Source organism: Hylobates moloch, unplaced genomic scaffold, assembly GCF_009828535.3.
Source record: "Hylobates moloch isolate HMO894 unplaced genomic scaffold, HMol_V3 SCAFFOLD_11, whole genome shotgun sequence".
In the NCBI taxonomy this organism is placed as follows: Eukaryota; Metazoa; Chordata; class Mammalia; order Primates; family Hylobatidae; genus Hylobates; species Hylobates moloch.
The window spans coordinates 41,460,154-41,531,456 of NW_026652286.1; the positions used below are offsets into that span (position 1 = coordinate 41,460,154).

Here is a 71,303-nt window from a genome sequence, read left to right on the forward strand (position 1 = left end):
GCCTGGCTAATTTTTTGTAGTTTTAGTACAGACGGGGTTTCACCATCTTGGTCAGGCTGGTTTTGAACTCCTGGCCCCGTGAGCTACCCACCTTGGCCTCCCAAAGTGATGAATTCTATTTTATACACTGTTGTTTCCCCAATACCTTGCACAAGGCTCAATACACAGCGGAGCTCAATAAGGATGTGTGGTAAGAATGAATGAATGAATGAATGAACGATGAATGCATTGACTGAATGGCTGACTTGTTATGCTTTTGATAAATGGGATTTTTTTTTTTTTTTTCTGAAAAAAGGCCTTAACGCTGAAGGTTCCATTTGTAGAGGGAAAAACAGGCCTTAGGGGCAGCTGGCAAACAAGAACAGTGGTTAGTGTTTAAAGGAACTTCATGGGCAGCTCAGTCAAGTGCAGGGAATCCAGCATGAGTTAAAACAGAGGAAAAAATGGCTCTGGGAAGGGGGGGAACAGGAATAGGGATGGTGAATCACAATTTCCTATATCTGGCCACCAAGTTTTCTGTAATTTGTATTTACTTTAGACCCTGTACTAAGTTCCCAGAGGATTTGAGGTAAAAGTGGAAGCTGGTTTGTTTATGTTACACTGTTCATGTGGATTAGTGTGTGGCAGAAACATTTTGGAGGGTTATTGCTAATCACCCCGATGTATGTGGGCTGGGGCTGGGGTGGCCAAAGCCGGCCTTTTGGGGGACAAGCCTGGGATTGCACCAATTAGCCCAGCAGGGCCCACGCCTCCTGATGAGACCTGGGCGCAGCTGTGGCCTCTCTGGACAAAGGGCACAGGGATGGAGCAGAAGGCAGAGCCCTGGAGATAAGAGGCTTCTCAGGGGAGCAGAGGGAAGTGGAAGACAGTTGGGTGGCCTGAGGGGACCTGCCCAGTTCTTGTTATGCTCACCCGGCCTTAATTAAAGACCTTTGGTCATGCAGCTCTTAGTGATGGTCAGGGTCCCTGAGGAATGGGGCTGATCAAGACTGTTAAAGGTCTAAACACATTAAAGATTATGGTTGGTTTCTACATGTTATTCAAAATAAAATGGTATAAGCCATAAAATAAATACAAAGAAAGTTAATAAAATGTATCCCACGATGGTCACATTGATGGCCTTTTGCAAATATTGAATTCTTAAAAAATTTGTTTTCCCGTTTTGGGGTTTCTGCTTTCATAATGCCATAGCTCTTTCTTATCAGCTTATTGAAGAATCCATCCCTGATGAAGAAGGGGTCTGAGGGAGGGTTCCTGTCAATGAAACTTGAATGAAAACTAGAGAAATCTGAGTCCTCTAGTTTTCTAGGAGAAGCAGAGTGAGGACCTCAATCATTGATGGGCTCAGTGAGGACCCTGGTTACTGAGGGGCCTGAGCGAGGGTCCCTGGGAGGCCTGTGAAGGAGACCCTGGTCACTGAGGGGGCTGAGCTGGGGCACTGTTGTTGAGGTGTCTCAGAGAAGGTCCCTAGTTACTGAAAACCGGGGTGAGGGTGGGCTGTGGTCCACGAGGAGCCTAAACATGATGCTCTGGTCACTGGGGACCTGTGGAAAAGTCCCTGATCACTGAGGGGTCTGAGTCAAGGGCCCTACTTACTAAGGGCCTGGGTGGAGGCATCTGGTCACCAAAGCCTGAAGGAGAGGGTCCTGTCACAAATTCTTACAGGTGATCAGTGGTTCCTGAGTGAGAGGCTCTATTACTGAGAGGGCCAAGGAGGATGCTTGTGTCACTGAGTTAGGGTGACCAGCTCCTGATGAAACTGAGGGTGGGGGCCCTGGCTCTCACAGGGTTGAAGAGAGGGCTGTGGACACTGAGACATGACTGAGGGTATTCAGTCAACGGGAAGTATAAATGAGGGGCTTTCCCCAGCAAGTATGGGCTCACATAGGTGGGACAAACTGCCCAATGTGGGATCTGGTAGCTGAGATTTCATGGCCGGGTTAAACCACAGTGGTCCTTAATTCCTCCCTCTTCCTCCTACGGCCTGACCTGCAGGTCTTCTAGATACCAGTAGATGGCACTGCAACCTCATATGTGGAGGGGGCAGCTGGCTTAGGTCCCAAGATGGGGCCCACCTGCAAGCAGGTGAGAAGAGAGAGAGGAAATTAGTTGCCCCTCTGACCAGATTTCCCTGGAGTCAGGGGAGAACCAGGCTTGATGGCTTAGATCCCCTAAGCACAGCCACCTGGAGGCCAAGTCCTGTTATCACAGACCAACTAGTTCCAAATGCACTGTGACTTTTTATGTTGGATTCATTCATACATTTTTTTTTCAGCAAGTGTACATCCAATATATGATAGAATTTGAGTTAGGTGCTGAGGATACAAGGGTGATTAAGCAAGGTCACTATTTTTAGAAGCTCATAGTGTCAGAGGTGAAAATTAATAAAAACAGAATAATTACAATAAATGTGAATAAGGACTGAAGAAGAAGGATATGCACAATGCTTTGGAGGCCCAGGGAAGGTCTGAATATACAGTTTGAGGAGGTTGTGAACATGTGAGGAGGAAGAGGTGACATTGAAACAGGGTCTCAAAGCATGAGCAGGGATTTTGTTTGTGAGGCACACATGAGGGAAGGTATCTGGGGCAGGAGCAAAGGTGTGAGTAAGGATATGGGGTGTGTGAGACAGCCTGGGGTGTCAAGGGATCTCCATGTGGTCCAAAACATCTAGGAAATAGGGAACACTATAGGGGTGGGCTGGGAGGATGGTGAGGAGGAGGAATGACATATAGATATGGGGGAAGATCATTAAGAATCTTATACCCATATTTAAGGCTTTGGTCATGGTCCTTAAACAGATGAAGAATCGGGAGAATTTTCTACAGGCAGATGAAATATTCTGGTTTCTGTTTAATTACTTTGGTAGCCAAGTTGTAATTAGAGGAGAGACAGACTGCAGGTAGAGACCCAACTAGTCAACCAAGTTAGAATTTATGAGAGTTAAATAAAGAAGGAAGTTACAGAAAAGAAAACAGATCTGAGGGGTGTTTAGGAGGGAGGATGAGCAGGATTTTGTGTCAAAGTAGATGTGAAAAGTAAGGGAGAACGAGGAATGTAGAAAAATAATAAATGTTAACATTTATTAAACATTTAACATCTGTAATACTTTATCTCAGTAATCATAACAGCACTCTCTAAGGTAGGAATTATTACCCCTATTTTCAGATGAGGCAGCTGGAGCTCAGAGAGGCTACATGATTTGTCTAAGGCCACACAGCTAGTTCTGTCCCCTGCCTGGTTTTCCTATGTTAAGCCTTTTCTCTCTCCAGATTTCCCTCCAGAGTGAGATTTAGGAAATCCTTCCTTAAAACCCCCCAGTGGCCCCCTATTGTGTACTTCACAGTTGCATCAACCTTTCTCCACCTCATTCTAAAGATCAGGCAGGTAGGACTTCTGGCAACTCCCCAAAGTGCTAACCTTTCTTGCCTGTGTGCACTTTTATATGTGGTACAATGCTGACAACTCCCCAAAATGCTAACCTTTCTCGTCTGTGTGCCCTCGTATATGTGCTGCAGCGCTGACAACTCCCCAAAGGGCTAATCTTTCTTGCCTTGTGCACTTGTGTGTGTGCTGCCGTGCTGATGCACATTCCAGCTGACACCTTCACACAAGCTGGCTCCTTCTGCCTCATCTGCACCTCCCTCCTACCTACTGACCTGATTAACTTATACTTGTCTTTTGAATCTTAATTGTCGTTTCCTCAGGGTAGTTTTTTATGACTCACCCTCAAGTCCATGAGGTTAGGTCTATGTATAATGTACTGTCACAGCATTTAGTACTTTTCTTTCATAACATAGATCACAATTATAATTAAGTCACTATTTTCATAATTACTAGCTTAACGTCAATTTCTTCCACTGGATTATGTTTGTTTTTTGAGGTGATGGAGGGGCTACTTGAGGGGTATTCATAGCAGCTTTGTTGTGGCAACAAAAATACCATGAATTGGCCGGGCGCGGTGGCTCATGCTTGTAATCCCAGCACTTTGGGAGGCCGAGGCGGGCGGATCACGAGGTCAGGAGATCGAGACCATGGTGAAACCCCGTCTCTACTAAAAATACAAAAAATTAGCCGGGCGTGGTGGCGGGCGCCTATAGTCCCAGCTACTCTGAGAGGCTGAGGCAGGAGAATGGCGTGAACCCGGGAGGCGGAGCTTGCAGTGAGCCGAGATCGCGCCACTGCACTCCAGCCTGGGTGACAGAGAGAGACTCCATCTCAAAAAAAAAAAAAAAATACCATGAATTAGTTACATAAAATGTGATTAAATATTCCTTATAATGGAATATTATGCAGCCATTAAAATGAATGAGAGCTCATGCCAGCCTCCCTCAATTTCCATCCAGGCCCTGTTGACAGAAGAGAAGACTCAAGCCTAATTTGCAGATAGCTCTGCATAGGACACACCCACCAGACAGAAATGGCTAGAGGGAAGGGAAGCCCAACTTTCATACTGCCTGGAATAACACATTTCCTGGGGACAGGTTTACACTGATTTCTGGGTGGTGTCTGGTGATTTTGTCAGACTGGGAAGAGCTAATGAAAGGCATATATTGGAGTTAATCACTTTTGTGAGCAACTGAGCTCTATCTGCTGGATCTTATGAGAATAAGTGTAAGATGTTCCATTTATTTATTTATTTATTTAGACAAGTTCCTCCTGCTCTGTCGCCTAGGCTGGAGTGCAGTGACCATAGCTCACTGTAATTTTGAATTACCAGGCTTCAGTGATCCTCCCACTTAAGCCTCCCAAAGTCCTAGGATTATAGGCACAGCCACCATGCCTGGCCTGCATTTGTGTATCTCCTGGCCTTACCCCTCCTTAGTCAAGGGTTGCCTCTGGGGTGTTAGCTGCCTCACATTTTGAGGTTGTGTATGCAGGAGTGTGCCCTAGGCAAAAAGTGAAGCTGAGTCAGACTGCTGACAGATTCCCTCTACAGGAGGCTGTTGCCATCCTGCTTCCTGATCAACTGGCTGGAGAAAAAGATAAGCCAAGAAGATGCGGGTTGGGACCAAAGGACGCATCTGATACATCAATCAAGTCTTTTTCCCTAAACTTCCCAGTTTTTGCCCAATGGCTTCATGAATAAATTGGCAATAAGATTCGGGATGTTAACTAGGTTTTGGCTCATAATAGAATTCCCTTGGCCGTGTCTTCTTTGGCTACTGCCACAGCCAAATATGCAAATTGCCAATTAACAGTGACAAACTCTTAATCCATATTATGAGACCATAATTTAATGGGATCAGCCAGCTAATGGTACCAGCTAGATTGTTTTTAGGCATGTTTCATTACATAGGTGACAGACATTTGTCCTCATTGGAATAGACACTTATTCTGAATTTGGGTGTTTCTTCTCCATTTGTCACACTCCTGCCAGCACTGACATCTGCGAACTTACTGAAAGTCTCATGTATTGTCATGGAATCATATATACTGTTATATCTTGTTATCAGTTATTTAATGCTGTATAACAAGCCATCCCAAAACATAGTGGCTTAAAACAGTAACCATATATTATTCCCCATGAATCTGTGGGTCACCATGTTGATCAGCTGCAGGTTGACTGGTCTAGGATGACCTCACTCACATGTCTAGTGGTTGGCTGGCTGATGGCTGGGTGACATGGGAGACTGGGACATGTGTCTCATCAAGTATCAAGTTACCCTGGCCTTATTTACATGGGAGGGTTAGGGTTCCAAAAGAGAGACTAGAAGTTTGAAGCTTACATTCAGAAATAGCATGATGACACTTCTGCTGCATTCTATTGGCCAAAGCAAACCATAAGGCCAGTCTAGATTCAGTGTATGAGGAAACAGACTTTCCTGATGGAAGGATTGAAAAGTCACATTTCAAAGAGTATGGATACAGGGAGGCAGGGAAGCATAGGGTCCTTTTTTTTTTTTTTTTTTTTTGAGACTGAGTCTTGCTCTGTCACCTAGGCTGGAGTGCAGTGGAGCGATATCCCCTCACTGCAAGCTCCACCTCCCAGGTTCACACCATTCTCCTGCCTCAGCCTCCAGAGTAGCTGGGACTTCAGGTGCCCGCCACCACACCTGGCTATTTTTTTTTTTTTTTTTTTGTATTTTTAGTAGAGATGGGGTTTCACTGTGTTAGCCAGGATGGTCTCGATCTCCTGACCTCGTGATCTGCCCACCTCAGCCTCCCAAAGTGCTGGGATTACAGGTGTGAGCCACCGCACCCAGCCAGGGTCCATTTTTATAATTAATGTATCACAGCTCTGTCAAGAAATTTTTCATAGAAAAAGAAGTAAGACAAAGAACCAATGTCCATGCCATTCATTGATTTCATTATGGGACCTACAGTGGGTTGAATTGTGTTCTTCGAAAAGATATGTTGAAGAGGTACCTTTGAAGAGGACTTTATTTAAAAATAGGGTCTTTGCAGGTGTAATCAAATTAAGATAAGGTCAGACTGGATTAGGGAGGACCCTAAACTCAATGATTGGTGTCTCTATAAGGAGAGAAAGATTTGAAAACTCTCAGATACAGAGGAAAGAAGGACCTGTGAAAATGAAGACAGAGATTGAAGTGGTGCAGTTACATGCCAAGGAATGACAAGGATTGCTGGGAGCTACCAGAGGCAAAGAATGATCCTCTCCAGAGCCTTCAGAGAGAGTGCCCTGCTGAGACCTTGGGCTTCTAGCTTCTAGAACCATAAGATAACAAATGAATATGTTTCTGTTGTTTAAAATCACTAATTTTGTGGCATTTTCTTATAGCAGCTCTAGGAAGCTAATATAGACCCTATCAGACAGAAGTTGCTGGCATTACAGAGAAATGAATGTTCAGCTTTGACCCTAGCTGGGGGACAATTGCTTGTGAGTTAGGCATCTTGTCTTGCTGTTGGTGATTTATGCTCTCTGCCAGATTCATATATTCATGTCTTCAAGTCAGAACACATAGGCCTAGGGATTAAGAGTTGGAGATGGGAGCATCAACACTCATAATTATACTTCAATAACCATTCTCAAAATGCTGTCTTTCTCTAACTAAGATTCTTTTACTGCCGAAGTATTTAGCGTCTTAGGGTTCAAAGTAAAACAAAAACAAAAACAAAACAAAACAACAAAACCAAAAACAAAGTGAGAGATATTTTCACTAGGCACCTGTAATAATGATCCCATTACATTGGAAATTGGAAACTGGTCATTTCACATTTCTCATGCCACGTGCAGAAATGGAAGAAAGATGTCCTGCTGTTATCTAGGATAATTAATCTTTTAAAAAAATTAATTTTTAAGTTGACTAATATAAATGGTATAGATTTTTTAGTGGAAAACATGTTTTGATATATGAATACACTGTAGAATGGTTAAATTGAGCTAATTAACATATCAATTACCTCAAATACTTACATTTTTTCTGTGGTGAGAAAGCATAATCTACTCTTTTAGCAATTTTCAAATGTATAATACATTGTTATTAACTATGGTCATCATATTGTACAATGAATCTTCTGAGCTGATTCTTCCTGTCTAACTGGAGTAAACTTTTGTGCCTTTTGATCGACGTCTCCCCAATCTCCCTACTCGCCCACCACCCCAACTCCCAGCCCCTGCTACTGGTAACTTCTTTTTTTTTTTTTTTGAGACGGAGTCTCGCTCTGTCCCCCAGGCTGGAGTGCAATGGCGCGATCTCGGCTCACTGCAAGCTCCGCCTACTGGGTTCACGCCATTCTCCTGCCTCAGCCTCCGGAGTAGCTGGGACTAGAGGCACCCGCCACCACGCCCGGCTAATTTTTTTGTATTTTTAGTAGAGACAGGGTTTCACTGTGTTAGCCAGGATGGTCTGGATCTCCTGACTTCGTGATCCGCCCGCCTCGGCCTCCCAAAGTGCTGGGATTACAGGCATGACTCACCATGCCTGGCCCCAGGTGGGACTTTCACCTTGGTGGGACCCCACAAGTCTCAGGACTTTATCCACAGGTAAGGATCTGTTTTTAATAGAGGCAGGGCTCTGGGCTGACCTTAGGGGAACAGTAGATGTGTCTTGCCTGCCTTCAGCCAAAATGTCTCTGTCAAGGTGCATGTGGGTGTCCTTAATATTCAAAAGGGTAGGCCTTAGCCAGATGCCACTGTGGGCGGGGTTTGGGGATGGCTCAGTAAAGGCACAACTATAGCCAAAGTGAGAGTCTTGGGTGTAATGTGCTGTAGATTATTCTTGAACTACACAGGTATTAGAGCAGGACAAGCCGCAGACAAAACCTCTCAGACACCGAGTTAAAGAAGGAAGGGCTTTATTTGGCTGGGAGCTTTGGCAAGACTCACGTCTGCAACAACCAAGCTCCCCGAGTGAGCAATTCCTGTCCTTTTTAAGGGCTCACAACTCCAAGGGGGTCCACGTGAGAGGGTCGTGATCTCGTGATCGATTGAGCAAGCAGGGGTACATGACTGGGGGCTCCATGCACCGGTAATTAGAACGGAACAGAACAGGACAGGGATCTTCACAGTGCTTTTCTTATGCAAATAACCGAGTAGGTCAGGGGTCGATCTTTAACTACCAGGCCCAGGGTGTGGCGCTGGGCTGTCTGCTTGTGGATTTCATTTCTGCCTTTTAGTTTTTACTTCTTCTTTCTTTGGAGGCAGAAATTGGGCATAAGACAATACCACTAAGGGTGGTCTCCTCCCTTAGTATCAGAGTTAGGATATGTGCATGAGCCATGTGAGGGCCAAGAAGATGCTGGTGATCTGCAGTGCCTTAGTGAGCAGGGACAGCTGAAGCAAAGCTTTAATCAAGGAGAAGAGAGAGAAGAGAAACAAAGAGAAAGGAGAGTCCTATATCTGTAAAGGACACCCCGAATCTTTTAGATGGGGGTGGGGTGCAGAACAATTATTTATTAGTTGTGGTATTCACCAGTGTGAGTAGGCTGCTCCAAATCTGATCCACTAAGATGTTTTGAAATGACTTTATCCAAGAAAGGGAACTATGGAGAGACTACCCTGGAATTCTTATGGCTTATCTCAGGCTCAAGTGCTACTCTCATTATATCTTGAGAAGACTAAGATACATGAATAAAAAAGGAAAAGGAGATGCAACTAGATGTAATTGCTCTTAGAGTATCAGAAAAATATGAGTTGATTGAGTTACTATTAGCTCAGAAACAGTCATTAGGTCCTAAATAAATCTAACAGATAAAAAAGCATAGATTTCAGTGCTAGCTGAAATTACTCCTTCAAAAGGGATCTAGGTATAGAAAACGATTAAGGTGCAGCATCTCAAAATCAGGGTGGAGAGAGAGAGAGAGACAGAGAGAGAGAAGGAGAGGGAGGGAGGGAGGGAGAGCATGAGGGAGATCATAGCATGCGCAAATAGGGATTTATTCCTTAAAGATGGGGACAGATACACCAGCTAGTTACAGAAAAACTTAACGAGGTTGAGAGGAAGACCAGAAAGATTATTGTAAAGTACTCAAAGCATCACTAGGAGTTTCCAGATAATAGCTTATTGTATGTCATATCTCTGCTATATGGAATTTTAAGTATTCCCTGTGTCCTGAGAAAATATGTCTGAAATATTTATAAATCCTAAGCATAGCAGAGATAGGATGTATTAATGTGGAACCAAGAAGAAAAATGATGCATTGGGTCTATTGGATGCTGGTCTATTGAGAGAACACCTTCTGTGTGGGATTATCCAACTCTGGATGGAAACTTTTGAAGAGTGAGTGCTTTGGCATAACCAGAACCCATGATTTTATGTCTTAATTATTAGCCACAAAATAAAATCTAGAGAAATAGGGTAGTAAAACAAGTGTCCAGTAGCAGAAAGAGCTGCTACTCAAGTCCTAGACTATTCAACAGTCAAGAAAAGACAGTATCTTAAGAAAGCCCATGGCTGAATTATTGACTGGTATTTATTAGGTCTGAGGCAGATGACCAACCATCATGGTTTCTCTGGTTTTAGCACTGAAAATCCTGTACTCAAGGTAAACCAGGATAGTTGGTCACCCTATTAATAGGGGCCCGAGTTTCCGAAGTGTCAACAGCATTTTCAGTTCAGGAATCTGGTGATGGTCATTCTCTAGCAGGAACAAACGCAGAGAGAGAGAAACTTCCCTAGGAAGCAGGTTTTTTGGGTTGAAGACATTATTTAACAGGATGCAGTGGTAGCAGCCATGTAGGTTACAGGACTGAAAAATGCCACTTGCTGTCATCCCAACGCATCAGAGCACTATAGTCTTGGAAGCTACAACACAACAGGCATGCACTTGGGGGTACACTGGGATGCCAGAGCTTGGGGCTCAATCAGTGTATTTTTGTTTTGTTTTGTTTTGTTTTGGAGATGGAGTCTCGCTCTGTCACCCAGGCTGGAGTGCAGTGGCTCGATCTCGGCTCACTGCAAGCTCCGCCTCCTGGGTTCTTGCCATTCTCCTGCCTCAGCCTCCAGAGTAGCTGGGACTACAGGTGCCCGCCACCACGCCCGGCTAATTTTTTGTATTTTTAGTAGAGACGGGGTTTCACTATGTTAGCCAGGATGTTCTCGATCTCCTGACCTCGTGATCCGCCCGTCTGGCCTCCCAAACTGCTGGGATTACAGGCGTGAGCCACCGCACCCAGCCTCAATCAGCGTATTGAACTGTATAGGAAAATTTGAGCAGGCTGGATGGGAATTAAAAAATCCCTTCAATAAGGCCTAATGACTGAGGTGGCATCATTGCAAATTTCTACACTTTGCAAAAAGAAAGGAATGTTTCTGATATCTCTCTCTCAGAGCGTTGGGGGAAGATATAACTACACGATTAGATTTACTCCAAAAAGTTATTAAGTGCAGAGTACTTAAATAGGAGAGATAATAGTATAAAGATTCACATACCCATTACCCACTTTAACAGTAATCAACTCATGGTCAGTATTGATTCCTCTATGTAAATCAAGGGGGAAGCTATAATTTTTGTATACCATCTGTAAGTGAGTGGGTTAGTCTCCCTAATTCTGGTGTTCAGAATCAAGGGACTCATTTGCTAAATGATATAGCCACATTCGTCAGTGTGAATTTTATCAGTAATATTGTGGTTTTGATCTCTTATTACCCTTATTCTTTTTTGGGGGGGGCAGTCTTGCTCTGTTGCCCAGGCTGGAGTACAGTGGCATGATCTCAGCTCACTGCAACCTCCACCTCCTGGGTTCAAGCGATTCTCCTCCCTCAGTCTCCCAAATAGCTGGGATCACAGGTGCCTGCCACCACGCCTGGCTAATTTTTGTATTTTTAGTAAAGATGGGGTTTCGCTATGTTGGCCAGGCTGGTCTTGAACTCCTGACCTCAGGCGATCCGCCTGCCTCAGCCTCCCAAAGTGCTGGGATTACAGGTGTGAGTCACCGTGCCCATCCTTTTATTACCTTACTCTTTTACTTTATTTCCCAGTTGGTTGAGAACTAGAACAAGAAATTGGGGTATTATTTATCAGTGCCCTGAAATCCTCCAACAACCACTGAGAATAAATAGGCTAGCTACTTTGATTAGACAAACTTCTGCACCTACCTGGACCACAGATCCTGTGAGAGTGGGCCATAACCTACCACTTTCATCTCATTTCCTTACCCCTGGGCAACAGCTGATTAGATCTGACTTAAGGCTACCAGTTAGATGCTCCCTCTCTTTATTGCTCAAGAATTAAACTGTGAGGCCAGGCATGGTGGCTCACACCTGTAATCCCAGTACTTTGGTAGGCTGAGGTAGGAGGATCACCTGAGGTCAGGAGTTCGAGTCCAGCCTGGCCAACATGGTGAAACCCCGTCTCTACTAAAAATTCAAAAATTAGCTGGGCGTGGTGGCGGGTGCCTGTAATCCCGGCTACTCGGGAGGCTCAGGCAGGAGAATTGCTTGAACACAGGAGGTGGAGGTTGCAGTCAGCCGAGATCGCACCATTGCACTCCAGCCTGGGTGACAAGAGTGAAACTCCATCTCCCAAAAAAAAAAAAAAAAGAAGTTAAACTACAACACAGACTGCAATCATTTGATGGTAGGCACATGAGCTGAATTGGGATGGCTGTTATCACAACATGTATAAGTAGCCTCAGAAAGTTCAGCTTCAAGGGAAGCAGAATGGAGCAGGCACATAAAGAGAAGGGGGCTGGAGGGATCAGGAGGCTTGAAAATTGGAGGGAGAAGTCTGGCTCTCTAACCTTGATCTAGTTTCCCAGGCTTTTCTTGTCCTGGGATTTTGTGAGATGGTCATTTGACCCTAAGTTTATGAGATGGAGGAAATTATACTCACCAGATTTGTTCAAGAGAACACTGCAGATTTTTGGAAGAACTTTGAGGACAAGCTCACTTGGGGGAGAAGCTAAGAAGTCAAGGGGACTGAGTATGGGCAAAACATTAGCAGGAGAAAGGAAAGGCATTTGCTGATTACTCTGGAAAGGGAGGGAAGAAAGAGTAAGAGTGTGGTGTGTAGAGTCTGTGACATTTGTATGGACAGAAAATTGGTAATCACTTTACATCATGAGGGTCACAGCCAACATTCCTGTAACAAAAGACAGGTTAACAATTGAACAGCATAACATATTTATTTAATCATACTTTTACATGACATGGGGGACTTCAGAATGCAGACCCAAAGATACAGGGAAAACTATATTTATTTGTTTATTTATTTATTTTGGAAACAGGGTCTCACTCTGTTGCCCAGACTACAGTGTAGAGGCACAATCGTAGCTCACTATAGCCTCAAACTCCTGGTCTCAAGTGATCTTCTTGTGTCAGCTCCTGAGTAGCTGGGACTACTGGTGTATACCACCATGCCCGACTAATAAAGCTATCCATTTTTTGTGCTTGGGTTCAATAAAGAATAGACAGCTGTGTGGAAATGTGATTGAATAAAAAAGGGTATGACCTAATAGGTACAGACTGCAACTGTTTAGATGATTCTTGGCCTCTTTGTACAACATTCCTTCCTCTCAGGTATGGGGCAGGATCCTTTCTGGAATGGGGGTCTTACAAACTCCTATTAAACAAGATAGATCAGAAAATTTCTTTCTTTTTAAAAATAATTCCCTTTTTTCTCACTTTATTTCTTCTTTTGTCTTTAGAGACAGGATCTCACTCTGTCACGTAGGCTGGAGTGTAGTGGCATGATCATGCCTCACTGCAGCCTCGACCTCCCAGTCTCAGGTCATCCTCCCTGCCTCAGTCTCCCAAGTAGCTGGAACTACAGGTTCATGCCAGTACACCCAACTAATTTTTTACATTTTTTGTAGAGATGAGGTCTGGCTATGTTGCCTAGGCTTGTCTTGAACTCCTGGGCTCAAGTGATCCTCCTGCCTTGGCCTCCCAAAGTATTGGGATTACAGGCGTGAGCTACCATGCCCAGCCAGGGATTTCTTTATGTGCAGCTCTTACACAGCAAGGCAGGGGAAGGTTAGAATAATACTTTTAGGTTTTATGGCTGGCTTTGCGGGGAGAGAGGTTCTGGTTTCTATAACCCACCTTGGAGAAGAAGGATTATAGGTTTTTTTTTTTTTTTTTTTGAGGTGGAGTCTTGCTCTGTCTCCCAGGCTGGAGTGCAGTGGCACAATCTCAGCTCACTACAACCTCCAACTCCTGGGTTCAAGGGATTCTCCTGCCTCAGCCTCCCGAGTAGCTGGGATTACAGATGCCTGCCACACCCGGCTGAATTTTGTATTTTTAGTAGAGACAGGGTTTTAGCATGTTGGTCAGGCTTGTCTCGAACTCCTGACCTCAGGTGCCCCACCTACCTTGGCCTCCCAAAGTGCTGGGATTATAAGTGTGAGCCACCGCGCCTGGCTAGTTTTTTTTGTTTTGTTTTTTGTTTTTTGTTTTTTTTTGAGACAGAGTCTTACTCTGTCGCCCAGGCTGGAGTGCAATGGCACGATCTCGGCTCACTGCAACCTCTGCCTCCTGGGTTCAAGTGATTCTCCTGCCTCAGCTGCCCGAGTAGCTGGGATTACAGGCATGCGCCACCACACCTGGCTAATTTTTGTATTTTTAGTAGAAATGAGGTTTCAACATTTTGGCCAGGATGGTCTTGAACTCCTGACCTCAGGTGATCTGCCCACCTCAGCCTCCCAAAGTGCTGGGATCACAGGTGTGAGCCACTGCGCTGGGCTGAGATTATAGTTTTTATGGCTTTCCTTGGGGGAAAATGAGGGGCGAGAGATGGGGGCAGGAGAAGGCCAGAGAGAAACTTTGCTTCTGAGGCCTTCACTTGGGGTATCAATTTCTGAGCCCCAACGCATTCATATTACATATCCCATGATCAACCCTCAAAACCTTCAGAGTACATTTCTTTACGAAAATTGATAAAGGAGCTGTGCTTGACACCAGATTCATGAAGAACTGAGGCAGCAAGAAAGGATGTGGAAATGCTGAGAAGGTGTGTGGTGTGAGTATAGCAGAGTGTGTGGAACTTTGGACTTGAAGCACAGTGGCTCATGCCTGCAATCCCAGCACTTTGGGAGGCTGAGGCAGGAGGATGGCTTGAGCCCAGGAGTTTGAGACCAGCCTGGGCAACATAGCGAGAGCCTGTCTCTATATAAATATATATACATATGTATTTATAGACATATAAATTATATATATTTGTACATATATGTGGGTTAGAACTAATTTTAACCAAATGATAAATGATCACTTTGAATGTCCAGCCTCCCCCAATTCCTTTTTTGGAGGGCAGCATGTTCTAATTTATAGGGAGATGCAAGAGCATCTTATTGCCCCTTGAGAATTTGTCATCTCTGCATGTTCTCACCATGGATGTTTTCTCCCTGCTCTCAGTGTGGCCTGTCACCATCGGGAGCTCCATGTTATTAAAACTGCCTTTGCAAAAATCATAACTTAGGAAATTAGGTCAGTGAAAGAGATCAGACCTAAGTGACCCCATCTTTCTTTTAACCCGTAAACTGTCTTTGTTCATTCCTGGGTGTAGGCTGAACTAGCCTTGGGAAGGAATTTAGTGTATAGTTTAAACGCTGAAACAAAATGGATAATAGTCCTTCCCAAAACACCCCTTCATGCCAGGGGGCCAGTCTGCCTTTGTAGGACTAACAAATTAGCTAACCTAAGATCAGTGCTTGAGACGGTTTGTAGACCCTGCATGCCGATGCAGCAGATGACACCACCCAGACTGATAATTTGGCTCAGCTAGTTCTGTGATCCCACTCAGAAGTCAGCAAGAAGAACTCATTTTGACCCCCTGTGATTTTATCTTCAACCTGATCAATCAATCAGCACTCCCCACTTTTGGAGCCCATACCTGCCAAATTGTCCTTAAAAACTGATGCCCTAATGCCTGGGGAGACTGATATGAATAATAATAAAACTCTGGTCTCCCGCACAGCTGGCTCTGCGTGAATTACTCTTTCGCCATTGCAATTTCCCTGTCTTGATAAATCAGCTGTGTCTAGGCAGCCGGCACAGTGTGAACACATTGGGTGGTTACATTATCACCCGCTTGATGTCTCTATCCAGTAAATCAGAGGTGATGGTTGGGGCAAGTCTTTCTCTTTTCCTCTATAGTTCTCTCTTTCCAGTCTTTTCAAAATTACCAACAGCCTAAGTGGTTCTATGTGGGTTTCTTCACTAAAGAGGCAATTTCTGAAGAGTGATTGTACGTCAAAGAGGAAAGAATAAAACACTCCTTAGACTTTCTCTTTACTTCTCAAAGAGATGTTACCTGCAGGTCCAGATCCTTCACAAGCTCTCTGGCCTTTAGATGCACAACTTTTCCTTCTCCATGGGCCTCCTTTAAAAAATGTATTTATTAGAAACTCCATCAATTTCCTTGAGAAAACCCCACACCTATCCACAAGGAGGGATCTCACTTCTTGGCTCTTTCTCTCTCTCCAGATTTACCGTTCTTACCTTACCAAAGTGTCTCGGTCTGAGTGTGCCAATTAGAGGTAGGGTCCCCAGGACTTTAACCAGATAAAAATGATGCCTATTTTTATCCAAGTCTTGCAAAATTGTGTGTATAGAAGTGGGTTGGGGGTGGAGAAGGAAGAAGAGACTCCAAGATTGCAGTTTGTTGTGGATTTAGATCTTCCTGGCTGAATTTCCTTTTCAATATTTCTACATGTGTTAGGAGGAATTATGTCAGTTCATTTGATTAATAGAATTGTTATATTAGCTCATGCACTGCTCCCAGGAACAAACATTAATTTTTAAAGAGTACAATCTAGACTCATATTGAAAAAGGATATATTTCCTCAATTAGAAGGTATCTTACTTTTTCCCCAGAGTTAGTGGGCCCCATTATTGTGCAGAAAAGAGGTCTGGTTTCTTTCCTGCTTTGCCTGGGAAGCTATTGAAATAATAAATAAGCTGTATTATCCTTTAATGGATCCTCCCTTTTGTTAATTCAGGAAGGGCTCCAGACTCAATAAATTGTTTCGACAGTCTACTTTAGGGGCTGGGGTGGCTGCCAATTCTCTTACAATAAACCCTCCTTCACTTAAGTTACCTGAGATAATTTCTGTTCTTTGCAACCAACTGATCTATATCTAGAAGAGAAATGGATTCTGGGAAGTAGGTTTGCAAGCAATAGAGCCTCAAAAGAATGTGGCTACTGTCCTCAGTGTTTTGGCATGGTCCAGAGTGGTGAAGATTCTCTCATCCCAGGAAGGCCTAGCTAGCTTGAGTAGACTTCTTCTCATTGCAAAAAAGTGGCACCTGACCAAAGTCCATTATGATAGGGGCCTGGAGGAATATAATTAGAAAGTGAGAGAGCTGGTGGCATGACTTCTTATACCGCCATGCCTGGTGGCAAAGGCTAATTAAAACATTGACATCATTCTAGGCTAATTCATGAAGGGGTCAGACTCTTTGGGTGTGAATGAAGGTTTGAGTCAGTTCACTTGGTAAAGAAACTGTAACCAGTGTAGGTACTGGTTAAAATCATAAACAGGCTGGGCGCGGTGGTTCATGCCTATAATCCCAGCACTTTGGGAGGCCAAGAAGGGCGGATCACCTGAAGTCAGGAGTTCGAGACCAGCCTGGCCAACATGGTGAAACCCTGTCTCTACTAAAAATACAAAAATTACCCGGGCATGGTGGCATGCGCCTGTAATCCCAGTTACTTGGGAGGCTGAGGTAGGAGAATCACTTGAGCCTGGGAGGCGGAGGTTGCAGTGAGCCCAGACTGTGCCACTGCACTCCAGCCTGGGAGACAGACCGAGACTCCATCTCAGGAAAAAAAAAAAAAAAAAGCATAAACAACATGAAATGGATTAAAGAGAAAGACAGACAAGGTGAGGTGGCTCACACCTGTAGTCCCAGAACTTTGGGAGGCAGAAGCAGGAAGGTCACTTGAGCCCAGGGCAACATGGAGAGGCCCCATCTCTACAAAAAAAAAATTAAAAATTAGTTAGGCATAGTGGCACGTGCCTGTGGTTCTAGTTACTTGGGAGGTTGAGGCAGGAGGATCACTTGAACCCAGGTGGTTGAGGCTGCAGTGAGGCATGGTGGCACCACCGCACTCCTGTCTGGACTATAGAGCAAGCAAGACCCTATCACAAATAAAATAAAATAAAATATGGACAAAATAAAGACCAGCTTTACTTTTTAGACTCAAACATCAATTTCTTATCCAATTGACAGTGGATTTTTACTTGACTTTAAATTTAGCTTATTTTTTTCTATGTATCTATCTATCTATCTATCTATCTATCTATCTATCTATCTATCTATCATCTATCTATCTATCTATCTATCTATCTATCTATCTATCTATCATCTATTTCTATCTATCTCATTGCAAGTATGATTCATTTCTTATTGGTGCTTTATCTTTCTTAGGAAAACAAACATGATTTTTTCTTAAATCAGTAAATTTGTATTGGGCCCTTTTATGTTCTAGGCTTTTCTGTGCTGGACACTTGTTATTAAAACTGAGAACTAAAATATCTGTGGGAACCAGTTGTAGTTAGGCACAACGTTACATTTACTTTTCATGCAAATTTGCATGCTCCATACTGAACATACTCATCTTTCTCATTATCCTCACATCCCTTTTCCAGGGTGAGGCAGGCTGCAGTGAACATCCTGAGCATTTTCACTATGTAGACAGAAAGGAATCTTATTACTTTGTTAGACACAGTTTTCATTACACTTTTTCAAAAACGATAAAATCTGTAACAACATTGTTCCCATAATCAAGGTCATCTACATTAAAAGGTATATACACCACGGAATACTATGCAGCCATAAAAAAGAATAAGATGATGTCCTTTGCAGGGACGTGGATGGAGCTGGAGGCCATTATCCTTTCATATCCTAAGGATACAAAAACCAAATACTACATGTTCTAACTTATAAGTGGGAGCTAAATGATAAGAACATATGAACACATAGAGGGGAACAGCAGACATTGGGGCCTTTCAGAGAGTGGAAGGTGGAAGGAGGGAGAAGATCAGGAAAAATAACTAATGGGTACTAGGCTTAATACCTGGGAAATGAAATAATCTGTACAACAAACCCCCCAGACACAAATTTACCTTTGTAACAAACCTGCACTTGTATCCCTGAACTTAAAATAAAAGTTAAAAAGAAAAAGTATATATTTTTTAAAGTCCTGATCCAGGTCCTAAAGCACGGGGCTGTTTCAGAAACTAGTCTTCTATATCTACTTTAGGAGTAGATACTTTTTGTATCTACTTTAAATGGTCCAAATGCTGATGGAAGAGATCACTTCTCCAATAATTGCCCTGTAATTTTATTTATATTGATCTTTTCTTGTCAAGACATGGCTTTTTGGCTAAATGAAAGATTTCCTTATTTCTTTCTTCTCATCTCTCAGAGAAGCCTGTGGTATTTACTTGGTAACTTGGAAGTTTGGGAAGGAGTTTGAGGACCACATGCACCCTGTGGGATTGTATTGAGGAGAGGGATGCATCCAATATGGTAGCCACTTGCCACATATGTCTGTTAAGCACTTGAAATGTGGATAATGTAGCTGAGGATTAAGTTTTACATTTTATTTAATTCTAATTTATTAAAATTTAAAACTAAACAGCCACACGTGGCTAGTGGCTATCATATTGGACAGTGCGGGGCTGCAGAAACGCTTAGACAAATTTAGGAAAATGGCTTTTGGGTCACATTGCTTGTTTCAGGTGGCTGGATTGTGTTTTTCAATGTGATAATATAATATCTTGCACTTTGTTGTGGATTTAGATCTTCCTGGCTGAATTTCCTTTTCAATATTCCTACATGTGTTAGCAGGAATTATGTCAGTTCATTTGATTAATAGATTTGTTATATTAGCTCATGCATTGCTCCCAGAAACAAACATTAATTTTTAGAGAGTATAATCTAAAAGCATTCTTGGGCTGGGTGCGGTGGCTCACCCCTGTAATCCCAGCACTTTGGGAGGCCAAGGTGGGAGGATTGCTTGAGCCCAGGAGTTAAAGACCAGACTGAGCAACATAGTAAGACCCCGTCTCTACAAAAAACTGAAAAATTAGCCAGGCGTGGTGGCATGTGCCTGTAGTCTTAGCTACTTGGGAGACTGAGGTGGGACGACCACTTGAGCCTGGGAGGTCGAGGCTGCAGTGAGCTGTGACTGTGCCGCTGCACTCCAGCTGGGCAACAGAGCAAGACCCTGTCTCAAAACAAAACCAACCAACCAACCAAACAAAGCATGTATCTGCATGCTTGTCTGAGGGACTGTGGATGAGCAGGTGGGTAGAGAGCTTACTCCTCTTGAACTTACACTCTCCTCTTGAGCATCAGTGGTGGGAGTTCCAGGAAGGTACTGCAGCTGGGCTGAGGCTAGATGAAGACACCATCTTAGTAAAAGGCTGTGGGGCATCCTGACCAGATGGGGACAGTTTGGGGAAATATTTTGAGCCGCTACTCAAAAATGCAGCAATCCCCCGCTTTGCAGGTCTCTCTCCTCTTTGAGGTCCCATTTTTCTGCTACATAGTCATAAGATTTATTTATGCTCTGGCAGCATTTTGCGAAGTTCTCTCTTACCCACCATCTCTTTGGGGAGGACATGAGGTAGGCCTGAAGATCAGAGAGGATAAATGAAATGGCTAAGGTTACCCAACAAGTAAGTGGTGAGTGGCAGAAACAGGATTCACAGCCAGTTCTCTGTGTGTTCAAGACTTGTTGCGCCTTATCGAATCCATCCTAGTTCCTCTTTACTGCCAGTCATGCATGATCATTGAAAACACCCAGCATTCAGAAAACATTAAAAAATTATTTTAAAAAATTTCATTTCACTCTTGCAAGGGCATAATGCTTATTCTAGACCAGGATCAAAAATAACAGAGTTCAATAAAGAATATAGATGGGAAAGAAAAACATATTGATAATTCATTGAGGGACATCAGTGTGATCAGTGTCACTACTGACTTTTTGTTTATCAATTTTATAAAAGCAGCAAGATTTAAATTAAGTGAATTATCCAGAGTATATACAACCAAGGAGGGTACAGCCAGGATGTGAACATAGGAGTGCTGATAAAAGCCCTGGTGTCCTGCAGAACCTTGGGGGGGCAGAGAGCTTACCCCTCTGCTATTCCGCCCCTTCCTCAAGGTTGTTGTGGGCATCAAAACAGACCAAGTACCTACATGTCAGCTCCTACTGGACCCTCAAATTCACAGAGCACCTCTTTTCAGCTCACCCTGTGTTTCATTTATCTCCTTAATTCTCCTTTTGTTTTTCTACAGTGTCTGCTTAGGTCATGGGTTGGGTTGACAGGTAAAATATAGGATGCCCTAATAAAATTAAATTTACATAAATAATGAATAACATTTCTAGTATATTGCATGGGACGTACTAATACTAGAAAAGGTATTCGTAGCTTATCTTACACTCAAATTTAACTTGACATCCTATATTTTTATTTGCTAAATCTGGTTCCTCTAGCCACCTGCAAATCCGCTGTCATCAGCATTAGTGCGGTCAAGGTCCCAGGCTTCCTCTAGTTGAGGAGCTGAGTAGCATCTAGTCATTCAGTCCAGAGATAGGACATAATACCTGTTTAGCTTCAACTTTGTGCAAAATACTCTGTTGGCCCTCTGGAGGGATGAAACTGTAACTTGTTTGGCCCCTCCTGTCCTCAGTTTCTTCCTATGGGAAATGGAGATGAAGTTTAATTTGGACCAGGCTCAAACCCTGATGCTGCCACTTAGAGTTATGGCCTTTGTGCATATTCCTCTTCCTCTCTGATCCTCCTGATTCCTTCACTGGGTAGCAAGTGAGAGAAATGAATTGAAAGAGTATGGGAAGCTATATGCAAATAGTTATGTGGCAGTGAATGTTTCTTTTTCAACAATTCCAATTTCACTGGATTCAGATTGCTTCTCTAGCTGCTGTGATATTTTTGGTAACATGGTTTATTTGCCTAAGGAGCAGATGCCAGGGTTGGATCCCAGTCCTGCTATTTATCAGTAGTGTGATCTTGGCAAGTAATCTAATCTCTGTTTCCTCATCTCCTCACTGTGAAACGGGATAGTAATATTGCCTATCTCAGAGGGTCATTGTGAGGATTAATTTAATTAGTACACATGAAAGGCTTACTACTGTCTAACAAAAATCAATTCTGTTAGAAATCACTAGAAATCACCCAGGGCCAGGGTGGGAAGGAGGTAGAAGGCAGTAGTTTTTTTTTTTTTTTTTTTTTTTTTTTTTTTTTTTTTTTAATAGAGTTCAGGAATTAGCAAATATTTCTGGGAGAATTTATTTATTTATTGACAGGGTCCCGCTTTGTCACCCAGGCTAGAGTGCAGTGGCGTGATCTTGGCTCACTCTTGGCTGTTCTCCTCTACAGGTAGAGCAGCCTGTACCTGTCCTGAAGAACTTTAGACTTTCAAAGGCAATAGAATTGGTAGGGTCCAAACTCAGATTTCTAAGGAACAAAGGGGGACCTAGGTAATACCCGAGTTATAAGTTGAAAAAACAGAAAATTGCACTAAAATTTTATATACATAGTCAATTTTCATTATCTGCTGTAGTTATAATCTATAAAATTGCTGAGAACACCGAATTAGTGACCATTGAACCATTTCTTCTGGGGAAAATGCAGACTTAGGTCCCTACAAGCCCATAGTCATAACATTTTCATCAACCAATCAATACATAACATAGTTTTATATGTGTTTCTGTTCAAAAACATCTTATTTAATATATATTGTTGGTTCTTTAACATTGAACTCCCAGCTGACAGCATTATAGCTCGTGTCTGCACAAAGCCTACCTAACCCCTGTATTTTCTCTGTTAAGGCACATCACAGCCTGTGCTCAGGAGCAACAGACAGTACTTCAACACTACCCTTGGGGGCCACAGTAAACAGTGAAATCACCAATAAAAAGCACAAAAATTGAAAACACGGCACTACATAGATCGTGAAAAAAAATACGTATTAATATTTACAGTACCAGTGCCGAAACAAGAAGGGAGAGCGTTGCCTTACTGGATGTCATTTGGGAATACTCCCTGTTGAGCAACTCATATTTTTGGCCCCTTTGTGTATGTCTGCAAATGACCACAAAAACTCCTGGGTGTTGATTTCGGGGTTACAAATACATTTTTGTAAGTAGGTGAATTTGCAAATACTGAATCCATGAATAATGAGGATTGACTGCATATATAAAAGGGTGGAACCAGCAAATAGGTGGCACAGAGGAGGGTGGAAGGATCTAGAGGTCCAAAAAGCTGGGCTGGATGGTGAGGGGAGCAACTTCAGGGTCACCTTTTATCTCCTCCCCCACCTTCAAGAACTGATTATCAACTGGTCCAAGCTCTGTAATGTCAGTCAGTAACTCTAGACCAGTGAGCACTTTCTCAGTGCCCAGTTGCCTGAGACAGCAATGTGCTCAGTTTGATGGAGGACTATTTCTTTTTTCCAAGAAATTTAGAGCCTTGGGACACTAATTCCACCTTTTCTTTTCTTTCTTTCTTTCTTTTTATTTTTTTGAGATGGTGTCTTTCTCTGTCGCCCAGGCTGGAGTGCAATGGCGTGATCTCTGCTCACTGCAACCTCCGTCTCCTGGATTCAAGCAATTCTCCCACCTCAGCCTCCCGAGTAGCTGGGATTACAGGCACCTGCCATCATGACTGGCTAATTTTTGTATTTTTGTGGAGATAGGGTTTCACCACGTTGACCAGGTTGGTCTTGAACTCCTGACCTTAGGTGATCCGCCTGCCTCGGCCTCCCGAAGTGCTGGGAATATACACATGAGCCACTGCACCAGGCCTCCACCTTTTATTTCTATGTGGGATTGGGCTCCTCATCTGTCACTCTACTATCTACACAGGAGTCAATTTTTAACAAAATAAAAAAATACAAACATCAATCAAATAAGGGAACCTTAGGCCCAGTTTCCTGCAGAGATTAACTCTTGATTTTCTCTTCTCATCCCATATCCCACATAATTCAATTCTAATTAGTTTAAATTTAAATTTAAAAACTGATACTTGATTCAGTTATTGGAAACTTTTAAGTATATTTGGAATTACTTGGGTATGTAACTATAAATTTTATGAAGTTGTTAAAGCAAACTAAATATGGCCTGAGAAGGAATCTGTACTTCTATATTTGAGTCTTTGTGAACTGTAACCTAGCTTAATAGTCAGATAAAATTGAAAACCTAACTTAGTGGTGTGCACCTGTAACAATAGCTGAGTGTTGGCCAATCGCAGGGGCCATACTTCAACCACTCATAGACTACTGAATGTTCAAACTGCATTCGAATAAGGCAAATGCCGAGTTGTAACCAATTTCACTGGTTCTGTACCTCACTTCTGATTCCTGTACGTCACTTTACCTTTTTTGTCTATAAATTTGTTCAGACCACGAGGCATCCCTGGAGTCTCTGTGAATCTGCTGTGATTCTGGCGCCTGCCCAATTCGCGAATCATTCATTGCTCAGTTAAACTCCTTTAAACTTAATTTGGCTGAAGTTTTTCTTTTATCAAAGTCTAAACATAGAGCTGTCATTTCTAATGAACATTTAATATGTAAATTGAGATGTTCTATAAATATAAAATATACACCAGATTTCAGAGACCTAAAAGAATGTAAAATATCTAATTAATACTTAACAAATATGATTACATGTTAAAATGGCAATATTTTGGATATATTGGGTTAAACAAAATATCTTTTAAAAGTTAATTTCATTAAAAAAATTTTAATATGGCTACTAGAAAATTTTAAATTACATACAGTATATTTATAGTGAATAGTACTGAACTAGGACCTTATTTGCCCCTGCTCACATTGTTTATGATTATGGCACCAGGCAGTAGAAACACAGGTGTCTACTCATGAGTCATGGGCCTGACCTGCTGAGACTCCACAGGCCTTCTCCAATGCTCTTAGCCATTGAATATGACCACTCTTTTTCCTGGATCCCATTCGTTCTTCTAACCTTGCAAAGATCCAAGTTTGCTTTTCTTGGTAGGTCCTCCAGGCTTCACCAGGTAGTACTCTAATCTGATTTCCTGAGGAAATTTCAAATCCCAACAAGTTCAAGAGTAATTTCTATTTTTCCTTTGAGGATTCACTTTTCAGCCTTTGAAAGTACAGTACAATCCAAACATTACATTTTTCTGTCTCCATAAATTTTCCCATTATAGATGGAGCTGTGTAAGGACATGGTTGCCTCAATATCTTTTACAAGTTTTAGTGTGGAAGTATATATGAATAAATTTCTTTCCTTCTTTTCTTTTCCTTCTCTTTTCTGTCTCTCTCTCCTTCCTTCCCTTGCTCTCCTTCCTTCCTTCTTTCCTTCCTTCCTTCCTTCCTTCCTTCCTTCCTTCCTTCCTTCCTTCCTTCCTTCCTTCTCTTTCCTTTCTTCGTTCCCTAAATCATCTTTAGCCCACATCAATTAGATGGTTTCAGCTACTTACAGCGCTCCTCCTCCTCCATTAGCTTCTCGACCAAATCAATCTCTGACAGATCTACTTGATTGGAGACCTGACTCCAAGGCTAGTTCTTCCCTTCTGGTCTCTTTTGCCAGGTCCAGGCACTACAGCAGTCTTCTGCATTCTTTATGGGCAGGAGTGTCCTGCTTACTGCTCTTTAGCCCATTCATTATGTGACTTAAATGCCACTTGGTGACAAAAAGAGTATCTTAAACCCTAATCCTACCTATGACAATCAATATTTCCTTCATCCAAATCCACACAATAACAAGGAGTCACGATTAAGCTGCAGTTCCTATAGACAGGCAAGTTGAATAGCAGGCAGTACACTGGTTTTGCACTGTATACTATATCTGGGGGACTCAATGGATTATTGTGATATGATCACACTTAACTGGATGGGGGTCTCAATGCCAAAAAGTTGAGGTACCATTCTTAAGAACAAGTCTACTAATCTCAGGAATCATTCTCACCCTTGGATTAAGTGAGTAAGCTTTTAGGCCTATTAAAACATTTTAAGTCTTTCAAACTCTGCTCTACTGCCCTCCCTGGCTGGCTTAGTAAATGGATTGTTGTACATATGGTCTGGTTCCGAGCAGTTTTCTGTCCTGCTTCTAAAATCCACTGAATCCAAATAAGATGAGAAATATTCGGTAGGGTAATTCGTGTTGTGCAATGTTGCTAAACCACGTCAATTGCCCTAAAGTGGCATGGGGTGGAAGAGCCAATTCTGCTCTTTACCGAGGGTTGACTCACTTCTTTCCCTTCCTTGGTTGAATTGATTAGCAACTATCTATTCTTTAGACACTAAACAAATGATAGTTATTTTTCAAACAAAATTCATAACTAAATACCATTTAACTAATATAGTGCCTAAATCTTATAAAAATCAAATTATTTCCCTGTTGTGGTAGATACTGGATGGCTAATAATGACTTATTCTTCCTCGGGCTCAGCCCCAGATACAAAGAAGGATGTCTGTGCTAAGATAAAAGTAGTTGCAGGGCTCTAGCTATATACAATAGTCTATAAGTCACCACCCATCTGGAATTACTGACCATGGAATCATGGCCAAGCCCCTCTTCAGTGGTTCATTCTATCTCTCAATCCAGATAAGAGGTAGGGCAAATCATCCTCCAATGATCTGCCCTGTCCTTTATCATATGGGTGGTAAAATATATTCCTGGATTAGAGGTTTTAGCTCAAGGTGGAGGGCTGCAGTCCTTTGATGGTGGCTTCTCAGTGATTTGCCTAAGAATGCAAACTCAAACCCAGGCAAGGCTTCCCTGCTGGCAGAGCCCACTGAATTCCTCAGATTACAGAAAGAAACTCAATAGAGTCTATTTAGTAATTCCAGACTTTTTTGTGTTTTTTTTTTTGCCTCTTGGAATGTCCCAGAACATTTTTGCAGAAGGAGCCCAAACTCCTACATCCTGACAATTGGCTCCAGGAGTAATTACATACTTCACAATGTGAGCTTGGGTCAACCTAGTTCTCATCTCAGGTGTCTGGTGCTCTGATGCACCCAGTATGCCTTGGCCAAAACAAACATCCATGACATATTGATGGATTTACTTGCTTTTAAATTGTTTTTTCTATCCCTAATCTTTTTGGTAGGTGTCTATACATGTACTAGTTTTCTAGGTCTGCCATAACAAGTTACCACAAATTAAGTGGTTTAAAACAACAGAAGTGTATTTTGTCAAAGTCCAAGAAGGCAGAAGTACAAAATCAGTATGGTAGAGCCACTCACTCTTGGAAGGCTCTGAGGGAGAATCCACTCTATGCCTCTCTCTTAGCTTCTGATCCTTGGTATTCCTTGGCTTGTGGCTGCCCTCCAATCTCTTCCTTCATTTTCACAGCATTGTCTTTTCTGTGTCTTTGTGGCTTCTCCTCTACTTATAAGTAAACCAGGCATTTGATTTAGAATGATCTCATCTCAAGATCCTTAATTATATCTGCAAAGATGTAGTTATATCTGCAAAGGTCATATTCACAGGTACTAGGGGTTAGAGCTTAGACATATCTTTTGGGGGGACACTATTTGCTATTGTTTAAATGTGTCCACCAAATTTCATGTGTTGGAAACTTAATCTCCAAATTCATATGTTGATTGGAAGTGAGGCCTTTGGGAGGTACTTAGGATTAGATAAAGTCAACAGGGTGGGGTCCCCAAAATAGGACTGGTGGCTTTATAAGAAGAGGCCTGAGCTGACATGCACACTCCTGCCCTCTCGCCATATGATGCCTTCACCATGTTATGATGCATCAAAAAGGCTCTCACCAGATGCCAGCACCAAGCTGTCAGACTTCCCAGCCTCCAGAACCATCAGCTAAATAAACTTCTGTTCTTTATAAATTACCCAGCCCATGGTATTCAGTTATAGCAACAGAAAATGGACTAAGACACTATTCAACACACTAAAATATGAGATACAAAAATAGTCATTTGAGTGAATAATGTGCCTGATTCTTGCTATAAAAGGCATCCCTAAGCCTACTATTGGTCATAATATACCATTCCAAGATCTCCCATCCATTTGGATATTTTGATTTCTGGAGTCAGTACAAATTCACTTCCTGATGCCTCAAACTTATAGCTATTGTAATTGCCAGTGGCACAGAGCTCCCTCATTGTGTGGAATGGCCTTACCTCTTCCGTAGACAGGATGTCTATGACAAAGGGTGGAAGGTAGTGCTTGTCTACTGAGGCACATTGCCTGTTAAATGAGCGGTTCTGTCTGTGCCTCACATTGTTACTTTTGATTTAAAGGTTAGTGCCTGGAGGATGCATCAGTTTTTCTGGGCAGATGAAAGTGAGGGTCCTGGTCAGGGATATTTCTTTTGTAATGAGCTCACATAGGTATCTCTCATCCTTTCTTAGATTTTGATTTTTCTATTTAATAATCAAAGACTGTTAAGCTCTATTGCTACGTGAGACAAAGGGTTCCAATTCACAAAACCATTCAGCAACCTCTGTTGTCTCTCCTCTAGTACTATTATTCCCCTCCAGTAATCAGCCAGCAATTGTTTTTCAAAAGCAGTACAATTCTCAGCTGCTAAAAGCATTCCTTAGTCAAAAATCCTAAATACTTATGTTATATTTTCCCTTGTAGGATCTGCCCTCCTCCCTGCCTGACAAATCATCTTGGTGGAAGAGGTAGAAATCACAGAGACTTCAGGGTCTCATTTTTCTTTCTGACTTGTAGGACCCAAAGGATAGAATTGACCATACTGTGGCTTGTAACTTGCCAGGGTTAGTCACTGAGGCTTCTCTCAATCCTACTGAAAGTATGTAGCCTTTTGGATGACTCAAGATATAGAGTGTGTGAAAATTCCAAGGTGAAGCATTTGCTGACTCTAACACCTCCCTCGGTTCTTTGTTGCAGTAGGAGATGTTACACATGTTGCACTACCTGTCGTGAGTTTAAGCACTACTATTCTAGGTAATCCCTGTCTGCTGGATTTCTGGTGGATGGTCTCTGAACCCAGTGGGACAGACTCATCCTCTTGGGTATGATGTTAAGAATGGTAGTGCCTTTGTCACTTTTGTTTTAGGGGATCTTGGCAACTTCATATAGTGGGGCACCTGGCAACTGAAAGAAGAAGGAAAACAAAGATGCAGAATGATACCATCTAAGGCGCTATGATCTGATCTGTCTTTTTCAGAGATTTCCTTAAAGTGAAAGGAGCACCCAGCTGTTCTTGAATAGGTAGAGACAGAGGACCACCCTTAAGCAGATCTTTGTTAGGCAGATATATTTCAGGCAGCCCCAGGCCTGATGAAAGGTGTAGTGGATTTTTTTCTCCTTAGTACAGCCAACTCTTCCTCATAGTATGCTGTGCTCTGGGGAGGGGATGGGCCAGTATATAAATGGAACCCTTGACAAACAGGATGGGTAATACCTTTCAGTTTTTTAAAGCAGTTGTTAGCTCAACTACCATAGTATTCCACTAATTTTTGCAAGACTCATTACATCTGGGCAACTATTGGTTTAATTGTCTATGTTCTACTGAGAGTCTTCAGGTTTTATTAACTTTTCTTACAGAGACTCTAATACTTTCACATAATTGGGGAAGCCATTTGCAGGAGCATCCTGGGTAATGGGATACTGTAATACTGATATTGATTAATCGAAGTTGTTATTAGTTTTCCAGAGCTACCAAAACAAAAAGTCACAAACTAGGTGGCTTAAAACAACAGAAATTTGCTGGTGCAGTGGCTTACACCTGTAATCCTAGCACTTTGGGAGGCCGAGGCAGGTGGATCACCGGAGGTCAGGAGATCGAGACCAGCCTGGCCAACATGGTGAAACCCTGTCTTGTCTTTACTACAAATACAAAAATTAGCCAAGTGTGATGGCGGGCACCTGTAGCCCCAGCTCTTCAGGAGCCTGAGGCAGGAGAATCACTCAAACCCAGGAGGCAGAGGTTGCAGTGAGCTGAGATCATGCCATTGCACTGTAGCCTGGGTGACAAGAGCAAGACTCTGTCTCAAAAACAACACCAACACCAACGCCAAAAACCCCATAAATTTATTCTGTCATGGTTGTAGAGGGCAGAAGCCTGAAATCAAGGTGTTGGCAGGGGCATGTTCCTTCTGAAGCTCCTAGGGAAGGATCCTCCCTTGCCTTTTCGGTTTCTGGGGCATTCCTTGGTTTGTGGCAGCTAACTCCAATCTCTGCCTCTGTCGTCACATGGTGTTCTCCCTGTGTATCTCTTCCCTCTTATAAGGACACCAGTCATATTGGATTAAGGGCCTAACTCTACTTCATTATGGCCTCATCTTAATTATATTTGCAAGACTGTATTTCCAAGTAAGGTCATATTCATAGGCACCAGGGGTTAGGACTTAAATATATCTTTTTGGGGACACAAGCAACCTGTGACAATAAGTTTCCACTTTTCACGTCCATACCATGGGGTATGAGAGAGTAGATGCCAGCCACACCGCTAGTTTAGAGAATAGAATTTCTTTTTTTTTTTTTGAGACGGAGTTTTGCTCTTGTAGCCCAGGCTGGAGTGCAATGGCGTGATCTCGGCTCACCACAACCTCCGCCTCCTGGGTTCAAGTAATTCTCCCACCTCAGCCTCCCGAGTAGCCGGGATTGCAGGCATGTGCCACCACCTCTGGCTAATTTTGTATTTTTAGTAGAGACGGGGTTTCTCCATGTTGGTCAGGCTGGTCTCAAACTCCCCAACTCAGGTGATCTGCCCGCCCCGGCCTCCCAAAGTGCTGGGAATGACAGGTGTGAGCCACTGTGTCCGGCTAAGGTTAGAAATTCTTAAGACCACTGCCTTAGAGGTGTTAAAAAGTTTTTTAATTGAGAAGCCATCAGGCTGAGATGGCTCTACCACATTTGATTCCTACATAAGCAAACCAAAGCCCAATGTAAAAAGTAAAAGAAAACTAGGGACCTTACCAATCAGAAACCACCAACTAACCTCTAACTAGGGGAATTTCCATATTTATGAATCAAATATATTTTCTTTGTCTTACTTCCATGTTCAGCCTATAAAAGCTCACTACCCACACTGCTGCAGCTGAGCTCTCTGAACCTCTTTTGGCCTTGAGTGCAGCCTAATTTATGAATTGTTCTTAGCTCAAATGAACCTTTAAAATTTTTAAGGTTCCTAAGTTTATTTTTGAACAGAGGGCATCATTCTGCATCTTTGTTTTCTTCTTTTCTTACCCTTTTTGGAAACTGCAATACAGTTCTTCCTTGGATACTTTATAATCAAGGTCACTCTACTACAATTTCTATCAATCTCTGCTTTGACTCAGGCATTCTTCTAGCTGGCCCCAAGTTGTTTTTACTTACCTCATGGCTTTCATTTTCCACTATCAGCCAGTTCATATGGCTTTTAAATTTGAGGCTTTGGGGAGACTGGTAGAACCATCACTGGCTCTGTTGTTAAGTTTAAGGTCCTCCTTGTTCTACATATCCAGAGAGGGAGTTAGTGCTACAGGAGATGGAAAAAAATTATTTAGGCAGATAGTGAGGGCAAAAGAGTCCTCAGCAGAATTTCCCTTTTAACAAAAAGCAGCCCCCAAATAACTTCTTTTCTAACAAAGAACAGCCTGAAAAATCAAGCTGCAAACATAGATAAGCAAGCTGGAAGCTTGCAGGGGTGAATGCTGGCAGCTGTGTCAATAGAAAAGGGCTACCTGGGGGCCAGGTATGTTCAACATGGAGGCTCCATCTTCCCTTTTTTTTTGTCACCACAGGTACAGTAAAGAAACGGGCAACATGGCACAGGCCAGGTAGAGAACCCAGCTGCAAAATAAAAGATTAGGGTGGGGGTGGCCATCTTTTTGTGCCTATACAAATGGCATACCTAGCCCTAACCAGTTTTTCGTGCTGTATGCAAATGACACACCTGGTCCAACCAATCTTTTGTGCCCTATGTAAATGACACACTGACTCGTTAAGGTCATCTATAAAATCCCTTGCATTCTACTGCGGAACCAGCAGCCCATTCTCTGGGACCCCTCTCTGCTGCAGAGAGCTCTTTTTCTTTTGCCTATTCAACTTCTGCTCTGAACCTCACTCTTTGTGTGTCCGTGTCCTAGTTTTCCATAGCTGCGACACAACCAATCTCGGGTATTTACTCCAGACAACAATGCCACTTCATTACCAGGTTTTTAAAAAATATCTATCTATGCTGGGAGCAGTGGCTCACGCCTGTAATCCCAGCACTTTGGGAGGCCGAGGCGGGCAGATCATGGGGTCAGGAGTTCAAGACCAGCCTGACCAACATGGTGAAATCCCGTCTCTACTAAAATTACAAAAATTAGCTGGGCGTGGTCATGTGTGCCTGTAATCCCAGCTACTCAGGAGGCTGAGGCAGGGGAATTGCTTGAACCTGGGAGGTGGAGGTTGCAGTGAGCCAAGATCGCGCGTTTGCACTCCAGCCTGGGTGACAGAGCGAGACTTGGTCTGAGGAAAAATCTATCCAAATCTATCCAAGTATCTATCCAAGTACTTCTTACTTCCAAATGCACTGAATTTCCTTAGCCCCATTCATGAAGGCTGGTGATTCTTTCATAGGCTTCCTGTAATATTAATATCCATTCCTAGTAGTACCCAGGTTTTTGTACAGATATCCACTTTTCCTCCCACACCACCCTAATACTCCTGGGGAAGCTGAATCTACTCTACTTCAGAAATGATCTAACTTGTCAAAAGGCAATTATTAGATTTCTTGTCAGTGATTGGTTTGGGAACATAGGCCTAAACCCATCAATGCATGTCATTTTTGTAGCCATAGAATTTGGATTTGGAAAAGCCATGTAACCCAGTGGAAGGCAAGTGTAAAAATTCTGGGAGGCTTCTGGGAAATAAATGTCCTAAATTTTAAGATGGTCCCCTTTTTCTTTTAGATCTTGTGCAGAGTTGTGAGGCCTGGAATGAAGCTGACACCTGTGTGTATGTGGGCACCTACACGAGGGTAGGGAGTGTGTAGGGGACATGGGGGAGTGTGAGAGGTGCTGGATGGGGCTCATAGTTGAGCAGTGGAGGGAACTGCAGAAAACCAGATTTGGAGCTGTGAATGACTCACACTTAATCACCACTCTACCAATCCTCTTTTTCAATTATGTTTGAATTGAGTTTCCTGTTACTAAGTACTGTTTGAATTGAGTTTTTGTTCCCTCAGTCTGAAAGCATTTTAACTGGTACATCCCTGATGGATCTCTCTGGGTAAATGTAGTTTCACTGGAAGAGATGGTGATTTCCAGCAGATTCCCAAGAGAGCTTATTTTGTCTTGTGTTAAGCAGCAGGGGTCAGGCTTATGGCCTTGTATTGTAGAAATCAGCCATCCACTTAGCATCACCAGATTTCTGGCATTAGCTGCCCACGTCTGTGGCACTTCAGGCCCATGTAGCTATTTCCAGAGTGACACAAGTTTCTTCCACAGTTGTCATCAAGTGGCCCTCGCAGGTTCAGTGAGAAGAGGAAGAGGGAGAGAGATCATCAGGATTAATGGATTACTTGCATTTGTGAGACGGTTTGCCACGTATTGCTACAAACAAGGCATGGGATTTTCTTTTCTTTCTTTTTTTTTTTTTTTTTTTTTTTTGAGATGGAGTCTTGCTTTGTCCTCCAAGCTGTAGTGCAGTGGAGTAATCTTGGCTTACTGCAACCTCTGCCCCCAGGTTCAAACGATTCTCCTGCCTCAGCCCTCCCGAGTAGCTGGGATTACAGGCGTGCGTCACAACGCCCTGCTAATTTTTGTATTTTTAGTAGAGATGGGGTTTTGCCATGTTGCCCAGGCTGGTCTCGAACTCCCTGCCTCACGTGATCCTCCCCCCTCGGCCTCTCAAAGTGCTGGGATTACAGGTATGAGCCACCGCGCCCGGCTAAGGCATGGGATTTTTCGAACTGCTGACATTAGAAATTCACAATCCACATCATTAACTGGATCCTCCATGCCCACTCTCTCCCTCTCTGTAGCAGCAATTTCAAATCTTTACTCTCCGCAGTTCCACAGAACACAAGAAACAAACAAACCAGCAAAAAAAGTCAGGCAGGAGCCCAAGTAACCTCTATCAAAGCAAAGACCAGTGCCTAGTCTAACGCCTTTAAGGATTTTAAAAGAAGAGGTGAAGAGGTGTCCTGCTTATCCTCCAAGCTTGGGTGCTGGGGCCAGGGCGGCTGAGATTTACCAGTGAAACCCAAACAAAGACAGGGCAGAGAAGTAGAGAAAAGAAACAGGATAATGCTACCCAAGAGGACGAAATAGAGAAGCAGGAAACGAAGCCTGCGGCTAAACCCTGGTGATGACTATTAGGAAAACACCAGAGGATGCCCCGCCCGCCAGCCCACAATGAGCAGCCTGTCCAGTCACAAAGCGGGGCCTCGGGCCTTGACAGTTCGCGATCTGTAAGCAGAATGTTCCAGGGCCTCCCTGTCGCCTGCGTCCACCCTGGGGGCCACGAAAAATGCAATCTTCAGCGGTGTGGGAGGCCGAAAGTGGACGGCGACGGAGGCCCCTCTGGTTATCTCTCTGCCGTGCTAACATAGTTTCTGCACCCACTAAGATGCATGAAATAAAAATTTCCGTGACTCGCCCTTTGCAGTGGAGACCAGAAACAGGCACACCAGGGAATTGGAGCGGAGGAGGGTAACTCAAACTCAGAGTGAGAGGGTTTGCAGGGGGCCGATTTGGGGCCAACAGGCTTCCCAGCAGGTTCCCGGCGCGGGGCAGCGGAAGGCGAAACGCTTTCAAGAGACCCCGCTACCAACATCCCCACGCCCTCCCGCCGCCCCAGAAGGCCAACTCCGCCTGCCTGAGTCACAGCTGGAGCTGGGGAGGAGCCAGGGAAAGGCGGCCCCTGACCGTAGTGCAGCCAGCGGTTGCAGGCAGACGGAGCAGAGCGGTCAGGGATCATGAGGGAGAGTGCGTTGGTGCCGGGGCCTGTGCCCGAGGCGCCGGCGGGGGGTCCCGTGCACGCCGTGACGGTGGTGACCCTGCTGGAGAAGCTGGCCTCCATGCTGGAGACGCTGCGGGAGCGGCAGGGAGGCCTGGCTCGAAGGCAGGGAGGCCTGGCAGGGTCCGTGCGCCGCATCCAGAGCGGCCTGGGCGCTCTGAGTCGCAGCCACGACACCACCAGCAACACCTTGGCGCAGCTGCTGGCCAAGGCGGAGCGCGTGAGCTCGCACGCCAACGCCGCCCAAGAGCGCGCGGTGCGCCGCGCAGCCCAGGTGCAGCGGCTGGAGGCCAACCACGGGCTGCTGGTGGCGCGCGGGAAGCTCCACGTTCTGCTCTTCAAGGTCAGTGACCTCAAACGGTCCCCAATCTGGGGCCTTTGGGCCACCAGCTGGGGGCTCCCCGCTTCCATCCACCTACCACACCCACATTCCTGACCCCTCCCGCCGTCTGTTGCCGTGGGACAGACTCACAGAGCCGCACCCACTTCCCAAGACCCAGCCCCATCCCTCCCTCTCACGCCTGAGCCCCGCCTGGCCAATCCAAGCCCGCCCTGCTCTAGCTCAGGCCACGTCCGCAGAGTTTGGTCTAAGTCCCAGCCAATCCCTAAAATAACGGTGGTTGAAAGGGCATTCGGTGACTGCGGGCACTATCCTCTACTCGCCCCTCACCGGGCCTCACCTACTTTACAGCGTTTTGCAGTTCGCACGCAGCTTTCCCTCCCCTTACCTTCCCACGCCTGCCTTTCCCCCCAGACTCTGGCTGCGGAGGTAAAAGGTTTCCCTTGTATAATCAAGGAGTGAGTTTCGGGCTGCTGGGGGTAAGGAGCTGCCAGGATCAGTGGTGTGTCCGTCACATGCAGGAGGAGGGTGAAGTCCCAGCCAGCGCTTTCCAGAAGGCACCAGAGCCCTTGGGCCCGGCGGACCAGTCCGAGCTGGGCCCAGAGCAGCTGGAGGCCGAAGCTGGAGAGAGCTCGGACGAGGAGCCGGTGGAGTCCAGGGCCCAGCGGCTGCGGCGCACCGGATTGCAGAAGGTACAGAGCCTCCGAAGGGCCCTTTCGGGCCGGAAAGGCCCTGCACCGCCACCGCCCACCCCGGTCAAGCCGCCTCGCCTTGGGCCTGGCCGGAGCGCTGAAGCCCAGCCCGAAGCCCAGCCTGCGCTGGAGCCCACGCTGGAGCCAGAGCCTCCGCAGGACACCGAGGAAGATCCCGGGAGACCTGGGGCTGCCGAAGAAACTCTGCTCCAAATGGAGAGTGCAGCCTGAGGGCTGGTGTTGCCTGCCTCCCCTGTGCTTGTGCCTTGTCCCAAAATAAATCCTTTCAGAATGTAGCACTCACGCCCTAATAAGGAGCGAATCCTGCATCCACCAAGGCGGGCGCTCTGGCCCTCCCTTCCTTAAGCCCAGTCCTGTGTCCTCTGAAAGAGGTGCAGCCACTCACACCTGCTTGCGCTCACCATCAATAAAAGTAATTTCACCCGAACCAGACTCTGTGAGAAGGGATGGGGAAGCGGTTGGATGTGGGAAGGCAGTTACAAGGAATAAGACAAATGTTGGAACCTGGAATCATTGTACGATTTCTCCAGTTTCCACGGAGTCCTGGGTTCTAGACTCCAGTGACACATAGAAATATCTTTCTGACCACTTGCTCTTTAAACACTTTCCTCATGGGAACACACAGTTGCAGGTTTTTTTTTGTTTGTTTGTTTTGTTTTGTTTTTTAAGCATCCAGTACAGTCCTTGCTGTAAGTGCTTACTCAGTGTCAACTAATGGTTTTCCTCTTAGTCTTTTCTTTCTTTAGCACCTCCTGAAAGTTGAGTTTTCCAGGATTCCTTTCTTGGCCCTCTTTTTACTCAGGGTACTTTTCGGTTGACATTCATGCCTAGGCCTCCCCTACCAGCTGCATACACCCCATACCACTGTCTTGAGCCGCAGTTGAAAAGTGCTTCAAAAGTAGCGAGTATCTTCTACATTTTAAATTCCATTTCGTTCAACAGCTATTTATCGAACACCTACTATGTGGCAGGCCCTGCTAGATATGGTTCAGAATATTTCCCCCTCTTGTGTTTTCTTTACCAAAGACGACAAAAAAAATCGATGTACCATCATCCACAGAGAAACTTGGGAGTCCTTGTCGGCTCAAGGGCTTTCTCTCATCCTCCTCCCACATGCAAACAGCTATTCTATTGATTTTACCTCTGCAATCTGTCCACTTTTCTAATACAGCCGCTGCCTTATTTCAGGCCTTTCACTTGACTGGTGTTTGAACTGCCAATCTCATCACATCGTCTTGATTCAAATATTTCAGTGTCTCCCCATTATCTTCAGAACAAAGACCAAGCTTTTTATAATTATTTTCAAGGCCCTTTGTGATCTGGTCCCTGCCTATTTTTGTAGCCTCATCTCTCACCACTTCCCCTTGTGCTACCATTGAGTCACACTGAGCTCTGTGCTCTCACTCTTCATCCCTGCTATCCTGCCAAACTCAGTAAAGCACACCTGTTTCAGGGCCAGGTATTTCTCTTCCTTCTCGCAAAGCACCACTTGTACACCTCTAGTGCTAACTGCACTGATTGTGAGGGTTTGTGGTTATGCCCCCCTCCACTCTACTAGATTGTGGCTCCCTTGCAGTAGGGACAGTTTTATTCATGTCTGTATTTCCCACACCAAATACTGTGTCTGGCACACGGTAGACCTTGAGGGGCTGAGGAGAGTTCCCTGCAGCAGTAAAGCAAGAATATTACACAAGGGGCTGGGCACGGTGTCTCATGCCTGTAATCTTAGCACTTTGGGAGGCCAAGGTGGGTGGAGGACTTGACCTTGGGAGCTCGAATCCAGCCTTGGCAAAATGATGAAACCCCATTTCTACAAAAGTTACAAACATTAGCTGGATGTGGTGGCTTGTGCCTGTAGTCCCAGCTACTTGGGGGGCTGAGGTGGGAGGATCACTTGAGCCCAGGAGGCAGGGGTTGCAGTAAGCCAAGATCATGCCACCGCACTCCAGCCTGGGTGACAGAATAAGACCATCTTTCAAAAAAAACTAGAAGTGGGAGTGGTGGTTAAGGATGAGGAGCACAGTCACCTACTCCTTCATTCAGTCACTATCATATAACAAAGTTTTTAATACCTACTTTGTTCCAGGCCCTATGCTAGGTCTCATGAACACCTCAGGGAACTCAGGATTTAGAGGGAGATACCATCACCAATTAACTGTAATGAATGATGGTTACATGTAAGTTATTTTGAGAGCTAATGGGGAAGGGGCATGACCCAACCTGAAGGAGGAAAAGTGGGAGATATATAAGGAATTGTTCCTGGAAATGGTAAATAGTGAGATGGAAAACAGGAATGGTGAGGGGCAGTAGAGCTCAGCGGTGGGTAGTTTGGGTTCTCTGTTCCCTTATCTATAAAATGAGATAATTATAGCCCCCTACTAAGGTTGTTGGAAAGATTAAGTGACATAAATCAAGTGACTAGCACAGTGCCGGAGTATAGTTTTTGCTCCATAAGCTTCAGGTATATAATTCATTTGTCCATTCATTCAACAAATACTTACTGAACTCTTAGGGTCTTCCAGGTGCTATTTTAAAATCTGAGAATACTGCCAGGCGTGGTGGCTCACATCTGTAATCCCAGCACTTTGGGAGGCTGAGGCGGGCAGATCGCTTGAGTCCAGGAGTTTGAGACCAGCCTGGCCAACATGGTGAAACCCCATCTGTACTAAAAATACACAAAAAGTTAGCCAGATGTGGTGCACACCTGTAGTCCCAGCTACTTGGGAGGCTGAGGCACCAGAATTGCTTAAGTCTAGGGGGCAGAGGCTGCAGATTGCACCACTGCACTCCACCCTGGGCAGCAGGGCGACAGTCTGTCTCAAAAAATAAAATAAATAAATAATAAATAAAGTAAATAAAATAAAATCTGAGGATACAGTGGCACATAAGAAAGACAAGATCCGTACCTCTATAGAGTTAAATTCTAGTAGGAAGAGACAGGTAATAAATAAGTAAACATGTAAGCCAGATAAAACAAGTAAACACATGAACCACAAGGGCATTCTGGTTACGAGCTCTGAAGAAAAAGAGAACAGACTAAGGATACAGATAAGGTTTGTGGGGGTGTTCTTTCGATAAGGACATTGGGGAGTAATATTGCGACCAGAGTTACACGTATGAATTACTCCTTGACACTTGAGTTTGAGTGGTGTCACATTTTTATTTTCATGGATTCAATAAGAAGAGTTTAAGCCCCCTCATGCCCGCCGTGCTGTTGGGAAGTTGATAATTAGTAGTTTTAGTTATCTTCCCATTTTCGAGACTGTGCAGTACCAGGAGGCTCACACCATTTCTCAGCCTTTGCATGTCTCTGCTGCCCTTGCTCCTTATGACCACACGATGTCAGTGTCGGGGAGCCAGTGTCCTAGCTGGTGCCTCCTCTAATTACCCCGAGGTCGGCCTGACCGACAATATGTTGGGGACAGTTAGGGGTAGAGGAGATGTGGGGGGCAGGGGTCCTTCCATGGAGGGTGGCTCTGCAGTAGCTCCATTTGGTCTGGGGAAATTCAACCCTTCTCCTGCAGGCTCCCAACCCTGGTGCTTAGACTGCGCCCCTTTCAACTTTTGGCCGTCTCAATGGGACTGGTATGAGCAGGGTCAGTTCTCTGTTCCCAAGGAAAAATCAATTCTTGTTTTTCCAAATTCCTGGAAATCTACTTAATTTTCCCCTTTCAACCCACAATTAGAATTAAGAACCTAAGTGTGCATTTTCCATATAAAACATCTTGACCCCTAGAAACCCAAAGGCTTGACTGATTTTGCAAGGGAAGGGTATATTACTTTTTATTTCTTCCTGAGTTGTCTATAACAGCAAATAATAAAATCGAGTTAAAACAAAATTAGTTAAATTTCTTAATAGCTCATTTTGTTATATTATGTTTTCCATTATCACTGCTGGTTATTATTATTAATATTGTTAAATATTAATGGCCAGGTGCAGTGGTTCATGCCTGTAATCCTAGCCTTTTGGGAGGCTGAGGTGAGTAGATAGCTTGAGGCCAGGAGTTCAAGACCATCCTGGGTAACATGGTGAAACCCTGTCTCTACAAAAAAGTTTAAAAAAAAAATAGCTGGGCATGGGGGCACACCTGTAGTCCTAGCTACTTGGGAGGCTGAGGTGGGAAGATTGCTTGAGCCCAGGATTTTAGGTTGCAGTGAGTTATGATCATGGCACTATACTCCAGCCTGGGTGACAGAATGAGACCTTGCCTTTAAAAAAGTAAAATAAAGTAAGTGGAGACAATGACAGAATGCCAACTTGTCATCCAGCATGTGTGGCATTTAGGCAGCTGTTTAAACAGGCGGAAGGTACATTAGTGGATCATTAAAATTCACTTTGGCTCTCAACTCTTCAGGCCAGAAACGCAAATTTATCATGCATTCCAGCAAGATTGGGCTGATCTGCAATAACTGCACTCAGAAAACACTGATTAATTTGATTGCTGGATTCACTAATTTCCCAAAGAAATCTAATGGCCAAGTGACTGGAATAGTCTAGCTAGCTATTCAAAACATTTTTCATCCTTCAACAAAGTCTACATGGGAAGCCAAAATAAGATCTTAAACTATGTATAATGCAATAGAATAGTAGAAACTGGATAAAGGTAACGGGCAGGATAATCTAACTTAATATGCCCACTTTCTGCTTTGACATGCCTTTTACATGGGCAAAAATATATATATTCCTGGTAGGAAAGTTCTTCCCTAGTTAAGGACTAGAGGTCCTTTTGATTTTCCTTTATTGTGAGCAGAGGAATCATATAACCTTAGCATTGAAGAGAACTCGAATGCTGTCTATTCCACAAGCATTTCCAGCACTAAAGTGTCCTGTACTGTCTTGACATCTATCCTTGTGGTTTCAGATGTTTCTTAGTTTCATCAAAGACAGAAGAGTTTGCATTCATGGTCTCTTTTCTATTTTAGAATTATTTTTAACATGATGGTGGAAAACACAGTCTTTATTCAGTCATTTTAAAACAGGAGTCCAACAATCTTCCCCTACCCCCAGTCCTATGAGATTGAGCTTAATTATTCTGATAGTTATTTTCTTTAATCCATAACCTATGTCTTGAGCATGGACATTTCGTTAGGAAGTCTGGTTTATTAGAGAAGATAGGTTTGAGATGATCCCATATTATGAGTCATATTGTTTCTGGACTTCTATAGATCTTCCTCTCTCCAACACAGAATGAAGACAGAGCAGTCCAACCCAATTTAAACAACTCCTTTTATTTCACAGAGACTCACGGACTAGACCATTCTAAAGTAATGTGGATTATTAAATGTAGCATTAATTTTATGATATCATTATTACTTCTTGTATTCTTTATGTATTTACATGCCTGTTTTATTCTTATTTCTTTACCCACTTTCCCTAACAGTCTACGTGTTTTGCCCTAATCTTTAGATATCTCTAAATCTGGCTAGTCAAAATGTATTTTAATACTCTTGAACTTAAAAAAAATTACAAATGTACCCTTCTTATGTTTGCATACCATTTGAAATTGTTAACATCTGTGTTGACCAACGCTCTGAATGTTTGATTCAGTTAACTTGATCATTATTCCATAACTTTAAAAAGCGAATTTGAAAGATACATATCTTACTTTTTAGTATGATTTCCCTTCTCCTACCTCTCATTTTTAGAATAGTTATGAATTCATGGCTCTTTTTAAAGACTCAATTGGTATCAATTGCTGGCTGGTAGGTTTTCTCCTGATGCTTACCTGTCACTTCTTGGTATATGGGAACTCTTTTCAACGTGTTTTTTTTTTTTTTTTTTTTTTTTGCTATGATTTGAGTGTGTCTCCAAAAATTCATGTGTTGGAAATTTAGTCCCCATTGCAACAGTTTTGGGAGGGAAATGAGGCCTAATGGGAGTTGTTTAGGTCGTGAGAACTCTGACTTGTCAACCTAAATAACAAATGGAGAGGAAGAGTCTCTAGAAGAAATTGATGTTTATTTGTGAATAGGCATTACAACGGGAATATGTACGTCTTCCACAGTAAATTATGTATATATTCAGGGAGGTAAAGGAAGACAAAGGTTTTTAAAGCAAAAATGAGGAGGATTATATAACTGTTTTGAGATAATTATTGTTGACTACAAGGATTAAAAACAAAGGTGGTACCAGTCCAAAATTGTACAGAGAGTTACTAGGCAGATGTCCCCTCAGAAGCATTATTATTATTATTATTTTTGAGATAGAGTTTCGCTCTTTTGCCCAGACTGGAGTGCGATGGTGCAATCTCAGCTCACTGCAACCTCTGCCTCCCAGGTTCAAGCAATTCTCCTGCCTCAGCCTCCTGAGTAGCTGAGATTACAGGCATGCATCGCCATGCCCGGCTAATTTTGTATTTTTAGTAGAGGTGGGGTTTCTCCATGTTGGTCAGGCTGGTCTCAAACTCCTGACCTCAGATGATCTGCCCACCTCGGCCTCCCAAAGTGCTGGGATTACAGGCATGAGCCACCGCGGCCGGCCAGAAGCATTTTTTTTAGGTGTGAGGTTGTGATGGCTTTTGTGCAGGCTGTGGTTTTGCAAAGTCTTTTGTGATATCAAGAATTCATGCAAAAGAATCCCTCCTTCATACCCTTCCTCAGCTCTATTTGTCAGGGTTTTTAACACAAGTGACTCCATTTTGATTTTGACAATTTTCACAGCCCTCATGAATGGATTAATGCTGCTATAAAAAGTGCTTGTGGGAGTGGGTTTACCCCTTTCTGCCTTCCACCATGTGAGGACATAACAAGAAAGTCCTCACTAGATGCCAGAACTTTGATCTTGGACTTTATAGACTCCAGAACTGTGAGAAATAAATTTCTGTTCTTTATAAACTACTGAATCTCAGGTATTCTGTTATAGCAGCACAAAACAGACTAAGCTTTTTTGTCTTTTTTATTCTTAAATACTTGAATCATCTATGAAGGTATTCTTGTTTTCTTGTCACAACAGTCTATTCCATACTTATCTTGATTTTCTGATACTTGGCCGAAGTTATCTGGTGATACCTTCTGTGGCAAACCAGCATAAGAGACCCAAGTCTGATTATCGAGTAGATTGTTTCCCATGCTTCCATTGTAGGCAGGGTGACATCAACAGCTGCTTGAAATATTCTTATGACAATCAGAGTCTTCTAGAATCATGGGTTTATTCTGATTTTTTTTTTTCTTTTTAATCGAGACAGTGTCTCACTCTGTTGCCCAGGCTGGAGTGCAGTGGCGCGATTTTGGCTCACTGCAACCTCCGCCTCCCAGGTTCAAGCGATTCTCCTGCCTCAGCCTCCCCAGTAGCTGGGATTACAGGTGCGTACCAGGACACCCAGCTAATTTTTGTATTTTTCGTAGAGACTAAGTTTTGCCATACTGGATGGTCTCGAACTCCTGACCTCAAGTGATCTGCCTGCTTGGGCCTCTCAAAGTGTTGGGATTACAGCTGTGAGCCACTGTGCCCAGCCTTATTCTGATGTTTTTAACTTCAAATTCTTCCTTACTTTAACTCTTTCAAATTATTTTTCTTTTTTCAAAGCAACTATTGTTTACTCTAATACAACGTCCTTTCACAATCTTTGATAAGCCAATATTAGATATTCTCAGATCAAACCATTTGCTTATTATATTATTGTTTAAAACATTAGAAACTTGTTATTTCTTTTTAAAAACATAATTTTACTTTATCCAAGCATATTACAAAAGAATACCCATTTTGGGCTTTAGGGAGAACTGATATATTCTATAACACGGTAAAAATGCATAAGAATGCATGGGTATAGCAAACATTGTGTGTAGTATAATAAATATGTATCATGTTCCCTCCTCCAATTGTTTAAGCAACGTAAAATTGATTTTATAGAATATGGATCCAAACAGGGTTTCAGCATCATCTGAACATAACAAAAACCTCTCTGAAAATTAAAGGAAAATATAACCTCATCCAAGGTAACACTCTTTGCATAGGTTAAAATATGCCCTTTTCATATTCCCAAATGCATTTTTTATAATAATTTGCATGATTATATAAGCCAGAGATAAAACATGTGGCCATCTTTAAAAATTAAGGTCCAGACACAGCTTATTTCACCAGTAAACATTTTTCTGTTTTACTTAGCAGCATCTAATAAGGAAATGTCCAAATTGAGAGGTATGATGTCTTTCAGTTTTACTATATTATATATTACTTTATATACTTTTACTGCTATATTTTTGTATTTGAAACAAAACATTTAGTATGAAAGTTGCCAAACTTAAAATTATACAGATTAACTTAAGAAACCTCATGCAGAAACTTTACTAAAATGGGAATTGTGATAGATTCTTCCCCTTCTTGATTCTGAAGCACAGTCTCAAGGCAGAACTGGCTCAAAAGACTCCCTCCATGCTCATTTCTCCCACTAGAAACTATATGTGGTATATTTCATTTTAGGTATCTTTTTTTCTCTCCTTGATATGTTGCTTAATTCAGCCTGTCAAGATCTTACTTATCCCTGAAAGTGAAGTTTCTTGGAAAATCCATTCTGGAAAAAAATTAAAAAAATAAAAAGCTATGGCTTTAGACATGTTCTAACTCATGGTGGCAGTTTACTTTCCTCAAATAGAGTCCATCTTACTTCAGTATACTTGAAAACCATAGATCATTCTGGAGTAGACAAAGTTCATAGTTGTTGTTGTTGTTTTTTTAAATGTCTTCACAGACAAATCATACATTTAACCAGAAACTGGTAAGATTTACAGTTTTTCAATTTTTTACATGTATAATTCACATATTTATTCTGGTCAAAACACGATCTTCAATAAATAAGTTTCACAATGTGATCCCACCTTACTCCTGCGAGAATGGCCATAATCAAAAAATCAAAAAAATAGTAGATGTTGGTGTGGATATGGTGAACAGGGAACACTTCTATACTACTGGTGGGAATGTAAACTAGTCCAACCACTATGGAAAACGGTGTGGCGATTCCTTAAAGAACTGCCATTTGATCCATCAATCCCACTACTGGGTATCTACCCAGAGGAAAAGAAGTCATTATACAAAAAACATACTTGCATATGCATGTTTATAGCAGCACGATTCGCAATTGCAAAAATGTGGCACCAAACCAAATGCCCATCAATCAACAAGTGGATAAAGAAACTGTGACACATATATATACACATATATATATATATATATATACACATATGTATATGTATGTGTATATATGATGGAATACTACTCAGCCATAAAAACGAATGAGTTAATGGCATTTGCAGCGACCTGGATGAGACTGGAGACTATTATTCTAAGTGCAGTAACTCAGGAATGGAAAATCAAACATCATATGTCCTCACTCATAAGTGGAAGCTAAGCTATGAGGATGCAAGGCCTAAGAATGACACAATGGACTTTGGGGACTCAGGGGGACAGGGAGGGAAGGGGGTGAGGGATAAAAGACTACAAATAGGGTGCAGTGTGTACTACTTAGGTGATGGGTGCACCAAAATCTCACAAATCACCACTAAATAACTTACTCATGTAACAAAACACCACCTGTTTCCCCAATAACCTATGGAAATAAACAAAAATAAGTTTCTTATGTTTATGAATGGAAACTTCATGTCTCCAATTAAGTATTTTATAACATTTGCTTAGAAGACATCTGTTCAAGCAAATATATTTTGGAGACACTGTCACATAATTTTGAGGTCAGAATACATCTCCTCTCCCCTTACTCCTCACTTCTGGAAGACATTCCTTTCCACCATGGATGGAAAGATTAAATATTTACATTTCAAAGAGAATATCAGAGTTAAAATTACCAATTTACAACCAGCAAAGGAATAAGTACTTGCAGTTTCAATGTTTTGACTTGTTTCCAGTCTTTTATTTGCCATTCCTTTAGAGATGGTTGGTGAATTTGGAGAATATACATATCTCCATTGTCACCCTCTTTCATGTCCAAAACCTTGACTTCTATCCAATTTCTTTTGCTAAATTAAGATTCTTCATTGTTTCAGATCTTCTTCATTTTAAAGTTGACATTTTACATGCCAACTTTATGTAAAATGTGCAGAAACATTTTACGTGCCAACTTTATGTAAAATGTGCAGGAACATTTTACATAAAGTAGAAACTATTACTTTTTAATTTGATAGAATTTGTTTTTAAAATTTGCAGAACATGACAGATGCAGTAGCTCACACCTGTAATCCCAGCACTTTGGGAGGCCGAGGCGGGTGGATCACCTGAGTTCAGGAGTTCGAGACCAGCCTGGCCAATATGGTGAAACTCTGTCTCTACTAAAAATATATTTAAAAACATTAGCTTGGCATGGTGGTACGTGCCTGTAGTCTCAGCTACTCTGGAGGCTGAGGCAGAAGAATCACATGAACCCAGGAGGTGGAGGTTGCAGTGAGCAGAGGTTGCACCATTACACTCCAGCCTGGGCAAAAAGAGCGAAGCTCCGTCTCAAAAAAAAAAAAAAAAATTATGTCATTTTTTTCTTTATATCATTTTGGTTTTTATTCTTTCATTTTTCTCTTTTAGCTACATATAGACACATGCATAGCCCAGGAAATTTTTACCATAAAGAGTTACGCAATCAGCATAGAGCTAATATCATGAAGAAAAATACAACATCCACAATCATAAAATTTCATGCAGCTATGAAAAATGATTGAAACTAATTTTAATAAAGTGAGAAAATTCTAATAATATAATGGTTACAAAACCAGAAAACAAAATAATTTACATAGTATGATTCCAACTATGTTTTAAAATTAAAATGTGCATAAGAGGAAAAAGACTGGATCAAAATGTTAATAGTGATGAGAGTTTAGGTCACATACTTTCTTCTTTATATTTTTTTCTTAATTTCCAAATCAAGTTATGTTTACAATGAGTACATATTCCTTTTATAAACAGTAAAGAGTAAATATCAAAAAATGTTCAGCAACATTGAAAAATAGACCCAAGCAAATAAAAGCTGTCAGAAGTGAAAATAAAATTTAGGAGCATAAAGTAGTAGAGAAAGGAAGATTGAGGCAATTCTATGCTGACATATGGAGAATTCAGAGAAGAGTTGAAGAGACTCAATTTAGTAAAAATGCTTCATTTGATTTATAGAGAATCGTGTCTTGAGACTGTAAATTTTATCCTTCCAGCATCCACATCAGGTTCTGTCAGACTGTGCTGAGAAGCAAGAAAAAAAAAAAAAAAAAAGAAAAGAAAGAAAAAAGAAAGAGAGAGAGAGAGAGATTGAGAGAGAGGGAGAGACAGTCTCTGAGTTGCTGCAGTCAGTCATTCCTCCCCTGACAGAGCTTCATAATGGCGTACTCCTCCATTCCAGCTGAGCGGGCTCATCCAATCACGTCAGCGCCAGCACGTGCAGGAAAATAAAACCGTAGGCATTTGAGTTACTCATAGGGAGCTAAGGCTAAATAAAGAGGTGACAGGGTAGAGGCGGTGGTGATGGTATGAGTCCTAAGCACTGGCTTTCAAGGCATACATACTTATGCTTCTCAGAGTGTCTTTAAACCAGGGGTGTAACTGTGAACAGACAGAATCAAAAGACAGGAGTCCTCACTAGGGGAAAACAAGGTGAGGTGACAACACTCTATGTAATTACCAACTTCTTATGTATGCAGTGTTTCAGCCTATATAATCACCAGCCTCTTGTATACTCAGTGTCTTGTATTTACAGCAGCATCTCAAAAAGCAAGCTTGCCATCTTCCATCCAATTTCCCTTTTTCTTCGTTACTTTAGCTAACCCTATCTCCATTGTCCCAATTCCCAGTGCTTCCTTTCTGCCCATCTCAGTTATCTCCCATATGCAATTAGTCAACAAATCTTGAAGATGCTAGGTATACATTTCACAAATCCATTCTTTCATGTCTGTTTCATTGCCACTATCCTAGCATAGAATCTCATTGATTCTCATATGGGCTCCTGAAATTATCTCTTAAATGTTTGTACTTGAATCTATTTTATATGCTCAGTTGGTCAGAATGCTATTCCTGATTTTTAAAACCATATGAACTTCTCTTCCTTTTAGTCAAAGTAGCATTCTTGTATGACATTTGTTATTATATATCCTGTTTGTGCAATTGTTCCATTCTTCACTGTATTGTAAGCTCCCTGAGGGTAAGGACATACTGAGTTTATCTTTCAGAACTTCACAATGCTACATGTGTATTCAGAAGTCATAAAATGCTTGTTCCACTTCATAGTGGGCCCTTGGTGTATAACTTAGCATCCCTTCTCCTCTCCCCTGAGTAAGAAGAAGTTCCTTCCAAAAGCATGCCTTAGGTAAAAGAAATGGAATTGATGTGTCCTCTTTGAACCATAAAATCTACCTCTGTAGCCTCTGTTTCTCCCCAAATCACCAATTAGTGATGGAAATACATTAATTCCCAGTCCATCCAAAACAGGCTGAGCTTATCATCCTTCTTTCATAATTGGCTGTTTCCTGGTAGGTGTTAGTACCTCCATCTTTGTTGAGGATTGATGCCTATGAAGTGTTTTCTACTAGGCACAAGTAGATGTCCCTCTTGTGCTTTGATAGACTCAAGTTCCTGACTGCACCCAACTCTGAGATGACTGTTGTCACACTGTCGCCACCACCCAGAGTGCTCTGCTTACTTTCCTGGAAGCAATTTGCTATGTCACTAGGAATCTGTGTTCCTCAAGCTTTCTCCCACTCTACCATTGCCAGTGCTTTGATATTCTGCTATAGAGTGGGGCCTCTCTGCCCTTGCTCCAACTAGGTTTGGGGATGAATGCAAGATTTCAAAGGGGAAATCTTGCTGATCTCACAATGTCTCTGACAGCTCTCAGCTCTTTCAAGCATTCTATTACAAAAGAAAGTTCTTATGTTTTAGGATTTCTCTTCTGAGTTTCTCAAACTCAGTTTGCAACATTTCTCTTAAGGGAAGGGCTGAAATCTTGATCTTTTCTCTAGATCAGTGGGTTGGGGGATTTAAGAGAATACTTCAGGCAGACTCATTTTGACGTTTAAGCATTAATTACCCAGCCAGACTGTTAAATACATTGGACTTTATGATAGTGAGGGGTTTGTTCTTCTAATCCTTTTCAACTAGCTGCTAAACTTGGCCCTAGGCTTCCAAGGTTTACAAACAAGTGAGCCTCAAATATATGGTCATGACCATCCACCCTTTATTTCTTGCTGAAATACAGACACAATAAAACCTACACATTTTGCCTAGCAGATTTCAGGTTATACTAATGAGAGGAAAGTAAATAGAAAAAAACAACATTCTAACTCAGATTGAACAAAAATCAACTTAAAGCTTACTTGAAGATGGCAGAATACTAAAACTGTAAGGATAATGAAATACCTAAAACAGGGGAAAAACTTCAAAAACAAGAAGTAACTACAGACAAAAATTAAAAATAAATATAATAAATTAAAAAGCTTAATAGCATGTTTTAGTCTGTTGTGGCTACTATAAGAAAATACAATAACTGAGTAGCTTATAAACAATGGGAATTTATTTCTCATACTTCTGGAGACTGGGGAGTCCAAAATGAAGACGCTGGCAGATCTAGCATCTGGTAAGGGCCTGCTCTCTGGTTCACAGATGGTGCTTTTTCTCTATGTCTTTGCATGGTAGAAGGGCTGTGGACTCTCTCTTAGGCCTTTCTTATAAGGACATTAATCCCTTTAATTCTCATGATCTAATCTCTAATCACCTCCCAAAGGTGCCACCTTGTAATATCATCACCTTGTCTGTTAAGATTTCAACATATTAGTTTTAGGGGGACACAAACATTCAGACCATAGCACAACTTCTACAAAGAGCAAAGCTGCAAAGCCAAACCCTAGAGGGAATCTCCGCAGTGTGGTAAGCACTCACTTAGCAGACTGACTTTTCAACACTGCTTAAAGGAGCAGCCACATGGATTCAAATAGAATTATGCTGTACTTTACTGATCCTTGCTCCTTGATTCACAGCTAACTGATCCAGCACTATGCACTCCATCTAAGCTAGGTCAGTTACCGTCTTTTCTCCAGACCAGTTGTTCTCAACTGCAGGCATCCCCTCCACCACCGACCCCAGGGGGGACATTTACCAATGTCTGGAGACACTTTTTAGTGTCACAACTGGCAGCTAGTAGACAGACATCAGAGATGCTGTTAAACGTCTTACAATGCACACGATAGTACCTTATGACAAATAATTAGCCTATCCAAAATATCAATATTGCCGAGGTTGGTAAACCTCAACATTTGATTGATCCCTGATGTGACAGTTAAACAGACTATTTCTTACTTTGGTATCTATAGTTAAGAATTGGTGAAAGATATTCTCCTAGCATGTGATGAAGGGTGAGATGGGGGAGCTTTAAGTTTTACCACTTCTTTTTCTTTTTTTTTTTTTTTTTAGTTTTACTTATTTTTTAAGTTAGAGAGAAGATATTGCCTAGAATTCATAAAAACACTGCAACGATACAGGTTGTAATTCCAGATAAATTGTTTGGTAAAGAGAAAGTTGGGTTTATTATTTTTTTCTTAGTAATAAACTTTTCTATGCATTTTCTCTACAGTACTCAATATAAGAGACTGTTGAAGCATTAATGTAACAATATTTATTGTTAGTCAAGATGAGTCCCTCACTCAATCTGGAGTTCTGTAATACAGAACAAGCTATTTCTTTTGTGAAGACTCTACAATTCATGCTTCTGCATATGGTGTATAATGGAAAAAGATGCAAAGTTAATTTAGGATGACCTTCTACCTTGCCAATGATAGTACATCAGAAAAACTCCAGGAATGTGTAGAAATATTTTCACAAGGATGTGGTGAAATTTTGTTTTTTGTTTTATTTTCCAAAATACTAGTACTCATTATCAGAACACCTTTCTGTGTCTGTGGTATAATAGAACACGGTTCTGGAATGTTCCCCCCAAAAGGCACCAGTGAACATATAACATCAGAGCAACCAGCAAAGCAAAATAAAAGGGAGTGAAAGCATATAAGATTATTTGCAAAAAGTAATTTTTAGGGTAAGAGACAAAAGGGTAGGAGTATGTATATATCTGTGTATTTTTCAGAGATATCTTAAAAATTAGTTTTTTAGAGGGTTTAGTTTTTTATTTTTAAAAATAATTGTAAAAATTTTGTCATTCGTAAATTATTTACATATATATGCTGCTATCAAATGCACTTTTCACCTGTAGAGAACAACTGATGTCAACACGAAGTTAATAGCAATAGTAAGTGAAAATAGAAAACGGTCACATGGTAGTGTTATTAAGGGGTCTCACCATAACACCATGTCATTAATTTTAATATGGATTTTAATATTTAATATGCATGCAAATTAGCTTTAACTGTGATTTTCTGCTTTTGATTTAGGTGTGATTAAACAGAAAGGGGGAAAGAAACATAGTGTGGATCCAGTGCAGATACACATCATCACCATAGCAGGAAGTTAAAAAGGGGTTTAATGATGTAGAAAAGGGTATTCAGGTCAGTGCATGCTGACCAGGCTTGTCAGCAGTTTGTCTGAAAGTAACAAGGAGGATTTAAAGTCCCAGAGACTCATGTCGGCTTAAGAGTCATGCCTCTCACGAACGTCGTTGTTATGGAAAGGGCACCTGTACAGCCAAGTCACTGTCCATAGTGCCTGGTTTGGTGATTTCTTCAGCTTAGGCAGGACAAAGTGGAGGGGGCAGAGAAGGCTTCTGCGACAGGGAAAAGTACTAAAATGCTTAGGAGAAGCTGGGTGGTACCTAGGGCCCCTTAAGAATGATTTGAGGAGGTAGATATACCTCTGGAACAGATTAAGCACGGCAAAAGCTTATAGATCATTGGGGCTGTTGAATGTTTCTATAAATTTTGTTTCTGTTTAATTTAATACCCCAAAAGGTGGTCAAGAGGGGATATTCAGAGACTCCTGAAAAAATCAGAAGCAAGTCTCGAATATTTTGTTCAACTCTAATGGGTTAGGGAAGAGCCAAACAAATCACTATTCTCATGGTATGGCATGTTGAGTTGTATATAGGAACTCTCCCAGTGTACATTTCAAACATTACAGTAATTCAAAGCTTATTGCAGACAAGTTATCAAAGTTAACAAGAACTATTAGAAAGAATAGAGGTAGGCCGGACACGGTGGCTCACGCCTGTAAACCCAGTATTTTGGGAGGCTGAGGTGGGCGGATCACCTGAGGTCAGGGGTTCAAGACCAGTCTGGCCAACATGGTGAAACCACATCTCTACTAAAAATACAAAAATTAGCTGGGCAAGGTGGTGGGCACCTGTAATCCCAGCTACTTGGGAGGCTGAGGCAGGAGAGCCACTTGAACCTGGGAGGCAGATGTTACAGTGAGCCGAGATTGTGCCACTGCACTCCAGCCTGGGTGACAGAGCAAGACTCCATCTCAAAAAAGAAAAAGAAAAAAAGAATAGAGTTAAATAGAGGACAAAGAAAGCATTTTTCTGGTCAGGTAATGGGCATCAACATGTCCTGTGGACTTCGATTATCCGAGGTCGGGGGTTGGGGATTGAGGCGGCTAACACAATCTACAGTGGGAAGCTGTTGGGCGTATGGGCAAAACCTTAAACAGCTACCTCATGGACTCTTTAATCTTCCCTGAAGCTTACAGAGGCTAAGGCTTTTCTGGAAAACAAGGAGAGACTCCTCACATCTTTTAATATGGCTCTGAGCCAGCATTATGTGGGTCCTGGGCCAGCTCTCAAAACAACAGCCCTGAGCAGATAAGGAAAATAAAACACAAGACACTGACCTCTTTCAGTATGTTATGCTGCCATTCATCCTTATGGCCCTATATAAGCTTTAATTTTTACCAGAAAGAGAGCTGCCTCTATCACCCCTCTAATGGAGCCTCCTCTCCATCCAAATACTGTGCTATTTGGCCTGCAGGTGAGGGGTTATCTAGCAGGCCATGCCTTCCAGGAAGGGAAGTATCTGTCAAGAGCTACTTCCTAGATGGCTTTGCAGTGATCAAAGGAACCAGGGCTGCCTTTGAGTTCAGTGGTTGTTCTCCTCCATCCCCCTGTGGCTGTAAGAGACTACAACCCTGGAAAACAAATCACCTTTGAACAACATTGCAATGGAACTCAGATCAGATCTTGCCATGTGGACAGCCTTGGGTTTCTAGTATATTTCTCATTGCTCACTTGGGTGGCACAGTTACAAAAAAGAACAAAAATGATCAGGAAGCGACATCCCCAAATTTGGGTCTTTTCTGTGTGTACAACTTAACTATTGCCTCTGGAACGACAAGAAGCAGCACATGGATTTTTGCTTTTGTGGGGATGGTTTTACAAGTAATTCCAGTAGGTTACTCTGCTATAGTGCTTGACAGCAGCACCCTGGAGGGCCATACCCCTTCCTCTGTGCTTCCCTGAATATTTGAGATGTGCACAGCCTGCCAAGCAGGTGTGTAAGACTCATTCTCAGGCGGTACTTGTCAGAAGAGGGACTTTTTAGACCCATCAAGAGGATATCTTGTAGGGGCTCTTAGTGGTATTCTGTTTCCAAAAAGAAGGGTGATGGAATGGGGGTACGTCTGTTGAGCCAACAGTTATAATTAGTCATGGTAGATTTTAAAAAGAGCTGTATATTTAGAATTCACATTTATGGTGTGGTTTCTCTTGTTCTGGCAAGATACATTCTGAATGATGTAAAGGATTCTGAGATTCTGGATGTGCTGAATGTGGAAAAGCATTGTTCAATTACATTCTTCTCATGGGCCCTGTTCATTACACATCCACAATCACCGTGTCCACAGTGTCCGTGGAAATTGGGTTTTCACATAATTTTCCACAGCCGTTTTCTAATTTGATACCCTTACATGACACGGTAACTCCCTGTATGATGACTGCCAGAAGCTAAAGCCCCCAGGCAATTTTCTAAAGAAACATTGATAATAAATATTGGGGTGTTAGATGGCCCAATAAATGGCATCTCTGTTCCCTAATAAAGTTGGAATAGAAGTATGTGGCAACAGTAGACTTCCCAATCCTGAACTCCTCTGGTATCAGAGAGATTTGCCAAGTTACAGTCTGACCTGAAAAACCAGAGTCAAGCAGCCATCAGCACTACTGCTCTGTAGATAGGAAGATTCCCAGAGGGAGAGAAAGAGGGCAGGAGGACAGGGCTGGGCCACACACACCCAGTTCCCCTTTCAAGTCAGGTAATTCACTTAAGAGGCATAAGACCGAGGGTCAGAGGGTTTAGGGAAAAATCCTTCTCATGAAAACAGTAGATACTGCAAAGGAGCCTTCCTCTACTAACACTATTTTCTCAATTTTCCAGAAATTTCTTTTCCCCAGCTCAAAATAGCTTTGTCCTAAATTAGATGATCCAGAAACGAAGGACTGAGTCATGATAGGCTGTACATCAAACTGTTAACATGACACACTTGTGGTAAAACTTTTTAATTTGTTTTGTTCTTTTGTTTTTTTTTTTCGGAGACAGAGTCTCACTCTCGCCTAGGCTGGAGTGCAGTGGCCGATCTCGGCTCACTGAAACCTCCGCCTCCCGGGTTCAAGTGATTATGGTGCCTCAGCCTCCTGAGTAGCTGGGATTACAGGCAAGTGCCACCATGCCTGGCTAATTTTTTTGTATTTTTAGTAGAGATGGGGTTTTGTCATGTTGGCCAGGGTGTTCTCGAACTCCTGACCTCAGGTGATCCGCCTGTCTCAGCCTCTCAAAGGGCTGGGCTTACAGGCGTGAGCCAGCTTGCCTGGCTTGTTTTGTTCTTTTTACTTACTTTGACTCATCTGTCACAGAAGTCCTCTGCTAAACAAAGATGTTGGTGGATGTTTCTTCCCTGAGCAATAATTAAACAAAGTCAAATTGTCAAAATCATTCCAGCATTCTGGGGGATGCCCTTAACCTTGATGATGGACTTTCCAGCTACTCACTTTGGGCTTTATGACTCAGAAACTTGACATGTTCCCAAGGTAGCATTAACTTCTGGGTTTGTTTATTAACTGTACTAAGAAAAGGTCTCACTCTCTGCTGTTAGGAATACATGTTTTGATAATGACGATGGTCCTACACACATTCAAGCAAGCCATAAAGACCCAGGAGGGCATATACTGTGATGAAAGATGCAGGTTTTTTTTCTGAACTGGACGAGTATCCTCAGCATTTTTCCAGCAAGCCATTATCATTACCATCTTCTGTGCATTGATAATAGGATATATTAGCCATTGCTAAAGTGGGGTGCACAATCTCAGGGGCTACTCAGGACAGCCTTTTGAAATTTCCATTTTGATGATGAGATACCTGGTACAACTTCTCAGCACATTACAATGTCTGCCAAAATAGTGTCAGGACACCTCAGTCAACAGAACAGAAAAAACACCAAATGCTTCTGAACAGGGCTGTCATCATAAAGCTTCTAGAAAGTTTCTGCGCTGGGTTGCTGGGAAGGTCGCCAGATTGGGCTGCCTCAAAAGTCTCTGATACTTTGCCTTAAAGTCTCTAGGCCCTCTGTGGCTAAAGCAAAGATGGGGACGAGCCATTAAAGGATAATTTAGTTCTAAGTAGGCATTAAAAGATAATTTTCATAAACAGGTAAGATCAGTACTCTTATACAGGTATAAGAATAAACATGAGTTAAAGGTTTTATTTAACTAATTCACGAGGAAAGCAGTGAAGTATTACAACCAGGTGAAAGGAGAATCCCAAGGACAGACAGATTTATAGATCCGGAATATTAAAATGACTGTGCAAATACAACCAGATGGGGTTTTGTTGTTGTTGTTTTACTGGACACAATTTATTTGCATGTCTATGGACAAGAATGATTTAGTATTGCTGCCAGTTATCTACACTTTATAGAGCTGCAAAACAGCTCCCACAGAATTGGAATCAGACAAGTCAGGTGTGCTCCGGAATGACAACACATAATTTTCAATTTAAGCACAATTTTTTCCTTATAGTCTCCCCACTTTTTATTACAGAGAACCTCAAAGATTCTTGATGACAAAATGAGTATGGTCTTGTTAGATTTGGCCTAGTTCTTTAAACAAGTGCAGCAAGAATGTTAACCATATGGGCCTTCTTTAAGTTTGTTCCGCTGGAGGTTCTCTAAGAAATCTCAGCTTGATCTTTTACAAGCTTCTATTCATTTGCTGTCTTGAAGCTAAGATGGTAAGTCCAAGGAAATTTCTCCATAAGATTTCATCTGTAGTATCTATACATTTTGGCCTGATTCCTTTCTTCTTGAATCTTCCTTCCTTCCTTCCTTCGCCATGTTGGCCAGGCTGGTCTCGAACTCCTGACCTCAGGTGATCCACTCATTTCGGCCACCCAAAGTACTGGAATTATAGGCATGAGCCACCGTGGCCAGCCTCTTCTTGAATTTTTCAAAACCTCTCAAGGCTCTTGGCCTGCCATGAAAGTGACTTCCCTTACCATCTCCAAGGCTGGATTCTGGATAAATCCAGGTACAAGGACAGTTTTCCTTGGAGAGCTTTGCCAGCACTGGCTCCATCAAATCAACCTTAGTTTCCTAAAAGGGGCTGACCATGCATAGGCTATGGCTTCCCCGGGCTGGCAGGAAGCTCCTCTGCAGCTGCTGTTCAGAGAGCTGCAGCCTGGTGGCTACTGATGCCAAAGACTGGGTACTTGGAGCCATTGGTGCGCTGGTCAGCAGAAGGCGTGCTCCCTGCCACCTGGGCGGAGAGGGCTGGGGAGGATGAGGTAGGGTGAGGTTGGTGGGCTTACTATCTTAATGCTAACTCTCACAACTATTCGGAGATAAGCCCACCACCACCTGCCCCTGCTGGTCTCAAATCTTTTCTAAAAAGGACAAAAGAGGCTCACCAGTTGTTCCTCATGTTCCTGGTTACAAATTATTTGGTAAAGTTTATCCCAGAGATTATCTTTAGAAAACTTTCAAAAATAATTTAGCAAGAATATGAAGCACAAACAGAAGGACCTGTCAACCACCATGTCAGGCTTCGAGACATAAGAATTTTGGATCTGAGCCATTTTTACCTGTACTCTGATTTCCAGGTATGAGCCATCGTATGATCGATTACTGATTTTATGTTCTGCTTAACAAATCTTTGCCCACTCCAAGGAAAGCTTCTTGTCAAATCATTAGAAGAAGCTTTAGGTCACCAACAAGAATGTGGGACTGTGACTCAGTCTCAAAATCAAGAAGTTAAAGCAGTCAAAAGAGAGAAGGAAAGAAAGAAAAAAAGAAAGAAAGAAGGAAAGAAAGAAAAAAGTAATTTAAACAGGAAGAAAATATTGCCAGTTGCAGTGGTTATCTGGACCAGTGAAAAATAAGGCATAGTAGGAGAAAAGGTAAATTATGTTCAGGGGTTGCCCCCTAGTGTTCCTGGGCAAATTTGTAGTCTAACTGTAGGAAACGAATGGATTATCATTCCTGACCTTTGTGAACTATTCCCCTCAAGAGGAAAGGAGTGGTGAAAAAACTTTGGTGAAACAAGTTCTCTCTGAACACATCATTCTCTCTGGTAGAGAAGGTGTACCTGTTGGTGAGCCTGGTGCTGGTCTGGAATTAAGCTGGACAGATCCTATGCATTGCCATCTCTCTACCTACATCTTTTAGAAGAGCGGCCATTTCATGATGTTTTACATAGTATGGTAGCAGCATATTTATGTTACAGTCCTGATGTTAGTTATGTCCAAGAATGCATGTCATTGTGGTAATGCTCATTCTCAATTTGAAAGAGATCAATGCCTTCATTGCGTTTGCAAAGATCTCATAAATAAGCCATGCCAGTTGGTCTTCTGTGTGGATCACAGCAAGATGTTAAGATGTTTTGCAATGTTTGAAGTATTCTCTGAAGACAATTTCTTCAAATTGTTTCTTCAAGTCTTATGGCCTTACATCAGACACGTACTTAATAGATAAGATCTTCACACTGTATCATAAATCACTACTTTACTTAATCTGTTCTATCCAGTCTGAGATATTTTGCAGAGACAGGAAGAAATTTTTATTTAGATCTGGACTAGGAACTCTTCATCTGTATGAAGATAGTTTCCTACAGATGGACTTGATTTATATTGCACAGTTTCTAACTAAACTGGCAGAGGCTATCATATCAGAAAAGCTGTTTAACTGTATTGCAGTTACCTGGACACAGAAGAGTACCAAGAAATGGCCCTAGGTCTTTGTGTCTGTAATGAAGCATATTAAAGAAGGAGATAAGGATATTTTTAAAATGTAGCATATTTAAAGTATTAGAAGTTCTAATCCATTATTTTCTGGGAATTTTAAGAATATTCTTTTTATATAAGTGCTTTCTTATCTCTATCAGACAATCAGAAAAGAGCCTCTTTAAAAAGAGATTGATAATCTAATTTATTAGTATTATGTAGAGGTAGGAAAATTTTATGTACTTACACCGCGAAAGGTAAAGATCTTTCTAAATTATAGACACATAGACAAACAGAGACAAATAAAGCTTATACTTCAATTAAAAATTCCATCGTGGGTTAAGGGTAATACAGAAACTCCAAAACTCACCAGTCTCAGTATGAAAGATTTGTTCTCCTTCCCAGTGAGCCCAGGATTCTTAATTCATTTGGGCTCAAAGTAGACAAATAGACAAACAAAAAGAACTAATAATCCAGATTCTCCCTTTTCTCCCACACAAAAGAGAATATATCCCTATAAGTCATTCATCTATTTATAGAGATCACCAAATGGTCAGACTATGAAACCCAATTCTCAATCATTGCTGCTGCTAATGATTATTGCCTACAAATGAGCCAAAACCAAAACACAAAATTAGTAAAGAGAAAAATTAAAATTACAAAAATAGCAAAGATGCATGTGTAAATTGAGCCCAAACTCGTTTTTATTTGGGGGTGGGGTGGGGTAGGGAGGTAAGAGGGAATGGTGTTTTGCATTGCTGTTATTTACAGCTTAGAGTTGTAAAAGAGCTCCCATAGAAACAGAAACAGATAATAGGAAGGCTGGGCTATTGACAATGCATGGTTTTATTGAAACTCAAACTCTACTCTACATAAGGTAATCATTAAGGTTGGGATGCTGATGCCATTTTCAGTGTTAGAAAGCTATGGTCCTAACTGGGCCTGCCTGTAATCTAGTCACTTCTGAGCCCCAGCACATGACTCTATGATTCTGTTTACAACTCTTCTCCAATCCCAACCAGCCCCAGGACTTTCATCCCACCAGGACAGGCACCTTCTCGGAGCACTCACAATATCACCAGTCAGGCCACACACAATGGGGAGAAAAAAATCAACCCTCTTTCCATGTTTTTGAAATCCAGATGTGAAGAGCTAAACATAATTTTTTAAAACTTGAATTTGTTTAAAATCTCCCTAACTTTAGTTTCCAATGTAAAAAGCAAAGCAAAGCAAAGCAAAGTAAAACAAACCAAAAACCCACTTACAAATCCAAAGGGATTTTCTTGAACTGTTTCAACAAGAAAAACAGCAGGCTTTTCCTACTTCTCTGAAGCTCCTAAATAAAAATTTTTTTCTGACTCAGAGTTATAGTGAATTGCTCAACTTTATTTCTCGATGTAAAAAAAGGGAAAGAGAAATCCTCGCAAAAATACTGTAATAAGGCCAGGCGCGGTGGCTCACGCCTGTAATCCCAGCACTTTGGGAGGCCAAGGCGGGCGGATCACAAGGTCAGGAGATCGAGACCATCCTGGGTAACATGGTGAAACCCCGTCTCTACTAAAAATACAAAAAATTAGCCGGACGTGGTGGCAGGCACCTGTAGTCCCAGCTACTCAGGAGGCTGAGGCAGGAGAATGGCGTGAACCCGGGAGGCGGAGCTTGCAGTGAGCCGAGATTGCGCCACTGCATTCCAGCCAGGGCGACAGAGTGAGACTCCGTCTCAAAAAAAAAAAAAAAAAAAATACTGTAATAAACTGTTAATGAGGACAGAAAGAAAAAAAGAAGGCAGTCCATCATTCACATGTCTAAAATAGTGCTCGGAAAAGGTGGAGATGCTCCCTTCTCTGAGAGCTTTAAAATGAAACTTTATGGCCACAATGTGGAGCTACAGAAAGTGTGACATGATATTAAAATGAGTTATCTCTGTCTTAGATGCAGCTGAAGCCCAGAAGCAAAGTAGATAACAGAAGGTGACAAGCTCCCTTCTTCAAGGTGGAGTGTTGTACTACCAACGCACGACCAGCAAAGGTTTTGTGAGCTACAGGTCAATATCCATTCCTCAATCCCTCATGGTTTGAGGTTGAAGAACTGAGGGAGTGGTGGGGTGCGGCGGCTTGTGCTTGTAATCCCAGCACTTTGGGAGGCCTAGGCAGGTGAATTACTAGAGGTCAAGAGTTTGAGATGAGCCTGGCCAACGTGGTGAAACCCTGGCTCTACTAAATAAAATACAAAAATTAGCTGGGTGTCAGGGCAGGTGCCTGAAATCCCAGCTACTCAGGAGGCTGAGACAGGAGAATTGCTTGAACCTGGGAGGCGGAGGTTGCAATGAGCCGAGATAGTGCCACTGCACTCCAGCCTGGGCAACGGAGCAAGATTCTGTCTTGAAAAAAAAAAAAAAGAACTCCAGAAGAGACTCTGGAAAAAAAAGGTTGAGGCACTGTGGCACTTTTGTCTTCCACCTTCTCACCTTGTGGTAGGTTGGAGGTGGTGAGCTCCTCCTCATCCTGAGTCTCATGAGATGGGGCTTTAAAAGATCAGCTGGAAAAGCTGGAAAACAATGTCTGTAGAATTGACAGGGCCAAAGTGACTCGTCTTTGACCCATGCTGGAGAAGATTAAAGGCAAAGGCAAAGATTAAAAGTAGGGCTGGAGCGTGTATTTCTTGTGAACCAGATAGGGGAAGGGAAAAAATAAACATGAAGGTTGTTTTCCAGGAGATCCCACTTTAGTAAGTCGGCTTCCTCCTAAAGCGTGCTAGGCAGCAGAGGGTTAGAATCAAAGGCAGAAACGTATGGAGTAAGTGGCCAGCAGGAGGGGCTGTTACAGACCAATGTGTTCAGTGGAGCCATCTGTAAGGGCCCCACATAAGTGCCCTGTGTGAGTAGTCCATATTAAGCATCTGCAAAGATCATGGAACACTACCACCAAGTACTACTGTTCCCCTGAACTAAGGCATTTTCTCCTTTCTTGCTCTTTCCTTCTCCCACCTCTACCCCAAACCCTGTCAGATCCATACCCTAGAGAAAGTAGGGGAGGAGAAGTAGAAGGATTAGGTTGGGAAACAAAGAAGCTAGCTGTGCCAATGCCTACCCACACCCCCACCCCACCCCTGCCCCTGCCCCTGCCTCCCTCTCTTCAGTTCAGGCTTCCTGAGTGAACCTCTGAGTATATTCAGCTTCCAGCCTGAATCGGCTTGAGCTGGGGAAGGAGAGAAAGAAGAAAAATTTGCCTTAAAGTTCAGAGTTTTGACTATTATGAGACTGTTTTATGATTAAAAATGACTGGAGGACTTTTTAATTTTTCTGAGTGTCTGGAAAAGCTACAGGAACCCACCTACCTGAGGTTTTACTAAGCGGCAAGGAAGAAACTAGCCCCTGAGCAGAGGGAGCAGGTTAAAAAAAAAAGTTGCCTTATGATTGCATACTATCAAATGCCATCTGTTTTAGTCTTTTTTGTGCTGCTATAGCAGAATACCACAGACTGGGTAAGTTACAACTAAGAGAAATTTATCGGCTCAGAGTTTGGGAGGCTGGAAAGTCCAAGATCAAGGGGCCAGCTTCTGGTGAGGGCCTTCTTGCTGTGTTAACCCATGTTGGAAGGGCAAAGACAGGGTGAGAGAGCAAATGAGGGCCAACTAAGGGACCCACTCCTGCAACAACAGCGTTAATCTACTTATAAGAGAAGAACTTTTATGGCCTAAACATCTCTTGAAGATTCCACCCCTTAATCTATTACAACGGTGATCAGGTTTCCATCATGTGCTTTTGGGAGCCATACTCAAACCACAGCACTACCCTTTTAACATAATGGCTATACAAGTTTGCTCCAAAGAAGGCAGTCTCTCTTTCCTAACTTCTGGTGAACAAACTACTATCCCTCTCTGGTAACTAAACAGGACTTGAGAAACTTTTACCCTGAGAAAAATACCCTGCAGTCTCCGAGAAATTTGTCAACTACAAAGGACAAAACAATCAAGCTGGAAAATAACTTTCTGACTTGAGCTTTCTAACATTGGCTTCATTTTTTTTTTTTTTTTTTTTTGAGACAGAGTCTCACTTTGTCTCCCAGGCTGGAATGCAATGGTGCAATCTTAGCTCACTGCAACAACTGCCTCCTGGGTTCAAGCAGTTCTCTCATCTCAGCCTCCTGAGCAGCTGGGATTACAAGCACGTGCTGCCACACCTGGCTAGTTTTTGTATTTTTATTAGAGATGGGTTTCATCATGTTGGCCAGGCTGATCTTGAACTCCTGACCTCAAGTGATCTGCCCGCCTTGGCCTCTCAAAGTGCTGGGATTACAGGCATTGGCTTCAAATTTTTAATATGTCATAGGATTTATCAGACAGAAAGTTCTGGAGATAAGGGCTTTTTAGAGGAGAAAAATAATACCCCAATGTTGGCTCATTCAGCTGGTCAAAACCATAGAGAAAGCAAACTAGACAGAGGAAACAATGAATTCTAAAACCTTGCAAGGCAGGTCTTTGTATTTTCTGAGACTTATGTCCTAGGAAGCATGCCAAAGAACCTCTGAGTGAATTCTAGAGGCTTTGCACCTTAGAGTGGCAGGTAGACACCAGCTAGAGCCCTTTTTCGCCTCTCTGCTGAGAGTGGTACTGTCCTTACCAATCTTTGATATAAGTTATGAGCTGATGAAAGAATTATCTTTAAGGACCTTGTGCATGTATGATTTCAGTGTAAGCTGTGCTCTTTATTTCTAAGTACAGTGAATGTTTGCGTGCATTTCCTAATGAGTAGGTGCATTATAATCAATTCCTTCTTTATAATGTATTGAAGTATCTTTTTTTTTTTTTTTTTTTTGACACGGAGTCTTGTTCTGTCATCAGGCTGGAGTGCAGTGGTGCAATCTTGGTTCACTGCAACCTCCGCCTCCTGGGTTCAAGCGATTCCCCTGCCTCAGCCTCCCGAGTAGTTGGGACTACAGGTGCCCACCACCATACCTGGCTAATTTTTTGTATTTTAGCAGAGCCTGGGTTTTATCATGTTGGCCAGGATGGTCTTGATTTTCTGACCTTGTGATTTGCCCACCTTGGCCTCCCAAAGTTCTGGGATTACAGGGATGAGCCACTGCGCCCAGCTGAAGTATCTTAAAACACACCTGAAGAAGAGGGTATTATGGAGTTACTGATGCAGATGATACCAACATTGCTTCAAAATGAAAAGATGTAAAGCTGCCTAAACGGAATCCCTGCAGCACTACTGCAGTAGACCCTGTACACTGACTAGCTAATTAGGCAAGGAGTCCTTGCTGGCAGTGAAGACCACAGGCCAAAGGCAGGGAAATGGAGCTGTGGGGCTAAAAATGAACTTAAGTATGAATAACTGGGGTGGGAGAATCCAAAAACTCTGTCCTATATATCAGTACTTTTCAAACTGTAATCTGTATGGGAATGATCTAGGGGTGTTGTTAAAGTACAGGTTCTGATTTAGAAGGTCTGGGATAGGCTTGAGAGCCTTCATTTCTAACAACTTCCCAGGGGATCACCCTGCTAAATCATCTTTTAAAGAAGGAAATAAATTGAGGGAAAGATTAAAAAAAAAGAGGGGAATGAAGGTGGAACTGAGCAATGTAAGCCCCAGTGCTCTCCCCAGGCCATGCTCTGGGACCACTTCCGGGGAAGACCTTCAGATTCTTCAGCCACCAAATCTCCTTGGAGGAGTCTATCGCAGAATTCTCTTACAATAACCGCACCACCTTGCTTATATAGAATCTCTGTTGTATAGAGTTGGGGTGGGAGGGGTGTTCCCTCTGCATTTGGAGGAAAACTTCACAGCTCTAGAGTAGTGAAACCCTAGTGGTGGTGAACGGCAGTGTCCTAGGGCAGTTGAACTACTCCAAGGAATGGAACTGAGATCTCACTGAGACTGCATACAAGGGAGCGCATACAAGGATCTCATGGAAGGCATACAGAGGCATCACTGAGGATTCCTACATATACATTTCTGGTGGGGGGTATTATAAGGGGGCATGAGAAGAATTAGACAAATATGTGACCTCCAGATAACTACATAGATGCTCCAAAAGTGCCAGCATCTGGACACCCGCCTCACAGAGGCCGTCACGCCAGTCTGTGTTAGCCAGAGAAGCAGTAACCACCCACAGAGAAGGGAGCACAGCATCACCTGGCCAAGGAAGGGGATGCTGCCTTTCTGCTTTTCCTTCTTCCCCAACACCAGTGGGAGGAACTGTAGCAGGAAAGTTATGGGAGTATCCGAGAGTCAGACTATACTCCATCTCTCCTTTTTAGTCTGATAATAACATTACAATTTTTAAACATATTTCTTTCTATGAATTTGCATGTTTATAATGTTTGCTCATTTTCCTATTGTGCTTGTATTTTCTTATTGATTTATAAGAACTCTTTATATACATAAGTATATATACATACGTATATTATGTGTGTGTGTGTATATATATATATATATACACACACACAAAGATACACAGATTTATATATATAATGAGAACTTTCTTGTGGGGAAAAAAGCCCAACAGCTTGAATCTTAGAGATTGCCAGTTATTAACGACAATAATAATGGCAGCTAATCTTTATCAATAATTTTCCAGGTACTCTGTTAGATGTTTCACATGGATTTTCTCATAATCCTCCTAACAACCCTACGAGGTAACTGCTATCACCTCAGAAAACTGAGATTTAAACAGTATAGACCACTTATCCAGTGTAACACAGCTAGTGAATATTAACACCAGGATTTGAACCCAGGCACACACTCTAGAGAAGAAGACAGGAAAGGCAAGAGGCTCTTGAGAATTCAGAGGGTCCTGAGAAGGGGGTATGCCAAGGCTGTGGGCTAAGAGTTATTAAGGTCACAATCCTCTCCTTCCTCTCTCTTTAAAACAAATATTAATGGTGAGAGTGAGCTCTGGGCTAGGTACCGAGTAAAGGGTGGTGAAGGACACAGATAAGTCCCAGAGCTTATTGTGTGAAAGGAGAGAGTCACAACAAAAATAAGCATGTAATCTTGAATATTTGTACATGCTATGATGAAAAATTAGAAGGGTGTAACAGGTAACGGGTGGAGGACAGTTTAGACTAAAGGAGTAGGAAAGGCTTCTTTTGAGTAAGAAATATTTAAATAGAGACCTGACAAAGGAGTATAATAAGTTAGTCAAATGAAGAAGAGGAGAAAAGAAGAAATTGCTAATGAAAAGAGAGAAATCATTCCTGATGTAGGAACTGTAAAAGGAAAGTAAATCTTGGGACACCCAAATCACTAAGCCAAAGGGAAAAGTCAAGCTGGGAACTGCATTGGGAAAACCTGCCACCAGTTCTATTTTTTCCTTTCACAGAACAAACAGGACTTTTGAACAAGTGAAAGATGCTGGATCAGTAGGCAGGGGTTAGAGTAGGCAGAGAAGTGTTGAAAGTTTCAGGAGGGGACTTACAGTGTCCTTACTACTGGAATGAATTAGCAGAGGGTTTTGGCATTTTGAAGCTAAAGTCTCAGAATTTGTTGGTCAGTTATGGAGTCAGAAAGTGACCCTTGAAAGTGTGGGGATTGGGGCTCCTGAGGCAGGAACTGACCTTGGGCTTTGCCTGTCTCAGGGGCTCCTGGTCTCAGTAGATTTTTCAGGGTCCACATTCTCTTCTCACCTACCCATTCTCTCCCACAATTTGGTCAGACCTCTGCAACAGATTTTCAAACTGTCCACTCATTTCCACCTGGCCCTTTTCTACCTCTCCATCCACTTAGCATAGCATTTTCTCTTTGGGTATGGAAGAAATAGCTCAATTTTTTTGTTTTTACTCAAACCAGCTCTGGCATTTTGTACCTTTCTTCCTTTGCTCAAAACTACTTGTCATTCTTGGAATTTGACTCTCTTTTCATATTCACTCGGGAAGAATTTTAGAGCTGTAGAGAGGAGTCTAGCTCAGAAGGTACTTCCTCCACAAAGCTTTCTCAGACCCCCACAGTCAAAACCTCTATTTTGCCCATTATTGCCCATTCAAGGAGATCATAGTTGGCTTGCCTTAAAATTTTATTTCCTGTACATCTGTGCCTTCCAAACGTGAGTGAACCTATCTAGGGATGGACCATGTTACATTAATCTTCCCAGATCTAGCCCCTTGCCTGCAGTTTCTCCTCTCATTTCCTATAGTGGGGAATATTCGTTCACTCAAATTGATCAATGGTGTGACCAACTTTGTAATCCTCACCTCCTAGCCATATTCCCAATATTCCACAAAGGTAAGAGTCACTTGGATATTTGTTAAAAGGTCAGATTCCTGGGCTTTGCCCTAAACCTAATGAATCAGATTCTTCAGAGAAGAGAATCAAAAAGTGTATTACTAATAAGTCCCTGAGTTAATTCTTACCATAATAAAAATTTCTAAAGTACTGCTGAGTACATCTTAATTCAGGGAATTATCAGGCATACCCTAAGCTAGGTATTGTTCATTGACGTTTTTTTTTTCCCATGCTGTGGCTGAGCAGGTGTTATTGCAATAGGACTGCTTTTGCTGAAGCTTCCTGCCCTTCATACTGGAAGGAAATATGTGGTAGATATGTAGGTATTTCAAGATGACTTTTTGGAACTGAGAAGAAACCTGGACTGGAGATCTAGACTAGAGAGTAAATTTGCACAAATCAAAAACCTGTTAGGGAAAGAATCTGCATAGATCAAGAGTACCTAAATTACAGTAGAAACGATAGGTGCTTTATATAAACCTCAATACAAATTTAATCCTCACAATTGTCCTCATAAAGTAGGTATTGTTACTGCATTTTGCAGATTAGGAGACTGAGTTTCAAAGACATCAAGTGATATGAGTTATAGGGCGAGTAAGAAGAAAAGCTCCCAAATGCAGTGCGAGTATTTATTCACTCAACAAATAGAGTGCCTCTCAGATGTTATATACCTCTCTTTAAACATAATTTATATTTTTCCCTAGCAGCTTTTAAGCTTTCCTCTTTTTCATTGGTTTTCTTTATTTTCACTATGATGGCTCTATGTGTGTATTTCTTTTGTATTTGCTGGAATTCATAGTGTTACAAGAAAGGGGTCCTGATTCAGACCCCAAGTGAGGGTTCTTGGATCTCACGCAAGAAATAATTCAGGGCGAGTCCATAGAGTAAAGTGAAAGCAAGTTTATTAAGAAAGTAGAAGAATAAAAGAATGGCTACTCCATAGACAGAGTAGCCCTGAGGGCTGCTGGTTGCCCATTTTTATGGTTATTTCTTGATGATATCCTAAACAAGGGGTGAATTATTCATCCCTCCCATTTTTAGACCATATAGCGTAACTTCCTCATGTTGCCATGGCATTTGTAAACTGTCACTGGTGCTGGTGGGAGCGTAGCAGTGAGGATGACCAGAGATCACTCTCATCACTATCTTGCTTTTGGTGAGTTTTAGCTGGCTTCTTTACTGCAACCTGTTTTATCAGCAACGTCTTTATGACCTGTATTTTGTGCTAACCTCCTAACTCCTCCTGTGACTTAGAATGCCTTAACTGTCTGGGAATGCAGCCTAGCAGGTCTCAGCCTTATTTTACCCAGCTCCTATTCAAGATGGAGTTGTTCTGGTTCATATGCCTCTGACATGTCCCTTCTCCCTTTTATAAGAGAACCTTAATCCTAAGGTTGCAGAGGGATGACGATCCATCTTTTGTAACGGCTTCACCTGAATAGAGGTGATGATATTCCTGCCTAGCTACTAGAGCCTCTTGTGTTTAGGGTAGAGAGGAACTCAATCAGAAAGCATTGGTATGGCGAGGGCCAATCATAACTTTGAGTTCCGAGAAAAGGTGGTATCTCGAAGATTAATACGTATTTAGTTTAAGAAAATGTTCAGTAAGCTTATCCTACATTCCTACACAAAGAGTACAACAGCAATATATTCCACAACAGTAAAGCAAAATAAGTAAAACTATCTCAGGTAAACTAAATTAGAAGGCTTTCTATGAATTGGGCAACTATTGGAACCAAGCTGATATAAGGTTGCTAGATGATTCCGGTACATGACCAGAATTAGAATACTGATTTAGATTTTCACATTACCCTTCCCTTTTGTTTCTTCTGAGCAGCAGTCAGAGATTACTGGTTGGTTCACAGAAATAAGCAGGGTTAGCCTAAATTGCAGAAACAAACTTAAAAACAACTGATGAGACTAGAATTTAATGACCAGTGTACCATAGTTCTTGAAACATAATTTCTGTCTCCAGTGTCCCATTTTTACTAAAGATAAGTTATGGTAAGACCAATTTGCTTTGTTTTGCTTGGCCTGATTACTTGTATAAAGTGCAGCAAAAATAATTATTTTTTTCATAAGCTCTTTTTGCACTGGCTTTGATGGAACTCTGTTCCATAGAAGGAATCTTACATAAGAGTTTTTTAGAGCTGAGCCCTTCCATGGGTTTTTACCCTCAAATACCTATGAGTTGAGTAAATTCCTCTCCTCTTGGGGTCGCAACATAACCTGGGGCTTCTGGACCTGTTAGAAAGTGACATTCTTTACTCACCACAGATCAGAAACCTTGTATGGGGAGTGTTGTAGACAAGGTCTGAGGCCAATTCCCCAAGGGGCTTTTATTGGCTTTACAAGTCAAGTTTGATTCCTTAAAGAAAAGCATACCATTCCAGTCAAAGTGTTGGTAAAATAACCAGTTTCTCCAATCGTGTCCTGTTGCAAAAGAAAACATTCTTATTACACTTATGCAAATACCTATATTGCCATAACTTAAGAATATTCACAACTAGCTTCCAAATTCTGGAGAAATCAGGTAGAGAGAAACAAATAAGCTCCAAATTTTGTTCAGAGGAGTATACTTTACTCAATTGCTAAAAGCTGTAAATAGGTAAAAAAAAAAAAAAAGTTTTCTTGACGCTGAAAAACAAAACAAAGGATTAGCAACGTTTTAAGCAAGAAGTTTAGAAGATACTTCAGACTTCTTTAGTTTAGTCTATGCAGTTAACTTTTGTTTGATATTCATGAACATTTCAGCTCCCTGTGAGTGTTCTGAAAGTTTTTTTCTTCTATTCTGATGTCACGATCTCCGAAGTTATCAGAAAACCTGCATTTAAGAACACCTGTACAGCTCTATAGCTGATTGGAAACCACCTTCTAAAGAGGAACAAAACAAGACAACAATTTTTTTGTGGATGACAAAAAGTTTTAGGACAGCCACTATTAAAGCCAAAATTAACTAGGAAATTTTAATTACCTTTGTGGCACACAATGATTTTATGTAACAATCATACACTAAATCCTATCAGAATTACAGGAGTTTTAAAATAATTTTGGAACACATACCAATAACACATTTATACAAATACAGTCCAAAGAAAGCTAAACACTATTTTATATTTAACGATGCTTCCTGTATGATTTTTACGCCAAAAAAGCCAAATGTCACTGTTGCATTAGGGCATTATTGATGTCAAACCCAGTTCTTAATAAAACCTTATAGACAAATCTACCAAATCTTAATGTTTGGCCATAAGGTAAGATTCTCATAAACCTTTTATAACCCTTAAAAATTTTTGTCAAAGAGCAGATTATAAGGAGGTTTTTGCTCTAAGAAAAACCTGTTGTGCTTTTGTTCCAATGTTCAGTTTACAGAAAAACTGAATAATGCCACTTTAACTTTAGCCAACATGTTTACACACACAATTTCTTTTACAATTAATTCTTTACAAACCTTCGATAACTTGTTCAAACCTTTAGCTTTATTCTATTTAACTTAAAACAATCCTTTGACCCTTTAAACTTAGGCAAAAAATTCACATTCCTATGCCTTCTTATAATCTTTTACCAAAAACACGTTTTACTTTTCTTACATGCCTTACATGTAGAACTGTTTCCTCAGCAGTCTCAATTACACGTTATAACGTTAACTCCTGGCAACCTTTATTTTTGGTGAAAACCTTGGTAAGTTTGGGATTTTAATGATGTACTAGGTGTGGAGCCTAGCCTAGGACACACCAGACAGAAGTGCAGATAAGAGCTGACCCTCTAGCATAGCTAGGGGACATGGCTAACTCCACATGTGTCCAGGACTTACCTAGAATCTAATGTCTCCAAGGTAGGTAAATTGAACAATTTTTAAACGTCAAAGAAGCAGTTTATGACCTTAAAGCCTTTAGCAAACTTAATACCTAACCTGTGTAATTTAGACCAAATGTTTACATTTTTGAAGATATTTTTATTTTACCAATAATCTTTAAAACTGTCTTTATTTTCCAAAGATTACTTAAGTCACATGAACTAAAAGGCATTATACTTTTTACTTTTCTGACAAAATAATTGATTTAAGCTTTTATTATTATTATTAAACCAATTAGTCAAAGCTCTTTTAGATATAAATGTCACACACACAACACATACAAATACACAGACAGGCAGAAGATAAGGGATTCATCCCTAAGCCAGGAATTGCACCCTAAACTTGGGCCACCATTGTGAAAAGAGAAAACACAGCCACGTGGTGACAAGGTCAGGCTCCCAAGCACATGACTGACCAGAGGGAAACCTCATCCAGTTTACACATACACATACATACACACACACACACACACACACACACACACACACACACACACACACAGAGAGAGAGAGAAACAGAGAGAGAGAGAGGCCAGGAGTCTGACTGGTAAAACATTCTTATCCTTTTGCTGGCATGCCAGGTTTCTGGGTTCCCTTTCCCTGAGTGTTCCTAGTGACCCGTCTGGCTGCACCACAGCCCTGGGGGCCAAGACGCAACACAAAGGAAAATTATCTTTTTCCGTTCTGGTCAGAGCAAAATATGTGTGACAAAACATAGACATTAACCACTCTGCTTAGCACCCAGTATCAAACTGGCAAGGCTCAAACTTTCCCCTGTCATCGTAAATCCAACCTCCGACCAGAAGTTTCAACATGTGTTCTCTGGGCAAGATGGTCACCCTGAGTAATAGAAGAAAAAAAAAAAAAAAAAAAGAAAGGAGAGAAAGAAAAGCATTGCTTGTGGCAGGGTGGGGAAGGCGAGGCTCTCAGGGAGGCCAGAGAAAGACCCACCCATTGCAGCGACCCTGAAAAGTTCAGGCGGCCGCTTGTTGATCGTGAAGGGATCTTTTCCAGCAGTCCCACCAGCTCTCAAGTTTCCCCTTTTAGGAAGCAAAAAGCTCCGCATGTCCCACAATCCTGTACGTGCCTAATTCTGTCACTCATAGCCGTCAGCAAAGAGTGCAAGGCAGATTAATCCAAAGAAAATAGCAGTTAACATCCCATAATGCCAAACCCTTCTTAGATAAGAGGGACTTTACTGAGAGGGGCCTCTAACCCCCTAAATCTTAGGAGGGACTCTAACCATCCTAAGTTGGGCCTCTAACCCAAGGTCAGTCAAGTATCCTTGCCTTTTATTAAGAGGGGCCTCTAACTCATTCTGTTTTGGGAGAGACTCTAACCATCCTAAGTTGGGCCTCTAACCCAAGGTCAGTCAAGTATCCTTGCCTTTTATTAAGAGGGGCCTCTAACTCATTCTGTTTTGGGAGAGACTCTAACTAGCCTAAGTTGGGCCTCTAACCCAATCCCATTCTTTACCTGGGTACTCCACCACTTACCCAAAGTCGTCCAATCAGTGCTGCAGTCTATTTCCTTTGGGTTGGTGGGTCTCCTCAGTTTCATCCCTTCTGGGGCTCATGAGAAAGATGCCACAGGACCCCACCACTTACCCAAAGTTACCCTTTGGGTCAGAGGTTTCCACACTATACTCCCTTCTGTGGTTGCCAGAAACATGTTACAGGAAAGGGTCCTGATTCAGACCCCAAGAGAAGGTTCTTGGATCTTGTGCAAGAAATAATTCAGGGCGAGTCTATAAAGTGAAAGC

General features: G+C 42.2%; 1 protein-coding gene and 1 long non-coding RNA gene across 2 annotated transcripts; one reads left to right on the top strand and one right to left on the bottom strand.

The window, feature by feature from the left end:
- Positions 1-20,972: 20,972 nt before the first annotated feature.
- On the bottom strand, positions 20,973-35,819 carry LOC131384609 (uncharacterized). Its single transcript, XR_009215625.1, has 3 exons — positions 35,745-35,819; positions 30,679-30,820; positions 20,973-21,057 (listed from the first exon to the last, which is right to left on the bottom strand). It is a non-coding gene; the product is annotated as an uncharacterized LOC131384609 (long non-coding RNA).
- CAVIN3 (caveolae associated protein 3) lies at positions 34,215-35,770 on the top strand. The gene is made up of 2 exons (XM_032166777.2): positions 34,215-34,633; positions 35,152-35,770. Exons 1-2 carry the CDS (start codon positions 34,250-34,252, stop codon positions 35,551-35,553), a joined length of 786 nt encoding a protein of 261 aa, XP_032022668.1. The 5' UTR covers positions 34,215-34,249; the 3' UTR covers positions 35,554-35,770.
- Positions 35,820-71,303: the final 35,484 nt, after the last annotated feature.

What these genes read in the sequence shown, in the direction of transcription:
- CAVIN3 (XM_032166777.2), top strand. Translation starts at nt 34,250, where the DNA reads ATGAGGGAGAGTGCGTTGGTGCCGGGGCCTGTGCCCGAGGCGCCGGCG. An exon ending in TCCACGTTCTGCTCTTCAAG is followed by an intron (nt 34,634 to 35,151) that starts GTCAGTGACCTC and finishes CGTCACATGCAG; the next exon opens with GAGGAGGGTGAAGTCCCAGC.